Below are 52,591 nucleotides of genomic sequence, written 5' to 3'. Positions count from 1 at the left end.
TAACCCCATCCATAAAGTGAAAGCATGTTTAGGGATGCTTCCACATTTCCATACTTCTTTGTGTCATAGGACAGTTCTCCCCTTAATCCTCTAGTGTTCATAAGCCAATGATGAAGAAATCTGCCCATCAACCATCCATTGCTTTAACAAACATTCAGTTGCCATGTTACCCCCACAATTCTGCACAAGCTAATTTTTTAGTTCTACTATCTTTTTCCATAGAGGAGAATCATCATGTTTAGCCACAACATCCTAGAAATTTGATTCCTTTAAATAGATTTGGTGCATCCATTTAGCTCAGAGAATCTTTTTTACTTTGGATATTCCAGAAGGTTCGGGAGAGTAGAGCTTTATTTCAAGTGCTAAGATCAAATATCCCCAAACCCCCTTCCTTTTTAGGGATACACATCTCCTTCCATGCAATAGGGGGCTTCTTCCTACCACCCCAAAAAAGGGTCCTATATGATCTAATCAGATGGTCCATAACAGATTTTTGGATTGGAAAAATGACAAGCCAAAAGCATTCAACAACTTGAATCACAGAATTCACAAGCTCCAACTTACCTGCGTAGGAAATTGTATGAGATGGCCATCCTTTAGCAGCTCAGACATTCTATTAATCAAGGGGGAGAAATGTATTTTATTCAATCTTGATGCTACCATTGGGACGCCTAATTTTTGTTTTTAAGTAGAGATGTTTGCGAATTTGTAAATTATTATGTATATGCCTTCAAGTCCAGATTATTTGGGCTGGGCTGGGATGGGCTATGCCCCAGTGGCCCACATATGCCCGGCCCGTTACCACCCCTGCTCTTATATAAAGTGCAACGAGTGAACGGAGCATAGAAATGTACAATTCTGGTTTGTGCGCGAAGAAACTGAAGAACAATGGGTTGGGTTTGGAAGGACGAGGAGGACGGAGGCTGGAGCTCTTCCGCAGGGTCAGGTGACACAGACAACTCCTTAGACCCTAGCCCTATGTGCTCCACCCGACGCATCGTGAAATCTCAGTGCAAAACGGAAGAGGTCGAGCCCGGGAAATTTGTCCGGAGGTGTGAGAAAACTGAAGAGATTCTCAAAGATTGCGTCGGAAGGTATTTCATTGTTCTTTTTGGATAATGCATTTTTTTTTTTATTGATCAAGAAAATTTATTGAGAGAAGAAGAGAATTACCAAGTGGATAATTAGGCAATAATTGTGCGCTGTTTAATAAAATGCAGGAAGATGGAAGAAATTATGCTTCTGAAATTCAAATTTCATAATTGCTAGCCTAATTCCATAAATTGGCTTAGTTGGGTTTGCTTTGTCTTGCGAAGCAACATAAAACACGATATTGAAAATTTCATTTTCATAATTACAGAATCTATGCTAAATTTCCGTGTCCCTTGGGATGTTTATGTAATTTTACTTGTGTCTCTTATCTTATTTATTTTCATGAACAATGGGATTTTCCATGTCATTTATTTGTTACGAATTTTTGTGAAAATAGGGTCTCTTCCAACAACACGCAGTGGAATAAACAATGTATAAAGAATCACACATACATACTTGCAACAATGTAAATGGTAAATACAGAATATATCCACAACCATAGTAATATAAAGAGAATAAAGATAAGAGCAATGACATTAGGAATTACGTGGTTCAGCAAAGCCTATATCCACGGGAACAATCGGCAAGAGATTTCACTATGAAAATCAAAGATATATACTCAATGATCTTCTCTCCTTCTTTCACCCGTTTCTTACTCTCTTACATGTCAAAATATGCCCAAAAGAGCATATATAACAAGCCCTCAGAGATTTCCCTCCGAATCTCCAACTGTCACAACGTTCAAATTTAAAATTCAAATAACTTCTCGCAGCCCAGGCATACTCATCAATAAGTACAGCGGATTCGTCGACGAGTCAAAGAAGACCACTTGTTGACTAGTCAACCCACTCGTCGACAAGTCTTGAACTCTGCAATTTTTCACCTCTCGGCATCTTCTCGTCAACGAGCACAGAGCACTCGTTGACGAGTCATTGTTGCTGCACCAACATATGTTTTTCTCCCTTTGTTCATAAGCCCCCACGAAGTATAAAAGTCACACCATAAACAACAATCTCCACATTGACAATTATACGTCACTTAAGAAAACCCGAAAAACATATCTAATTGCTCCACCTTGAACTCGGAATGTTCGGTTGGGACCGTCTCCTTTCTAACACTTGGAGACATACACCAAGTCTAAGCAACACTGCTGGAACTTGCCGATAGCAGTTTCAGCTTCTACCATCAACCCCGATACAGTTGTAGATGTAATATCCAAAGACTTCACCCTAGGCTTCCAATAAGACCTTCCCACTATAGTAAACACAAAAATTGCTGTAAGCCTTATATCATCAAAGCCTCCTGCATAGTCTTCAACAAAACTAATGACTGATGGCCCACTCTGTTGCCTGCTGAAACACTCCATTACACAATCATGGAGGACCTTTGACATATCCCGGACATCACAGTCCGTCCTTGGGTACTGAGCGTAGACATTCCATATTGATTCTCCACAGAACTCCCATGAGACGGCAAACGAAGTCTACCTGCGGTTCCGTTCATAAAGCCACCCTGAGATAATACCAATCTCCCTGTAGCCTTGTCCACAAAACCATCCTGAGATAACACTAATCTCCTTGCAGTTTTGTCTATGAGAATAAGCAAACCAAGACCCATTTTGGCCGTACCCAACACATTCATGTCAAAACCTTTTAACAGAGTATCCAACTGATCAGCCTCAGTCAAAGCCTTTCCAGCCAATAACATGTTATTCACACATAGCAGATACATCACTCCATGGCATCCTATCACCCTTTTCCAAACTAGAAGCCTCACCAACACACCTGAGTAGTGATCTGATAGTGCACATGAGCCCACCGTGATCCTGCTGGTCTCCCAAGCTGAAAAAACTCCCTGTAATATGAATTATGTCATCTCTGCCCTGAGTTTGTTGCTCTACCTGCATCACATACCCATTCATACCGTGATACTGTTGACCTGAGATAGAACTCCCTACATTTCTGCCCTGAGTCCCTAACTCCACTTGAATAACATGATTGCTGCTATTGCAGTTTTCTGGCATTTGCTTCTATTCCTTTACCTGAGTACGCTGCCATATGACTTTAACAACAAAAGTCATGTCCTCGATCACCCCTTTGTTTGCTATAGGATCATCCAACTTACATCCACCTTTCATATAACCCAGAAAAATGTATTGTCCGGACATAACACCAAGCCTAGATCCTCCATCACTAGAATAGTGCACCAGTGGACATCCTCTTACAACCGAGTTGTCTACCGCAAAACTTGCTCACAATTCACTTGCAACTTTCTCATCTAGCGATACTTTTGGTGATCAGTCACACGAGAAACACGTCATACTCACTGACTTCACCAAGAAGTACCCTGCAAGCTTTGCATATGATCTACCCTGCTCACAAAACTCCTTGAACAAAACCAGCGTACTCAGCCTCAATGTTTGTTTTGAGAATCTCTCTCCCAGTTTGGTTCTCCGCCTCAGCCATTGCATGAAGTACAACAAGACCCTTCATGATAAACCCATGAAATACATATGTCTATCCCTGATGTTGCCATCATTGGTTCCCAACTATTTGAATACATGTAGTCACTTATATGCTTTAACCGCATATGCCACACGATACCTGACTCAGATTCAACAATTGCAACTCCACCTACAACCGTAACACCTTACAGTGCATAAATATTTCTCGCTACTTTTTCCCCTTTCATCACTATCAAGTTACCTTCATACACTTTCATTTCTTCACATTCAGACTTGTAACAATATCCATTACGATCTAAAGTTCCCAATGAAATACTATTCTTCCTTAGACCTGATTCGAGCTTTACATCACATATTGTTCTTACAACATCATCATACATTTTGATTTTGACATTCCCAATGACAAACATTTTGCATGAAATATCATTTTCCATAAAAAACCAGTATGAACTGACCTGTAGATGTCAAACCATTTTCTAAGATAAAAGCATCCGGTATCTAAGATACCAAAATCACCCCTGAGGCACTCCGAACCCGATGAAACACGTAGCATATCTCTATCACTACATTCTGAGTCTTTCTCCACTACACTTGCAGATTTTGATGAACCCTTAGACATATATCGACATTCCCGTTTTCACCAAAACAAATGATTGCTCGCAATTCATTCCAAGTCATTGCATCCATGCTATCCGATTGAAATTCTATATAAACCTTTCACCAAACCTTGTTACATCAAGAGATCGTTCGATTTATAGGCCATACAACACGCTCTGATACCAATTGTTGTGAAAATAAGGTCTCTTCTAACAATGCGCAGCGGAATAAACCTTATATAAAGAATCACTCATACATACTTGCAGCAATGTAAATGGTGAATACAAAATATATCCACAACAATAGCAATATATAGAGAGTAAAAATAAGAGCAACGACACCGGGAATTACATGGTTCAGCAAAGCCTACATCCACAATTCCACGGGAGCAATCGGCAAGAGATTTCACTATGAAAATCAAAGATATACACTCAATGATTGTTGTGAAATAAGGGTCTCTTTCAACAATGCATAGCGAAATAAACATTGTAAAGGATCAAACAATACCATAGGCAATAATTTAAAACGGTAAATACATAATTATTTCACAACCATGGCAATATAAAGAGAGTAATAATAAAGGCAACGACACTAGGAATTACGTGGTTCGGCAAAGCCTACATCCATGGGAGCAATCGACAAGAGATTTTACTATGAAAATCAAATATATACACTCAATGATCTTCTCTCCTTCTCTCACCCCTTTCTTACTCTCTTACATGTCAAAATATGCCCAGAAGAGCATATATAACAAGCCCTCGAAGATTTCCCTCAGAATCCCCAACTGTCACAATGTTCAAATTCAAAATTCAAATAACTTCTCACAGCCCAGGCACACTCGTCGACAAGTACAGGGGATTTGACGACGAGTCAGAGAAGACAACTCGTCGACTAATCAACCCACTTGTTGACGAGTCTTGAACTCTGCAATAAGTTGGTGATAATTTTGATAGTTTCTGTATAGAATTAGAAGGTTTCTCTGCAGTGGAGAGCGAGATGGACTTACGTGTTTATGGTGGGCTGAGTGTGGAGTTAAACAAGGAATTGGGATTTTTATGCACTTTCATGAAATAAAATTTATGGAGGTTTATAACATAGTGATGTAGGATAGAAGAAGAAGAAGAAGAAGTAGCAGTAGCAGTGGGGAGGTAGAATAGAAAGAGGATAACAGATAAGGGGAAGAACAAAATAGAGGTGAGACACATAATTAGAAGAGAGAAGCAAAGGAAGAAGGAGAAGAGAGGAGGTTTAGGAGGAAGAAGACGATCAACAACAAAACCCACGAGAGAGAGAGAGGGAAACTGCAATTTGATTCAAAACAATAACTGTACAATAACTTACATGTCCAATACTTATATGACTAATACAACTAACACATATTTACAAATAGGACCCAGCTAAATACATAATTACAAATACTAAAAGAAATCCCTAAAAAATACAAACAAGTTCTCCATACACATTTTTCTAAACCTTTCTAAACCTACGCCTAAAATACGTGTGTTGAATGGGCGGCCTAGGGGGTATAGGTGGTCCTCCATCATTCTCCCCTGGCTGAAAGGAACTCTGCTCTGCAGATTGGGGCTACAAATATGACTCTAGTAAGTCAGGAGCATTGTCACAAGCATCGTCCTCGGTAAGTGTCACGGGCTGAATATTTCACACCTTTGTGAATGGACCATGCGGCGCTAGCTAAAGCCCTCTTGTTTAACTAACCAGCCTATCATTTACCACATTTCACCCACAAAACACTTTCATTGTCATTCAATCAAACATAAGCGGAAGCAGTAAGCAAGTGATGAAAGCAGTAAACATTGAAGTAGTGTAATTCATTAACAACACCTCCATTAACAATGAGTGTCTAGCGAGGGAGGCAAGTAGGTTAAACATGTTGACAATGGTTAGTGACTTTTACAAGTTGATGAACACTCACCCACCCCTAAAGAGCTTTCTATGCTATTCTCACTTTGGAACTAGAAAACATCAAAGTGATCGAGGAGTCATACTGCCTTTTTTAGCTTAGGGAGAAACTATTACTGGAAAATAAACCTACACTAGTATTTACATGATGGAAACCCATCCCAAACGCACGAGACGAGCAGTCACAGGCAAATATATTGCCCTGAACAAGCTTGGCTCGTGACCATGTAGCATTTGACTTGAGTCAAGCTCTCCACCAAACAAGTAGCGATGAAAACCACCATGAGGAGACGTCACAAAATCATCATCTAAAATAGACTCCACTGTTTCCCGTGGTCGAGAAATAGTGGGAGGCTGAGGAGCTGTTGAACCTACATGGGCATCAAATGGCAAACCAGGACGCTTAAAAGTGCCTTAGTAAGGTGTCAAAGCCTTTACATTAAAAACTGGACTAAAGGTCATATGAGTGGGTAAATCAAGTAATATGCATTAGATCAAAGTTTCTTAAGGATGAGGAAAGGGTCAATGGCACAAGCATGGGGCTTTTTAAATGAATTTCTATGGTAGAATTACGGTTTTATGCGAACCATGACCCTATCACCTGCATTAACTCTCTAGCTCTATGATGTATATTTGCAGTATGTTTATAATCCATATTACTCCTAGCAAGTTTTTGCCTAACCTTAGCCTGCATCCAATGAATGTAATGGACAAAAGACTCAGCGGGCTTAGAAATACGAACATTTGGTGGCAAAGGAACAAGATCACTGGGTGCACAGGGTTTATAATCGAATACACGCTCAAAAGGATTCTTACCCATGGACTTATTCACAGAATTATTATAAGCAAAATCAATAGTAGGCAGCACCAAGTCCCATTTGCCCTGTTTTTCTCCCACAAGGCCACAACACACCTAAGTAGGTTACCAAGACTATGATTCACAGTTTTAGTCTGGCTATAAGTTTAAGGGTGGCAAGCAGAAGAAAACAGCAAGTTCCACACATTTTCCAAAGCGTCTTCCAAAAGTAGTTGGAGAACTTGATATCCCTATCAAACACTATGGAGGTTGGCAACCCATGCAATTGGACGACCTCTCTAAAGAACAATTTAGCTACATGAGATGCATCATAAGTCTTATTACATGGAATGAAATGTGTCATCTTGGAGAATTTGTTAGCAACAACAAATATGGAATCATGTCCCCGAGTTGTTTTGGGAAGTCCAAGAACAAAATCCATACTTAGGTCTCTCCAAGGCATGTGTGGCAATGGCAGAGGTGTATAAAGGCCAGTATTGTGTCTTCTAGCTTTGGCTAACTAACAGGTGTAGCATTGAGACACTACCTTAGCAACATCCCGCTTTAAGGAAGGCCAATGAAACCTACCCTCAACTAAGGCAATGGTTTTATCCCTCCCCAGGTGATAAGATAACCCTCTGGCATGCAATTTTCAAACTAAAAGATCTCTGAAGGAGGTATGGGGAATTGCATGACCTTGTACCTTTAAATAGGTATTCCTCCCAAATGATGAAATCTACAAAATCCCTACGATGGCCTTTACTCATTTGAAAGATAATCCCAAAATTAGGGCAAGTGGAGTACTCGTCCTTCAGACGATCAAACCCAATGACCTCAGATCTCAAGATATGGAGAATAACTGCTACTCTACTAAAACCATCGGCCACTTTATTCTCAACACTAGAACAATGCGTAAGAACAAAAGTAACTTATTGAGGAACTTTACCCAACCAACATGCTTCACACTCAACTTCATTTGTGAGCTCAGATATCTCAAAGCAAAGTGGTAAAAGAAGAGTACAATCTCTTGGGGTAACAAGTAGTATCTCCAATGTTGGAGGATCTCACTACAGCATAAAACTCTTTATCATATGTCGTATCTCTGTTTGGCATCTGAGAGTTTTTCATTGAAAAATGCTATAGGATGCCCGTTCCGACTCAAGACCCCACCTATACCTATCCCAGAGGCATCACAAGCCACCTAAAAAACTCTACTAAAGTCTTGATGCCTTAGCACAAATACTAAAATCATCTTATGTTTGACCTCTCTAAAAGCTCTAGCACTTGATGGGGTCAAATGAAACTTTGCTTTATTCAAACAATATAGGAGCCATGATGGTGCCAAAATGCCCTATGAATCTCCTATAGAAAGTAGCGAGGCCATGAAAACTACGAACCTCGGTATTAGTCCTAGGCTTAGGCCACTCTGTAATGGCTCTAACCTTTTCTGTATTAGTGGCTATTCCCTATGCAAAAATCACGAAACCAAGAAAAAGCACACTAGATTGTAGGTGTCAAATATTTTGTGAATGGTCGACTGAATTGGCCTTGAGTTCTGTATATTATATATAGACTTTACAAGAATGCTATACATGGAAAGTAAATAAGGTCTAGCATGATTCTAACCCTATACAAGTAAACTATAATATGTCAAGTCCTATATATGTAAACTAAATATTTGCTAACTATACAAAATAATGAATTGAAATATAAGGAAATAAATGAGGGCTGAAGTACGGAAAGAAATCTTTTGCTTTGTTATTTGCTGTTCCATTGACAGCCCCCCTCAAATTGATGCGGGTTGATCAACGAGCATCAATTTGCTACTTAGGAAGCAATGTAGATGACAAGTGAGGGCCTTGGTGAAGATATCTGCAATTTGTAATTCAGTGGAAATATGTGGAAGAGTGATAACACGAGCTTCAAATGCTTCAGGATAGAGTGACAATCGACTTCAATATGCTTCGTGCGCTCATGATTGACAGGATTGGCCGTGATCTAGATAGCACTCGTATTATCGGCATGTAGAGGTGTAGGGTCGGTCTCAGAAAAATCTAGCTTAGCAAGCAAGCCTCGAAGCCAAATAATTTCAGAACAAGCAAGAGACATCGCCCAGTATTCAGATTTCGTTGATGACTTAGAAACTATGTCTTGCTTCTTAATCTTCCAAGAGATCAATGCATCACCTAAGAACACACACCAACTAGTGATGGAGTGATGTGTATCCGCACAACCAGCCCAATCAACATCGCTATAAACAGCAAGGCGAGTAGAATTGCCTGCTAGAAAGAATAAACTATGGGCAGAAGTGCCCTGAACATAGTGTATGATTCTACGGACAACAGCCAAATAAAGATGGCGAGGAGTCTAAAGAAACTGGCTGACTTGCTGTACAACAAAAGAAATGTCTGGTTTAGTAATGGTGAGACAGACAAGACTACCCACCAACTTCTGGTATAAACTAGGATCAGCAAGTAAATCACCCTCCTCTTTGCGAAGCTTGACATTTAATTCCATGGGAGTATCAACAAAAGTACCCTTCTAAAGGCTAGTTGTGGCCACAGTGACATAATTATGTTGATTGAGTGAAATACCTGAGGGACTACGATTCACCTCAAGATCAAGAAAATATGTGAGAGACCCAAGATCTTTCATATGAAAGGACTCTGAGAGATGAGTCTTGAGATGAGCAAGTAAAGCAGAATCAAATCCAGTAATCATAACAGCATCAACATAAACCAAAAGAACAACAATACCCATGTTTGATTTCTGAAGAAACAAGGAAGTGTCATACTTGCTCTGCTTGAATGAAAATTTAAATAAAGTGGTGCAGAATTTATCAAACCAAGCCCTTGGAGCTTGTTTGAGTCCATAAAGAGAACGACGAAGCTTACACACATGTGAAGTCCGAGCGGGAAACAAGCTCGGGGGTGGTTTCATATAAATACACTCTTTAAGATCCCCGTGAAGAAAAACATTCTTGACATCCATCTGATGTAGTGGCCACTCACTAGAAGCAACAATAGCCAGAATCATACGTACAATAGTGTCTCTTCATAATTGACACCATATTCCTGATTATTCCCAAGTGCAGCAAGGCGAGTTTTGTAACGATCCAAACCTTGACTAAGTAAACCCATTACGACCTAGAGGAACAATGGTAGGAGGACAAGGCTCAATGTCCCAGGTGTGATTGGCCTTTAGAGCAGCAATTTCTTCCCGCATAGCTTGTTGCCAATAATCATGCTTGGCAGCGTGTGAGTAGGAAGTGGGAATATCTAAATTGGACAATGCAGCAGTAAGAGCTGAAATAGAGTTACTAGAACTTGAAGAGGGAAACCCATACCTATCTGAGGGTACGGACACTCGAGAAGAGCGACGTACCAAGGGCTCTGGAGGTGCTGCAACTGGCTGAATCTAGAACATGGTAATATCAGATATCAGATAAGCTACCGGAAGAGATTGTGGGCAGGGGCGCCGCGTATACACAATACTTGGTTTAAAACGATAACTGACTTGATGAGGATCTGAGAACTGCACCTCAAAGGAGGGGAGAATCACAGTAGGAGAGGAGGGTATAAAGGACACGGGAAAGAAATGTTGATTTTCAAAGAAAATAACATTCCTAGAAATGCATGTACGATGTAATGTAGGATCATAGCAAACAAATCCCTTTTGACACACATTGTATTTCAAGAATGCACATCAAACAGATTGAGCAGATAATTTATGTCGCTCATGAGGAGGTAAATGAACAAAACATACACAACCAAAGGTACGGAGGTTATTGTAACTAGGTTGCTTAACATATAAACGGAAATAGGGACTCCATGAGTAGGACTTGAGAAGGTAAACGATTAATCAAGTAAGTAGCAGTTTTCAGAGCCTCAACCCAAAACAAGGATGGAATAGAGGATTCCAGCAAGAGAGTACGGATCACATCTAGGAGATGTCGATTTTTCCGTTCCGTTACTCCATTCTGTTGGGGAGTAGCAGGACATGAACGTTGATGTATAATGCCTTTAGAAGCCAAAAATGTCTGAAACTTAGTAGACACATATTCACCATCAGAATCTGTGCATAATGTCTTAATTGAAGCAGAAAATTGATTGTAAACATACGCTAAAAACTCAGTGAAAGTACGAAAAACCTCAGATTTAGAGCGAAGAAAGTAGACCCAAGTAAATCTGCTATGATCATCAATAAAAGTCATATAGTATTTAAATTTTTCATGTGAATTAACCAGGGAAGGTCCCCAAACATCACTAGGGATAAGCTCAAAACACTGAGAAGCTCTACTCGCATGCAAAGGGAAAGGATGAGTTTTGCTTTTACCAAGTTTGCAAGAGGCACACTCAAGAGATAAAGAAGAACGTTCTTTATTACTAAGTAAACCAGAGTTCAATACATGAGATAAGATTTGAGTATTGGGATGGCCTAAATGACGATGCCATACCATAAAAAGATCTAAAACATTATTACAAGCAAAAGACTTAATAGAAAAAACTGGAGAATGTGCTAGAACAGGCAAAAGTAGTGGAAACAAGCGCCCCACTTTAGGTCCCTTTGTGATCGGCTCCCCCATTACTTGGTCCTGCACAACACAACCATTACCAGAAAAATTAACAACACAATTGTTATCAACTAATTGACCAACAGAAATAAGATTCGTGGAAAGCTGAGGAGCAAGAAACACATTAGTGAACTTAAAAGAGGCATCTTCGATAGCAGCTATTGGCAAAGAACTACCATTGGCAGTTTGAATAGCAAATTGACCAACAAAGGGCCAAACATGACACAAGGTAGTGGGATTATGCCTCATGTGATTTGAGGCACCCGAGTCCACATACCAAAGATTAGTAGAATTGTTACCTTGGAGCCCCATTGCTGATAATGCCGAAATTAGCATCTGTTGCACCATTTCGGGTGTGCAGTAATTCGCTGGACGACCTGAAGAAGAGCTAGGAGCTGCAAACGTCACTGTGGGGGGGGGGGGGGTACACTAACAAAAGTCTGGAATGCCTGGGCCTGATGATTCCGCGGGCGGATACGACATTCTTTGATAATGTGACCCTTCTTCTTGCAATAAAAGCATAATTTCTTGGAACAATTAGAAGCGATAGGTCCAAATTCTTTGCAGCAAAAATACTGCAAAGTGCTAGAATGTGCAGGCGGTCCTCGTCGTTGAGCAGCATAAGCCATAGGGACAAACCCAGAACTACCATGAGATTGTGCTAGAGTAACTTGAGTACTAAGCCGTTGTTCTTCACGAAGTAACTCACCAAAACAAACATCTAGAGAAGGAACAGGAGAGCGATTTAGCAAAGACGAGTGAACAGATTCATACTTAGGGCGGAGTTTCATAAGAAAGTAATCACGACGATTAGTCTCATGAAGACGTTGAATAATGGGAAGAGAAGCCACATGAACATCTGCAATAACTAGATCAGAATATTCATTCCAAAGAGTCAGAAACCCCAAATAATAGTCTTGGATGGAACGATTGTCATGTTGAAACATGGCAATCGCATTCTCTAACTGAAAATGATGGCCACCGTTATCTTAATGATGTACTGTTTTTAAATAAGTCCACATGGATTGAGCGGTGCAATAAGGACAATATGTGGCTCAACCGAGCCAAGAAGCCAAGACATAATCTGAGCATCAAGCACAACCCATGAAGGACAAGCTGTGGGCTCCTTGGATTTATCAGGATTGGGTGCCCAATTGCCATCTATATGACCCCAAAGATATTTTCCCTTCAGGAAAAGTTCAAACTGAAAAGCCCAAGTAGAATAATTGTTGCCCGTAAACTTGGCACACATAGGTGTGGAGTCCATGCTAAATAATGGAGAAAATCGAGAAGCCCCAAAAAAACAGACTCTGCCGAAAGAATTATACCACCAAAAAATATAGAAGCCCAAAATAAACAACGCAAGTACAAAGAAAAACCAAGAACAACCTCTCTGCACTAAAAAATTAAATCTTGAACCAAAAAACCTGCTGTGCTGAGAAGATAAGTGCCAGAAACAGCAACGGAAAGCTGTTGCCTGCTTGCCGAGAGTCACAAACAGCAACATAAACTGGAAAAATAAGTGGCAAACCAAGAACCTACTGTGCCTGCTTGCCGAAAGTCACAAACAGCAACAGAAAACTGTTGCCTGCTTGCCGAGAATCACAAGGACATAAACTGGAGGAATAAATGGCAACCCAGAAACCTGCTGTGCCAACAGCCATGCAGCCACAGAAGTGCCGAAAGAACAGAGATAAAATTCTAAAAGAGAAAACAAAACCCCCACCAGCCATGAAACCAAGAAAACAAAAAATCATAGGGGAAAAAAAACCTAGCAGTCGGCTGGCTCTGATACCATGTCAAATATTTTGTGAATGGCCGAATGAATTGGCCTCAAGTTCTGTGTATTATATATAGACTTCACAAGAATACATGGAAAGTAAATAAGGTCTAGCATGATTCTAGCCCTATACAAGTAAACTATAGTATGTCAAGTCCTATACATGTAAACTAAATATATGCTAATTGTACAAAATAATGAATTGAAATATAAGGAAATAAATGTGGGCTGAAGTAAGGAAAGAAATCTTTTAGTTTGCTGTTTGCTGTTCTTTGGACGGTAGGAAGCTGCACTTCTTGAGGTTAGCAAACAACTTCGCTACCCTTAAGGTGGCAAAGACCTCATGAAGATATATCAAATGCTTTTCCTTAGACTTATTGTAGACCAATATATCATCCAAGTAGACCACTTGGAACTTTCCTATGAATGGCTGCAGAATATGTGTCATAACCCTCATAAAAGTGCTAGGCGCACTAGAAAGTCCAAATGGCATGACCAACCACTCGAATAAACCATCTTGGGTCTTAAAGGCAGTTTTCCACTCATCTCCTGGTCTAATTCTAATTTGGTGATACCCACTATGCAGGTCAATCTTGGAGTACGAACTAGAGCAGCAGAGCCAGCTAGCATGTCAAGCATATCCTCAAGTCTAGGGATAGGGAACCTATACTTGATGGTGATTTTGTTGATGGCTCTACTATCCACACACATCCTCCAAGATCCACCATTTTCGGAGTTAGGAGAGTTGGTACAACACGAGGACTAAGGCTATGTCTCACAAAGCGCTTGTCAAGGAGTTCTCCTACCTACCTATTCAATTCAGCATGCTCTTTAGGGTTCATCCTATAATGTGGCAAGTTAGGCAACTGTGAACTTGGAATGATATCTATGGCATGCTGAATGTTTCGCATAGGTGGTACCTCATTAGGTAACTCACTAGGCACAACATCAAAGAACTCGACTAACAACTCTCCTACCTCAGGTGGGCACTCACGTAAAGACTCTTGATGCTTAGAAGGAAACTCTTGAGCGATGACAACTAAAATGCACTTGTTTTCTTTGAGCTATGGTTTGACGGGCTATCTTGTTCCTTATTAGGATCTTTGGGGGTGGGCTTGGTAGGGGTCAAAATTATATTCTTATCTTTGTGCCTCACACAAGTGTTTTCCCTACCATGATTAGTGACATCATAATCAAATAACCATGGTCTCCCTAATAGGACATGGGCCACATCCATTAGGAGTACATCACAATAGACCATATCTTATTATGTCCCATCTAGATGGGTAAATGACACCGCTCGGTAATGAGTATATTTGTCCTGTTTACCCAATTCACCTTAAAAGGCTGAGGGTGTGGCTCTCCTTTGAGGTTTAATCTTCCTAGAGCAGCTTTGGAGATCACATTCATGCTACTACCCCCATCGATAACAAGCTTACATGCTCTCTCTCCATAATGAATGGAAGTGCGGAAAATAGTGGTCTATTTCCACTTCTCACTATCCATAGTAATGGATAAGACACCCCTAACCACACTAACATGGTGGTCATCCTCCTCAAAATTATCTACAAGCTTTCCCTCATCTCCCGAGTACTCAATAGCATCTACAACCTAATCCTCACAATCGGGCAAATCATCAGTCTCACGCTCTAAAGCTAAAGCTCGTTGGGGAAAATGGGCAGCAATGTGACCTCTAGTATGGCAATGATGACACACAAATGAGCTATTAGCTTGAGGAATACTGGGTCCACTAGAGCGAACAACATGATGTGACTCTATTTGCTTCACAAAACTCTTTCTAGGGGTAGATTGAGGGATGGTAGGCCTAGCTGCCTAGGGTGAGGAGAGGATTTGGATTGACGGGACTCACTCACTTGAGAAAAAGATCTAAGAGAGCTCTTGAGGTACCTTTTGATGGCAATTTCCTAGGTTGCCTCTAAGGACTCTAGAGAGAGAGAGAAACTCAACCTCTTGCCTGACATCCTCCTTAAGACCATTCACAAACCTAGCTACAGTGTGATGTGTGACCTCAACATCAGTCCTAAGCATCAATTCCTTAAATCAATCAATCTAGCTAGCTACAGATTTCAAGGTCTTTTTCGATTTTGACTCAAATTTCAAAGCTCCAAAAGTACAGAAATTTCTACGAAAATTTTCTGTTTTAATGTCAATTTCTATTTCAATTTGAAAAAAATAACAGAAATCAATAGTAAAACATGGAATTCTTTGTGAAACTTTAGAAATGGTTGACAAAAATGATAATATAAGTCGTAGGACTAATATATTACAAGTTGTATATATGTGTATATGAGGTGGACAAATTATAATGTAGTATGTGTATTAAACATATTTGTAAGATACTATACATTAAACATATTCAGTTAATACAAATGAAATTCATAAATTATTTAAATATTATATATCATACAAATAATGATAATTTAGACATGAGTGGTTAAATAAAATGTTGCTATAAGTTTATTTTTTCATATAATTTTTCAAAAGCGCACTTGTAATAATCTTTTGTTTCAATAAAAATAAATAAAATAAATTAAGAGATAAATTTCAATTCACTCCTAAATCTCTCATTTGAATTCCAAGGAAATTTCATTGTATAGTTAAAATTTCAACAAGTTTTGCTAAAATTTTGAGATTTTGATAAATTTCGAATGATTCATTGAGATTTAGATGGAAATTATGCAAGATGGAAATAGACTGCCATTTCGATTTTGAGGGTGACGGAAACTAGAAATTTTGACCGAAATTTCGACAATTTTGTGGAAATTTAAGACCATGGCTACATTCATGGTTTGTTAATGGTTCAAGAGCTCGTTGAACAACTGGCTTCTAAAGGAAGGAAAGATGTACTTTTCTTTCAATCTTTGTCTCATCACTTCCCACTGGGTAATTGGAGGTTCACCTAACCATTCTGGGGTTTGTTGTACAGTTTGCCAATATTCTTTGCCAGTCCTGCAACTTTCATCTTGGCAAACCGCACTTTATCCTTATCCCATATATGAAACCAATTAAAACCCTCCATCTCCAATACCTAGTCTAAAAATTAGCTTGGGTGGAGTTTCCCATCATAAGCACAAACATCCACCTTGACCTTTTTGTACATCTCCATAGTCTTCCCAACCTTGCCTAGGGTAATGTGGAGCATTCCTAGGGTTAGGTTTGTACCCTACATCATAAAACTCCTCAAGGTTACCTTCCTCAAACCTAGACTCTAGATTAACCTGAGGCTGGAGGGGCTGAACTGTCTACCGGTCTGTTTTGTAGCCTGACTCATATTGTTAGGTATTAGAGGACCCTGGGAGTAGGAAGGATACCCTGGGTTGACGCTACTGAATATGGGGAGTCATTAGGGTGCCTAACGGATGCCTCTATGTCTTCCACTACAAGGTGTTTCCCTAACATCTTCAAGACTTGGTAAAACTGTTGTGTGAGGTGCTCAAACTTTTGGCCCATGGATTCCTGAAGAGTGTCTAACCGGACAGACAAAGACTGGGTTTCATTTGGTGCGAGTTCAGTGGAATTGGGGTCAATGATTTTGTTGGTGACCATGGTTACTGCAATATGCTGCAATTATTCTGATGGGGACTAAACTTGACTATGAATGATATGAATTCCTAAAATTACTACAATGCACAAACATAAAACTACAGAGCATAATGCATATGAATGGATATGGTCTCACATAACATAGCAACATGGGATTGACTAAGTATGGGTATGGACAAGAATGCAATGATGAGTTAGCTTGGGGAATTTACAGAACAAAAGGCAAATTTTTTTTTTTTAAGGGTAATAAGAAACTTGGAATTATGCAACTACGAATTTTCCCTAGTCATACAAATGATAGTCAAGAAAATGTGAGAGTTTGTTCACCTTGCCAAAGAATTGGAGCACAAATTGAGTTTGCCATCGAATTCCAATGTTAGTCCAGCAATTTCTCAAGTCCCTACTCCACAGCTGTCAAACAGTACTTGGAACTCGATTTGAATGTTGACGACACTTCAAAAGTCTGAAATTTTCTCAGGCAGCCCAATATTAGGCTGTATGTGATCTTAAGAATGCAAACCAAACTTGATAACTCAATTTCTCCTCTGAAAGCTTCATAATCGTGGGAAACAGGTCAAATTCTCAAGGCAGGAAACAATATCTTGCAAGTTTGGGCAAAATAGGGGGACTCCAGCAACTTCCCCATGCGCGTTGCTGGTGCGTGGAGCGCATGAGCTGCCGGTGATGGGTTCCGGCTGGTGGTAGATCAAGGGGCAAGGATTCCAGTGAGGGTGGAGGTGTAGCAAAAAAAAAAATGCAGGGAATAGGGGATTTAGGGGGGAGTCGGCTGGAAAATTTTCAGCTGGTACATGGGATGCACTTCCTTCTCGGACGGATATGATATTGTAGGGGAAGGGGTTTCAGGGGTGTCTAATTTTGGTGGCAAGGGAGGTGTTGTGGTTTGTTGGTGGAAAAGGGTGCTCAAATTTCAGGGACACAATTGGTATTTTCTGGAAAGTTTTGGCAGTGCTACAGTATTTGAATTTCTGGGAATTCTGACTTTGAATGGCTGCGTGGTGATCATGGTATGCTCTAATACCAATTTGACGCAGGGCAGATGTTAGAATCTATATATAGATAGATAGATAGATAGATAGACTGAGAGAATTAGAAGAAGAAGGAGAAGAAGAAGAAGAGAAGCAGCAACAGCAGTGGGGAAGCAGAACAGAAAGAGAAGAACAGATTAGGGGAAGAACAGAACAGAGGTGAGAGACAGAATCAGAAGAGAGAAGAGAAGGAAGGAGGAGAAGAGAGGAGGAGGAGGAGGAAGAAGAACAAAACCTGTGGGAGAGAGAGAGAGGGATACAGAGAGGGAAACTGCAATCATATTCAAAACAATAACTGTACAATAACTTACATGTCCAACACTTGTATGACTAATACAACTAACACATATTTACAAATAAGGCCCAACTAAACACACAATTACAAATACTAAAATAAATTCTTAAAAAATACAAAGGGGTCCTCCATACACATCTTTCCCATACCTTCCTAAACCTACACCTAAAATACGTGTGCCGAATGGGTGGCCTAGAGGGTACAGGTGGTCATCCATCACACAGATTTCTTGGGAAACAAGTAGTTGGTTGTGGAAGCTAGTTGGCGTAATTTAGTATGAGCTGGTACTTAAAATTCAAATATATTTTACTGTGGCTTGTAAAATGGTTCTAGTTGAACAAGGATTTGGTAGCAGCTTTTTACAGCCTTCTTATATTTCAGAAGATGGAATGGATGCTGATGTTTTTAATGGAAGCTACCAATTCTAATGACATGGTTTGTTGGTTTCTGGGAATTGGTACCTAGTGACATCATCTTTTTTTTTTTTGATCCGTAAATGTAAATTATATTGATCGAAATGGATATGTACAGAAATTCTGGGCATACCCAAGAGAGGGAAAGCCAAAGCTCCCCATCAAAACAGTATCAAAACAAATACAATCAACCTGGGCATCCCCAGGGGCCTAAAAAGCCATCAAACAAATCGAAAAGTCCAAAGACATAAACAAAAAGAAAACTCAACAAAAGCACAAAGATACCTTTGAAACAACTTCAACCAATTCTGGAAAGAAAACCATGATGATTAAAACCGCCGCCAGAATCAAGCCATGCATCGAAAGGAAAGCCACAATGCAGAATCAGATAAAATGACTTCTAAAACATCGCCGGAAAACCAGAAATTGTCGCTGGAAAACCAGAAATTTTTGCTGGGAAACCAGACACTGTTTCCGGTAAACCAGGAACCATCCCCGGAAAACCAGAAAACCAACTGTCACCAGAAACTCAGAGACTGCCTTTGGGTAGCCAGAAAAATAGAACTCAAACTCAGCTACAAGTTGCATCAACTGAAATCTGAAACTGACCCACCAACAGACCATCAGAACAACACTGTTCAGTTGCACCATTGAACACCCATCTCAGTTATTTCAGAACTGAAAACAACACAGACAATTTCTGAGATCATCTCTTCAAGACTTCTCAAAATCAACAACCAGCAATCAGGGAATAGAATTTTAAAACAACCATCTACTAAGTGTTAACTGATCAAATACTCTGCAGAAATCAGCTTCAATTATTTAAAAGCACCACACTGATACAGATTTTTAATTAATCACCCAACATCCTAGAAGGATCTTAAAATCCGTAACAGATGCTGCCATACAATTTACAGCAGCAAAATCACAAACTTCAAGTCCTCTTCCAATGAAGCAAACATCAAACAGAGGTGTAAAATTGCATCAACTTCAGTGCACTTAAATTTTCAGATTACCCGACATTACTTGATATATCAGCAAATAGAACTCAATCCCAATGAATGTTCAATAATTCAGAACAACCATATAACCTTCAGTAAAACAACCACTCTGCAATGGCAGAATAACTCCAAAGTTCAGCATTCACAGAATATCCAGATATTGCAGTGACTGAACCAAGAGAACCACAACCAAAACCTATTTAGCCAAGCAATCAGAAGCTGCCAGCATCATCCAAATCAATTATTTCTGTTGAACTTGTAATCTAAAATCCAACATCTCAGGAGAAAACCCATATAGAACAATGGGCCTCCCCATATCAAATTAAAGGGATTCAAGGTGGTGGGAGATCCTAGTTTAGATAATTTGGCTTTATAGATGCGGTGTTGTGGTTCATATTTTAGGAGAAGTTTTAGGAAGTGGTTATTATTATTATTATTATACGTACTGGAACTAAGTTCAATAGATGTTGGTACATTGTCAATTGTACAGCCAACAGTCAAAATGGGTGTGTTACTTGTAATTCACACAACTGTACTCATATCAACTGCTGGTTTATGGTTGCTATATTATGGACCTAGAATAAATGGTTGATATAATTAACAGCTGCACATGGCATTTTTTTTTTTAATAAAAAAAAATTTAGAAGGACAATATTTCCACTGTGATTGACATTCGCCTTTGAGGAATGGGTAAAGATGCAAAATTATAAGCTGGGCTGATGTGAACATAAATTAATTTAATGAAATTTCTTCAATTCATCTAGTTTAACTAGATCCTTTCTTTTTTGGATGTGGGGGCCGGGCTGCCATTGAAGTAACAATTGTTCCATTTACCCATTCTTCTGTTCTTGAATAACATTGACCATGGACAGGTGGGAATCTTGGTTGCAATGTTCTTTCTTTTCATGTGTGGGAGATTGAATCAGGAAGTGATCACAGCTGCTCAAATATTGTATTACCATGATGCTATTTAGAGCAAAGTCCAGGAAATTAAGTAAATAATCAATTTACTCATCTGATTCAAGTTCGAGTTCGACCAAACCAGTGATGAGAATATGATGAATCCCAGCACCTTAGGATTGTTTAGCCCAAATTATTTTGTGATTTGTGAAGGGCTGCAATTCAATGGCTAATTTTCTTCTTCAGTTATTCTGGAATTTAAGGGCAGGTTGGCTTCAAGAGAAGATCTAACTCGAATGACAGAAGGAGCATTCCCAAGTCGAATGCTCTCCCAGAAATGCACAAAAGAACCATCCTGAATTTTATAAGAACTATGGGGAAAATATGATTGGGAAACAAGGGAGATGAATTTCGTAGGGCTTGCATGTGTAGCATGATTCATGAATATCCCCTTTGGCATATGAAAGCCATACTCATTTTTAAAATCCCTATGTTCCAAGTAAAATCTCCATAGCCATTTACCTGCAAAGGATATGTTTTGCCCTTTCCTCTTCAGTCCAATTATCAATCTCCCACTAGCCTCATGCTTTTTTCGATAGTAAAATAATACTTTTATAGATAGATTGCAAATATATTGCCAGGAGAAGACATCTCCTTAACAAAGTCTGGTAATCAAGATGAAATAAAAAAAAAAAAAAAAAAGGAAAACTAAAAAAAACAAATAAAACTAGTGCGAACTAACAATCCAACACATAATGCCAATCCCACTGAATATCAGAAAAGCTCACTCATTTAAATTTCCCTAGCTCCACACACCAAAGAGAAGCCAAATAATATATCTTTTCCAAAACCAGAAAATGTGACAACTTCTTCCCTAGAAAAATACGCGCATTATGCTCCATTGACAACCCCCAAAATACTGCAAAGAAGCACATTTCCAGAGCACTGTTTTTTTCTTTTTCTTGCCAAAACCAACAAAAGAAACTGCCAAAAATTCCTTTGCTGCCTCTGAACTCACCCAACATTCGCCTAAAATACCAAATAGCTTATTCCATAGTCTCTAAGCATAAACACAATGCATAAAAAAATGTGTTGCAGATTCTGAACAGAACAAAGAACGCTGATGTCTGGAGATAGAGAGTTCAAAGGTATCCTAACCTGCAGCATGTTATTGGTATTAATTCTATCAAGTGCAACCAACTATATAAAAGCCTTGATTTTAAAGGGGATTTTAGCCTTCCAAATGGATCTATACATAGAAAAAGATGAATTAGATCCAGTTAGAAAATCACAAAAAGATTTGCAAGAATAAACCCCTGAAGGATCCAAAGACCAAGACTGACTATCCTCCTAAAGAAAAATTGCAGTTATTCTACAAGACTAGCAAAGAGGATAGCTCTACCATCTCCTTATCATTCAACAACCTACAAAAATGGAAATCCTTAGAAGGCAAAGGACCATCTGGATGAACAACAAAAGAAGAAAAGGAACCATCAAATATAATGTAAATGGCTCATGATATCTTTCCCCATCTCTCAATATTTGCCTATAGAAGACCCCAAATAATTTTTAATTTGCTTAGTATGAGAATTCTAAACAATGTGCATCTTTTCCAACCTTTTGGATGCCTAGATTCCCTCTTATCTACGAGTCTCAAAAGGACATAGGCCTAGGATTTCCTCCTAAAGGAAGACCTAGGTAAGATCGAAGTCTTAAATTTCGTTTTTGACTAAAATTTTGAAGATTCGAAAAGTAAGGAAATTTCAATTTTGATATCAATTTTAAAAAATGATGGAATTTAGTAGTAAAGCATGTAATTCTTTTATTAAACTTTGGACTTGGTTAATAGATGTGGAAGGGGTTCTTGATAGGGGAGGAGAGCTTTGTTGCACACAAGTAATGGATGTTTGGAGAGGGTCTTGAGAGGAGAACTAGCAATTTCCAAGAAGCTAAAGCAGAGATTATGGCACATGAAGGGGGTGGGTAGAGAGAGAGGGAGGGAGGGAGACTTCTTGAAGAACAATTGGGGGTATTTATAGGAGAGGGCCAAAATGGTGCATGATGTCATCCTCCAATAATAGACTAACGTGTTATATATAAATTAATCAAAAAGATGAATTTTTTAGTGAATCAAGTAACGATGCATGGAGGATGAGAGGAACTAAAAGGAAACACATGTCAAAAATGACACATAAACACTTGAGCGGCTTAAGAAAAGGCTAAGGGGTAGGGACTCCCTTTAACAAACCCTTAGAGTCAACCAAGCCAAAACTCTCTAGAACATTCCAAGACTGAAATCGATAGAGAGCTAGTTCTCTAGGGAAATCGTTCTTATGGGGGTTGATTCTCGTGGAGATTGTGCAGGACTCCATTCCCATGGTAGTTGGCTTCTGTGAACACTCTACTTTTGCAAGAGTTGGCTCCTGCAAGGACCATGCTCTTGTGGGGGTTGACTTTTGTGGGGATTGTGCACGTGGGGGCTCGCTCTCGCGAGGGTTGTCTTCCGGTGGGGATTGTGCATGTTGGGGCTCCACTCTTGTCGAGATTGTGCTTGTAGGAAGCTTACTTTGACAGGAATTGTAGCCTAAAAAATCACCTCTTTGCAATGTGAGGGAAGATTTCTTGTTTGGGAGACTACAACAGAAGTTATTAATCTTCATATCTGGCAAACTCTTTTGGAGAAAGAAAGTTGGAAAGATCTTAGAATCTTGAATGATTCTTTTTTGGTAGAGGTGATGAAAAATAAAGGATATAGGCCAATATGGCAAGGCGTCACATCATGAATGATGATGTTCAAATCAAGGTCCGATTTCCATTTCTACATTTTGGAGAGTTTAGTGTTGTGTTTCAAGGTGGAGTGAGGGGTGCTTTCGATCTTTACCACCAAGATCAAGGTGCCAGGTAGTACATATACTAGGTGGGAGGACTAAGTGTGTTGCTTGACTCGTTCTGAGTTGTGCTTCCAAGTGCAAAAGTGTCAAGTTGTATCAAGGATAAGTCCAGGATCGTATTCCACAGGAACCACTGAGTATCAAAGTATTTATGCAAGTTTAGTGAAATCCTGTTGCTGAAAAATGGGGTTTGAAAATCTTTTTGGTCTTTTACGATTTTGAAAACAGTAAACAAAGTGAGAGAAGCTTGAGTAAACTATCAAAATGAAACTGAAATTTTATCTATTTTCCAAAAATGTAAATCTAATAATGCAACCAAAACTAAACAGATTAACTGAAACAATTTTACCAAACACTCGGGTTACAGGTTCAACGTCTGTTTGCTTCCACCGTTTACTAATTTCCTAGGCCTTACTCCTCTTCTTGTTAATCCAATCAAGGCATTAATAAGATAAAATTTTATTACTAAAGATCGAGTAAATTGGCCACATCCAAACGGAAGAAAATAAAAACTCTCATTAAGCATCAACCGAATGTCATGTAAACTAGTTGATGAAAATCCTAGATTAAATCAAGGTTTTGATGTGCCTAACGTCAACAACAAAACAAGAAATAAGAGCTAGCGATTTATCAACGATACCTTAAATTTTCGTGTTCAACCAAATAAAAGTTTATCAATAATTTCTTAGGAGAACTAATAAACCATAGAAAACGAACGACATTGACCCACAACCCGAGTTACCGAACTTAACCACTCATGCTAACAATACACACTTTTTGGGTCAAATTAATTCCATGGTGGCTCACTGCATCAATAAAACGAAAAACCATAAGAAAAATACAAACTTTGATAAAACCAAACCTAATCTAAATTGAGTTTCAACAAAAAAATAAAAATAAATCTTGAACGAAAAAACACAACTAATTTAATTTTCCAAAGGCAAAAACAACTTAACAATTATTTAAAATCTAAAATAAACCTTAATACTAATTTAACCATGTTCAACTTTCAATACAAAAAAAGTAAATAAATAAATAAATAAAAGAAAGAGATAGAAAAAAAGAGAGAGAGATAGAGAAAAGGCAGGCTTGGTGCTCGGCTGTGGACTCGCAGTGACAGCAAGGAGGCTTGCTGCTGTACTCGGGTGTTTGGCCATCTGCTGTGGCTCACAGCTGGCTGCTGGTATGGTCCTCGGGATGGTGGAGACAAGAGGACAACAGCGCCGTGGCTGGAATATGCTGGTGGAGAGTGGGCTGTCCGCAGGTTGCTGGCACGTTGCAGAGGAGAACTCTGCTGAGGGTGGCTTCTGCTGTGTGTGGTTCTCGGGCTGGGGCTGTGCTGGAGTCACCGGAACAGGATTTGCAGCAGAGGGGTTGCAGAGGGGAGGCTGTGAAGGTGCTGGGCTTAGGGAAAGAAAAATATAAATAGAAACAGAGAGAGAGAGAGGATGAGAATAAAGCAAGGTAAAGAGAAGGAGAAGAAGAAGAAGAAGAAGAAGAAGAAGAAGAAGGGATGAAGAAGGGGAAGAAGGAGAGCAGCCCGCAGGGCTGTTCAGGAAAGAAGGGAGAGAAGAAGAAGAATTTAAAAGAGATTGGGGGAAGCCCTAGACCCGGTTTAGCCAACCCGACCCGACAACTTGACCTGGCCGGGTCACATTTTTGCTCTCTGTTCACCGCAATATTTGACCCTTCTGAAGTCAGTTTCTCACAAAACTCAAAACACGAAAGTTGTAGATAATCCTTTCCTCTTTCTCCAGAAATTTGAATCACCTCGATCGGAGTTCGGACGGAAAAGTTATGCATGAAATACGAACAGGTGTCAGTTTTGGTTCCCAGGACTTTTCCTGCGATAAAAAATTATCAAAAACTCATAAATTGCACAATAAAACTCAAGAATGATAATTTCGGCACTTTATTAAAATATTGGACAAATTTGGACATTTAATTAAAAATATAAGCCGTAAAGACCGGGTTAAAGTGCCCAATTACGCAGTTTGCACGCGTAATCATTGCTTTACTCAAAATCCCTATCACAAGGAGAGATTGAGGCAAGTAGGGAACTTGGATGCTATTCTTTTCTTAAGTGCTAGGTTGGACATTCAAGCTGATAGAGGCATCAAAATGTGGCCAAACATCTTGGCGTGGTGGAGTGATCCCACTTATACATTAATGATATCATGGGGTGAGATTGGGTTCACCCTGGAAGACGTTTACATCCTTTTGAGGTTAAATTGTCTTGGAGAGAGATATTTAATGTTCTATGTGAAGTAGATCTAACAATTATCACCCTTCTATGAGGATACATCCAACAATTGCGATAGAAAGAATCTACCATTGCTAAGAAAGTGACCTTCGTCCATTTGGTCTCTATCTTCTATGGTCACAATCATAGCAAGTCGCTTGCATCTAGCCCAAGATGAGGGGGTGAGCTTGAATTCACAATTTTCTTATCTTGTTGGCTTTCATGTACGTATTTCTAGAGTGTCCAGATTAGGGGATCAATCTAGTGTATTTTCCTATAGTTTAAGAATAATGAAGGGCCATTTTTTGTAGTGGGAGCCTTTTACTTGGGTTTCATGTGTCGTAAGTTGGATTTGTACCATGAATTAGTTGGACAACCAATGGGTTACTTTACACATATAACCTATGTTGACTCTTAATTTCTACAAATCTTTATAGGGTGTGCTCCTACATGTAATTCCCCTTTTGCGTTCAATTCAATGAGGTACTCTTTAGATGTTGATCATAGTCCAAGGTTCCTTTTAAGAAGCGGCTTCTAGATTACATTACATGGATCACGAAAAATATTTTACCTCTCTCCTATATACAGATGGCATCCCTTGTTATAAGGGTTTGTGGTCTAATATTTACCATCCTACCTCAAAGCATCTTGACATCATTTCAGCTTGTGGAGTCTTAAGGGATCGAAATATGGCTTCTTCAGTTGGTGCTATTCAGGATATCCATAATAGAGTCATCTAGTGCGGGTAACTGATCGGGTATGGTCAGGGTGTACTTCTAAAGCTAGCTTTGTAAGCAAACTTTATTTAGTGTTGCATGAAGTTATTTTTGACAATCGTAGGAATAAAATTTTCTCTGATATTAGATTGATATATCTTCAGAGAATGAAATGAGCTAAGGGTCACTATGGGTTGGACCTCTTACTGGTATGATTGTTTGTGTGGGTTCCAGAAATTTGTGACAATCACATCTTTGATAGAACTTCCACTTTTTGATGTGTACATGGATAATTGGTCAAGAATTCCTCCTAAGACTGTGAAAAGGAAGAATGATGAAGACGCGAGCAACCATGAATCTTGAATATCTTCACATTCATCAAGAGGGAAGCTCGCAATTCCTTGGTGCCTAATGTGCGGGGCAAAAAAGTCCATACCACCAAAGTAATTCTATGCATGAAATTCCTTTTATTACTTTTTTTTTTTTCATGCTTCAATGTATATAGTAATAATCTTTTACCCCATTGCTATTTGTAGGAGGTTCCTTAGGGTAATTCCTATGGATTAGCTATTCCTTCGGATGAAATGCCTGAAATTATCGGTGATGCAAAACAACGTGACGATACAAGTTAGCCTTGAGCCTCCAAACCACCTATAGCACTATTGTTTCTTCTCATCCAAGAGTGAGGAAAAGGGAAAGAAACTTCCAAGAGAGGCTTTGTAAAGGAGATGGAACCATATTGGAGTGGATGTTCTAGGCACTAGAGATTATGATTTTGATGGAGATCTTTAAGAAGTTGGAGGAATCTCCCCCGATTTCGGAGAGAATAGTGATAGGAGGAAGAGGATGACCACAGGGATGCCTTTCTACATGATTCCTCTTCTATGAATGAAAGTCATTCTCAAGCTCATCAAGCTTCATCACCAAGTCATGCTACTCGACTTCCTCATCGTCAGTCAATGAATCAATTTCCAGAGACATTTCAACATCAAAATGATTTGCTTCGTCCTATTGCTAGTAGATCGCCCCTTATGGATTCTCCCAATCACACAACTCCTCCCCTAATTTTAGGAGCAATGAACTTACGTAGTCTTGGGAATTTCTTAGCATGATGGGAGGATCCTATATGTAGAGTTTCATGGCTTTAGAGTACCTAAGAAGCATGCGAATTTTTTGGAGTAGCTTTATGACTTTGCAGGTGAGTTTTGGGGAGGTGCAACATCACGTGGGAAGAATGCTTTTTCGAAGCTATTAAATGTTATGGGTGAAGTATTCCAAGTTTCATGCAATCCTTGGAGTTCTATGTCCATGCTGCAATTGAACTTCGTGGTTGAGATGATAAAGTTATGTAGATATGTGGGGTTTAAAATGGACATATTTGAAAGAAGCTAGTAATAACATATCATTCCATGAGTCTCGAGCAAACTTAAACAAACTAATCATTGAGGCGAAGTTGATGAAAGCCAAATTAGAAGAGCTAGATCAAAGGATAGCTATCATGACTTCAATTGGCAAGCAATATCTTACGAGATCGACACTTCATAGTATATATGGCTGATGTATTCTTTTTAACATATGCTTCCCTTTTTTTATTTATTATCACATATTGGGTGACTTATGCCTAGTAATATAAATGAAAGCTCATTATTTTTTCTCTTCATGTATTTGTTTGAATAATGAAATTTCAAAAACGATACATATAGATGGCGCTTCTCCCGAGCACATGTAGTTTGAAATTGTTTTCCTTGCCGATTTCATTGCTTGGCTTGGAATAAACGTACAATATTACCTATGGAGATTCTTTATGTATAAGAAGTTGATTGGAGAAGTTACATCATTTGTTCCCAGACTAATCAACTTACAATACCCATTGTCATATACCTTGTCAACTATGTAAGGTTCTTCCCACTTAGGAGCAAACTTTGTGCTGGGAGTCCACAACGCACATGATCAACTACTTGTAAGATCAAATCTCCTTCTTGGAATGACCTTCTTACTAGCTTGTCATAGGCTGTGCTTAGTATTCAATGATAAGTGGCTAGATTTTGTTGGAATGTAGTCTTCCTCTTGCTAGCATCTAGTGACTATCTTGCTGAAAGTACCAATGCCTTAGTAGGAAGAACGACTTGAGCTTTGCTTTGTGCACCAAGGAGAACAGGTTTGCCTTAGTAGATCCTTTTTTGGTAGTGCTATATGCCCAACGTGCTAAAGGGATCAAATGCCACTCTGAGGGGTCTTCATGCACCATCTTGCTAAGAACAGTAAAGATTTGGTTGTTACCTCCGCTTGTCCATTACCCTTAGGGTAGTAAGGAATTGGTTTCACTAATGAAAGGAGTTCCATTGTCAAATAAGATGCACTTTGGAATTCTGAATATAAAAATGATATGGTCCATAATAATGAGCCACAGCAAGTCCTATAGCATTCTTCAACAGTATAGCCTCCACTCCCTTGGTTAAAATTCACAGCTGCCAAGACTTTGGATTTATGTTTCCTATCAAATCATTGTCCAAGTATGAAATGGTCGTGGAGTCACCAAACTATGGAGTTCAATTACAGGAGCACAAACAACATTGCCATAAAGTTGGAAAATGAAGCCCTTCCTAGCATAGCTAGAAGAATCCTTTTCCATGGTAGGCACATAATTGCTGTTAGATTACTACTTTACCTAAAATCTTAAACTGTTAGGTTTTGGACCAACAATGTATATCAAGCCTTAACACTCCCCTGCACATGCAACCTGATCTAACGTGGAGAGATAAACAAACAATTTTTATTTTTTTGGATAGCAAAAGAAGAGATTCAATTAAAAAGAGAAGAATTTACAAAATGGAGAATAGGACATCTTCCATCAAAATTTTGGAAAAATCTAGAAAAAAGGAACTAAAAACACAAAAGAATTCTTTGGCATATCAATGCAAAAAATCCCTCCAATCTTGTTGAAATTTTGAAAAGCTCGCTCCCTTAAAGCATACAAAGCCAATGTGCCATAAAGAGGCCAAGTATCTTCTCTCATACCAGCTGCCTCTTCAATTTTTTTTCCCTAAAAAAATCCATGCATTGCGCTCCATTCATAAACCCTACAACATTGCAAATATATCATATTTCCAGAGACCATGTCCTTCCTTCTTCCAAAACTGTCAAAAGAAATAGGCAACATTACTTCAACCGATTCTGGACAAATCCAAGCTTCCCTCAAAAAGCCAAATAATTTATTCTAAATGCTCCAAGTAAAATCATAGTGTAAGAACAAATGAGATACTACTCAGAATTCAAATAACATAGCACACAAACATCTGGAGATAAGGGCCTTCAAAGGTCTCCTGATTTGCAACTGATGATTAGTATTTATCATATTAAGCACAGTTAGCCATGGAAGTCTTAATATTTTGGGGAGCTTTGGGCTCCCAAATACATGAGAATAGAGGAAAAGAAGAGCCGGAATAGGTCAAAAACTCAAAAAAAAAAGATTTATAAGAATATACCCTCAAATGATTCACAATAAAAAATAAAAAAAAATGACAATTGTTCAATAACGACGACAAGGAGGAGTGTTCCATCAACTCTTTATCATTTAGAGAACTTTTGAAATGGAAGTTCCAAGAAGCCAGTGGGCTACCCGAATCAACCACAAAGAAAGAAATCATACTATCTTGCCCTGAGCTCAATTGAAGGAAGAGGATAAGACGTGGGTAGAACATCATTCCCCAACCATGGATCTTTCCAAAACCAAATCTGAGAACCCCTCCCCACCACAAAAGTAATGTGAGGAGTGAATGAGGGATAAATCCAAGAAATAAATCTCCATGGACTTTGAAGAACATTGCAAAACTTACAATGGTATCCCACCCATTCACACCCAACCTGTGCTTATTTCTAATTACTTAATGCCAAAGGGAATGATCTTCGAAGGGAAAATGCCATAACCATTTAGCTAGGAGCGTGATGTGTTTAGACGCTAAATTTCTAGGACGCAGTGCTCCCTCCATTTTAGACTTGCATACCTTCTCCTACCTAACTAAATGATCTTGAAAACCCTCTATATTCAACTGTGCTCCGGAGACACGATCGAAGCATGCTTGTGCAGTGTGCTTCTTTCTCAACATGCTCTGGTAAGTGTCTTCTAGTGGTCTTCTAGCATTAGAACAAGTCATGTTTGTCCCAGACATTTGCAATGTCCTCCCACACCTTTTTTTTTATTTAAAATATGGGACAAACTGAAGGAAAATACCAACCCATTTGGTGACTTTCACGATTGCCACTACTAAATCAACTTGAATCTAAACTAAGATTTAGACCTTAAGAAATCTCTTATTATTTTCTCAATCTTACTTGCTATCCCAACTAGGATTTTTAAAATTGACAAATAATATAAGGGGATACTTTATAAACAAGTCTGAACAAAGGTGGTTTTGCCCCCAATGGAAAAGAGTGCCCCCTTCCAAGTTCCAACCATCCGACCTCTTGACCACTCTTTCCACCATCGGATTCCAAAATTCCATGGATCTAGGAACCCTAAGTAAGTCAAAGGCTACTCTAAAAGACAACACCCCACCTCAAAAGCTTGCTCAGTAGCATGCTCAAGAGGTACATTAATATTAGCTAGAACACTTCTCCCCAAATTTATTTTGAGCCCTAACACCCTCTCAAAGACATGGGGAATACCCAAAATACATCTAAAAGGAGGCCTATGATCCTAGAAAGAAAATAGTGTCATCCACAAACTGATTATGAGAAACCACCACACCCTCTCTCCCCACTTCCAAACCTTTCACCAACCCCCGATCCATAGCCCCATCCACCATTCTACTTTTTTAACAAACTTACATTAAACATGGGCAACGTGACTAGAACCCATGACCTCTTGGCAACCATGGCTCTGATACCATGTTAGATTACCACTTTAATTAAAAGCTTAAGCTGTTAGGTTATGGGGCAACAATGTATATCAAGCATTAACAATAGCCAATATCTAGAAGTTGTTGATAGTCTCCTTCCTCAGTGTTTCACACAAACACCGAAATGTACCTCTTCCATCACACATTCAACTTTGGCAGCAGAAAGAAACCTAAAAACTTTTTGCTAATGCTAATCAGTAGAGTTCTCCATCTTGTATCACTTGACTTTATTTTTTATGGAATGAGCATATTCATGATTGGTTGGTAATATTCCATTCTAAAGAAATTCAATGTCTAGGTGACGCCAATTCCCTGAACTTCTAATGAACTTATATTCCTGAGCATTGGAGGTTCTACACATCTAGCACACAAGCTTTGAAGCTTCAAAGCATCTTTAGCCATGGTTGGCTAGAAGGCGCAACTCTTTGAAGTCGATGATAGAGAGAGTCCTTCTTACCCACACTAATGTCCTTGCACTAGTGTTAACCTTTCCTAAGCTCGTGCCCTATTAGCCCCCTCATAATAGAGGATGGCTTGTATCAGAAGGAAGTGTTTCATTTCTTCAATATTCTCAAATGAGGATTGAAGAAGCTGGTCTCTTATAGAATTCTGCCATTCGTCCTTTTTTCTTTTTTGTTTAGAAATTAGTAGTTCAATTACTCTACAGGGTAGGGTTCTTTTGAAGATTAAAACATCACATCTATCTTGACCTTCTAGGACTGGTACCTTGGATTCCAAGGTCACCAAAGCATTTGCATGTTGATAGATTTTGGTGCTTGCTTGCACTTAACGATTCAAAACTTACTTATCAAAGATTGTACCAAAATTCTGTAAGTTGCCAGTGAAGGTTCTTTTAGAGTAAATTCTTCATTCATTTGCTTGACAATAAGATTAAAGTAACCATGGATACATAAATTTTGGATTCTGAAGACTACAAGAGCCTTATAATTTGCCTCATTGTTTGTATAAGGGAAATCCAATATATAAGCTTGGGAGATTGAACTCCCACTTAGCACTATGGAGATATCTCCACTCAATGCCGGGGAGGTCAGGTCTCGACCTAGTTGTGGGAAAAAATATTTTCCTTGATTTCATTGTAGTAATTCTGTGACTTTTAGACAAGGAGAGCACACGTTGCATTGATGCTAGGGAGATAGGGACTCGACCTAACTTTAGGGAGATATCCTCTCAACCTGCATTTGGAGTCTCCCTCACATGATTAATATTTGTTGAGGAGGAGGATCCTTATATTAATTTGAGGGAGGGTATCTTGCAACCTTGAGCTAAGGAAATAGAATCACCACCCAACCCTAAGGAGATGGTCTCTCGACCCAGAGTTAGGGAAAATGGCTCTCGACCCAACTTTGAGGAGTCATCAACCTCATGGTAAGCACATTTCCACACCTCCTCGTATGCTTGACGAATAACCATCAAAGTGCATATCCCACTCTTAGTGAATAGGGATTCTTCATCTTCTGGGGATGCTATTTGATATCGTATGACCTCATCATATTGAGATGGAAAATGAGCCAAGAGGTCTACAAGAGCTTGAGATCTAAAATATCCTTTTAGAGGAACAATGGTGATATTGTACTGTCCAAGTAGTAAAAACTATTTTGCTATTCGTCTAGAAAGAATTGGCCCAATGAGGAGATACTTTATTGGAATATACTTGATAATCTAGAGCAGCTTGTGAACTAGATTATTGTGTCAAAGCTTCTAAGTGGCAAAGACAAATGACAACACAATTCACAACCTTCCTCTTGCAAAGAACTTTTTCCTTATGACTTGAGGCTTGGACTCATGTTAGTGGCAAACAAACTAACATAGCTTTTAACATCTTTAGTATCTATAATTCGTGTGTCCCTTAGGAGATATCCCTGTGGTCAAACCTTGGGACTTCCTCGTTGGAGGTCTCAAGTTCAAATATAGGGAGGGTGGGAAAGGGCATGGCCATATGGCATGGGAAATGAAACACTTCTTGTTGTGTACATTCCTTTTTTATGTGGAAAAGACCTGTATCAATAATTATGATTTTACGTATGGACAATTCCTCAATATCTTGTTCATTCACAAGAAAATATTTTCTTTTTGCATCAGTAAAAAAAAAAACATGCTTTTTTGGAGAGAGATACTATTTCACCAATCGAGTCACAAGTATCTAACATATTCATACCTAACGATTTTCCACAAAGTGCGACAAAAGGTAAGAAGTTGTGTGTTACTGGATTTGAAATTTTTATAAATAATTCAAGAAAGCAATATTTATGATTTTGGAGTCAAAACATGTATGTAGAAGGCCTGTTTGGTTGTTGTAAATAGTTTCCATTTACTTTCCTAATTTTCCTATAGTTACAAAATCTCATATTGTTTACTGATATTCAAAAAATGGCACCTTTTTTTTTTTAACAAAATTATGGTCAGAGCCATATGCTCTGCAAACTCTTGAACCCAGTTAGCATGGTCTACATGCCCTTGCAGCCTTTGCAGCCAAAAGTTCCTTTTGACTTTAGGCCATTGGGCTTATTTTAGTATTCAAGCATGACCTGTGGCTTGTTGTAGAAACTGCTGATGTTCCTATTAAAAAGGGGAAACATCCCTATATTGTGTAAAGCCGTTGACATCACTCCCTTATTTCTATTTCTCTCCTAGTTTTTTTCACTCCTTAGTATGTCAAGATGCTTTGCCACCTCACTATCTTGACAAAGAATATACATCGACGTTATTGGTTCCTCTTTTTGGGATCGATTGCTTTGATAGTTTCCCATGTCCTGTGGTCATATTGAGAGGAGAGAATAAGAGAATTTTTGGGACTGTATGTCAGCACAATTAATTCAAAATGATGTCTTTTATGGGTTTCAATTTTGTAGAATCTATGTAGTTTCTTAGTATCATATTGGGTTGTGTCTTGTGTGACCTGTGAAATGAATTTGAGGAGTCTCACTTGTGTTAGGCTAACAGTGCCTCTTGTTAACTATCCTCGGAGTTGATGTAAATAGCAGATATTTTAGAAATTTGGGGTTATTGGGGGAATTTGCGAAGGCAATTGTAGTAATTTGAGGTTAGCAAGAGGCAGAAACTTATTGGTGGATGAAATCCTTCCTATTCGCTTGAGTTTTAGAGCGTAAAAGGCCTTTGCTCGTGCTTGTCGTGGTTGTTGTTTTATTTTTATTTTTGTTATTTTTTTAAGCATACTATACTACATTATTAAGTGGGTGGAGGATAGGATTGGCAGTCCTTACTGGCTCAGTTGCTTAGCATTTTCAAATGTCATTATGAGTTCCTGGATAAAAATTTCTGTGTCCATGCTAGAATTCTTTTTGGAGCATTAAATTCTTATTGTAGGATTTTTTTGTTCTTTCTTGAGTAGAGTTCTACATTGTGGCTGTATATGTGAAGAACTTAATAATTTCTTTCTTGTCCAATAATGTGAATAAAACAGTGATAATGTAGTCTTGACTATCTGGTAGTTCCCTCCCCAAACACACATACTAATTGGAAGAGAGCACTGGTGACAGTGTGATTTGATTGAAATTGGTGTCAAAAAACAGGTAAGTGTCACTGTTCGAACACTTGACACCATGTGAAGGGTCATTCTATACTAGTTTAGCACACTAACTTAATCTGTCAGCCATAAGTATACCACGGTTTCACCACATAAATAAATTCATGACCATCAAATGCAAATGAAGTGGAAGCAGTAAGGAAACATGAAAGCAAATGAGAGACATTGTAAACAGTAAAGCAACACAATTCATTGTTCACACCTCTGTGGGCAAGGTTTGATAGAGATGGAGGCAAGTAGGCTAAACAAGTTTATAAAAGCTAGTGAGTTTTACAATGATTAATGAACACTCACCCTCCCCTAAAGAGCTTTCTATGCTTTTTTCACTGTCATTGGGAAACAGCAAAGTGACAAGAGTCATACTCCCTATTTTCATTAAGGCACTATCCTACTCCAAGAATAAAACCTACAGTATTATTTACTTGATGATTACCCATCCATGCATAAAATGACGAGTTGTCATTGGCAAGCATAATGCCCTGAACAAGCTTGGCTCAGGATAGGAAGGGGTAGAGGCTTCCACAAGGGGGTGGGTTTAGAGACATATAAAAGCAAGTGTCACAGTAGTTGAGAAGCATTTGGAACAAGCAAACTGTTGGAAGAGGATTTTATATAATTGACCACACATAATGGGACTCAAGGCTTTGTTCTTCTTTTTATTGTCTGTAGGAGTATGATACTTGTGAACAAATCCAAGTAAATGCATTACAGACATGAGATTCTCTTAGCAAAATGCCAGAACCCTCTTTTTTGATTCTAGAAAATTTATCAAATTGATTGGAGAGTAAAGGATAGTTGATTGTTTTGTCATGTATGCTACATTACCATTTTTCTTTATACTAAGCTAATTGAATTAACAAATTTGAGCTGAGCTGAGCTAAGCTATGTTTGAGCTTGTTCATTAAATTTTTAATTGGGCTTGAGAAATCAAAGCGCACCTGAATGTACTTGTTCTAGCTCGATTAGAAGTATTAACCAAGTTGAAACCAAGCTGAGCCAAGCTGAGGTCTATCATGTTCAAGCGTTATTGATTAAATTCTCAACCATGCTCGCTTTGAGCCTAGGTCATACCAAACTTGAATTCACTTGTTTAAGCTTGCTCATTGAAGTATTGTTGCATTCAAGCTCAAGCTGAAGCTCACCACCAAGCTTTAGTAAATTATAATTTAAAGTCCAGACATATAAACGCATAAACAAGGAGTACTTAGGGATGTTGCCATGTCAATAACATTGTGTCGTATTGACAATAGCAACCCAACTTCTAGAGTGAATGAGCTTACAACTCTTGCCTCTTAAGTCTTGTTCCTCTAAGTGGGCATGCGGGGCCTAGGTTTGTTGAATTGGGAATTTTGGGAAATGGGGTAAAAGAGTGAAAGATGAAATATCAAATGAGAGAGAGATGAAGGGGGCTGTAAATTGATATTTTTATTGCCCCTTTTTTGGGCCTAATTTAGCCTATAAACGAGCCCAAAATGATTAAGTAAATGGGCTATTCACGAGCTGAGTTCAACCCTATTCAAAATTGACTTCTTTATTAGACATGCCTAAAAATAAGCTCAAGAATTGATAGTCTCAAAAATTGGTTATTCCTGCTATTATACTAGCTGGGGTGACCCATTACCCAGCCAAGCTTACCTATTCACGAATGCTTGGCTCATTTGCTGCCCTAGCAACGTTGTTGAGATCACAGGTACTGAAAACTGTTCTAAATTTTGGAATCTGGTTACAATGTTATGCTGGCAGCATAAGCCATGCCTTGTGCAATAGGATGCCGGACTGGTTGAAACTGTGCATGTTTTTCCCAATTTATCCTGGAGGGTAGATAGGTTCCGCTGTCTCGCTTTTATTTATTTATTTATTTATTTGTCAACTTAAACAGGCCTACTGAAGTAGTTCAATCCAACAAAGAATACACTGAAGATGATGTCACTGGCGAGGTGGTTAAAGGGTCTCTCTCTTTCAGGTCATCAGAGCAGCAACCGTTCGACTTCCCTGGACTACGCAGTGATATTGAATCCATTGAACGAAATGTCTTCGGTGGTCTGGACCGTTTCTTTGAAGCAGCTGAAGAGATGAAGAATGGATTCTTCAGTGTCTTTGGGGCTCCACACATATATGATGGGATATCTTCCTCCCCACCGTCTAGGAGGCAGGGGATACCCATTGAAGACCATGTTAAACCAAATGATCTTGACCGTGGTCATGTTGATCTTTCTGGATTAGCGAGAGAGGTTTGAAATAAGCAGAGCCCCATTTTGATGAATATGCTGTTTACTAGTGACCAGTTAAGAAAATAGTCGATGTCTGCAGTTTCTATCAGTTCCTTCCTGTACATGTGAATACACTATGATGGCCATATATGTACCGCCTTTTATGTGTTGCAGCTTCCCCCTACGCTGTGTTATGTGAGGCTAAAATAAATGGGTATTTTTTTTTGAACCTGGGTTTCTTATGGACGGTCTCAAGTGCATTCCATGCCGCACACACGACTTTTCTTTTCCCTTCGGCACGTTATATTGGACTTTTTTTCCACAGCAGCCCTAGCCCCTCTTCTTAATCTTTTAGGAGTGTTGCATGCATGGTTTGTGCATATATATATATATATTGGCGTTTTCATGGGGAGCGTTAATGCTCGCCCTTCACGCCTACCAACAATATCTTATGTCAGGGATGCAAGTATGACCCATCTTCCCTTTCTGGTGGCTGATGCTGGGCACGTTATTGAATTTTGGTTTTGCATTTCTTTCTTCACCTACTCTCTTTTCTCCCAACTCAGACGGTAGTATGATACAGTTACTCCCTTTTCTTACCCAATATGAGAGAGAGAGAGAGAGAGAGAGAGAGAGAGAGAGAGAGAGAGAGAGAGGTTTTCTTTGTATTTTTTCAATAAGTTGCAGAAGCCTCCCAGTTTTTTTTTTTTTTGAAGTACTTGCTTTTTCTTTAAGTAAAAAAGTGTTGAAAATAAGCAATATAACTAAAAAGGTGTTGAAAATAAGCCATATAATTTGTGATTCTGTGTGGGTCAGATTCTTTATTATTAGCTGATTAGTATTATTACGTTTTTGGTACAAGGGTATGAGAAGGATTCGTAAAAAATGAAATCAAATTTATCCCTTGATTTTATTATGTTATTAATTCAATATTTATTTTATTTTATTACTACCTCATTTCATTTCTTAAATCAAGCATGATGTTCGAGTGGTCTTGCCCTTATACTAACATTGTGTTTGGTTGGAATAAAATAAAAAATATATATAAATTAAGTGATAAATTCGTGTAACGTTTGATTATCATTCAAGCATGCAATAAATTCTTAAAAATAACAATTTGTGTTCTGTCAAACTAAAAAGGTGTTGCCCTTATATTATATGTAGAAAATTAGAGCAACAAATTGGTAAGAAAATGATGTTGACGTGGGTGTTAGGCAAATCAACTTAGGTACAATCAGGTAAGGCTTGGTCTTCAGCTGAGTAAGGTTGTTTGGCCATTATCTTTATGTGCTTTTGCTTTGTATTACATGATTAGAGGGCTAGGTCGGTGTGAGATTGTATGGATTTGCCTAGGTCCAACTTTAGACTGTATAAATCGCCACTTGAAAGGTTTGAAAAAAAGAAGAGAGAAACACTTTCAAGATATTACGTACAAAAGATTCAATTTAAAAAAATAATAAAAAATTAAAGGGCCCTTTAAGTCTAAAATTTTTAACTTATTTTTTAATTTTTCAAAAATTCATATAAAAAGATGCAAAGTAAAGAACTTATTTAAATGAGTAAAAATAATTGTTTATATTTTACTTTTAGGTTTAAAAATAATTTTAAAAAACTTGTTTTTTATTTTTTAAAATTTTATATAAGGTAAATATTCGAAAATCATAGAATTTGTGATTTAAATTTGACTTTGTGTGGATTTAGAAGAAATCTTATATATAATTCATACAAATTAAAGTTCAAGATTCAAATCATATGTTCCCATATGTAACCGTGTCTAGAAAAACAATGAAAATATATTTTCTAACTTTCTATATAAATTTCAAAAGTTGGAAAATAAGGTGACATTTAAATAAATATGAAATTATTTTCACAAAGCAAATAGTGTAAAAAAAATTGTTTATTGTTATTAATTTATTTCACAAAAAAATATTGCAAAAATGAAAAAAAAAAAAATAGCTAACCTTTTTTGTAATTTGCTAAAAAACTAAAATAAAAAATGAAAATTGTTTTCCAAAACTAGACCCGTCGTGGACTTTTCAATGTCATTATCAATGAAATCATGAAATTTAATGTTAGAAGAGAGGTAAGTTATACATACTTTGAAACAAATTTGGAAAATGTTAAGGATTAGTTTGGATCCAATATTTTGCTTGGCGGGAAAAGAGGAAAGAAAAATATAAAGAAAATTTATTTTTTATTATATTTTCTCTCTATATCAAATACCATTAAAATGAAAATTTGCTTTAGTATGACTAAAGATTAAGAAAAACCAAATGTTAAGGATGCGTGAAGTAAAAATTTTGTTCATTAGTTTGAAATATTTTTTTAATTTTGTTTTTGTTTTCCTTGATAAGCAAATATGAAAAAGTAGAATCCTTCTTATTTTTTATTTTTTCCAATATTTTTCAAGTTCTAAACAGGATATAAGAAAAGAAAATCCAAAATAATTTATTTTTCCGTGTTTGATTGTGAAAGAAAGTAATGAAGAATTTTTTTTTTATTTTAAAAAAGTATACCAAATCATTGATAAAAAAAAAAAAAAGAAATCAATTTTACACGTTTTTAATATTCAAAATTTCTTAATTTTTTAAAGATACTAAAACAAAAATTTATTTTTAGTAGTATTTTTATATAGAGAGAAATAAACTGAAAAATATACATTTATTTTTTTGAAACAAAGGGTGAAAATTTAGGGAAAATAATTATAAATATAAGAAATTTCATTAAATTTCAAGGGCTATGACTATTTCCATATACTTTTGTCTCATTTTGTCTTCAAAGAATGAGAAATTTGTCTAGTGGTAAAGGGGACACAAGTTACTCACTATTTCCTTGCAAGTTATTTTAGATCTACCCTTACCTTTTCTACTGCTCCCAATAGTAACTAACTTACTCTTCCTCATTAGTGCACTATGTGGCTTACGTTGCAAGTATCCATACTATCTGAGTCGTCCCTCCCGTATCTTACCTTCTATAAGAGCTACACCTAACTTATCGTAATATAATTCGTAATTTTGTGTGGGTCAGACTCTTTATAGTTGATTAGCATTATTACATTTTTGGTATATAGGTATGAGAAAGATCTGAAAAAATGAAATTGAATTTATCCCTTGATTTTATCATGTTATCAATTCAATATTTTATTTTATTGCTTTCATTTCTTACATCTAACATGACATTAGAGTGGTTTAACATTATGCTAATATCGCGTTTGGTTCGAATAAAATGAAAATTTTAATAAAAAATGAAGAAATGAAGTAATAAATTCATTCCGTTACACCTGATTATCGTTCAAGCAAGCAATAAATTATTAAAAATAAAAAAAAGGCGTTGCCCTTATATTATATGTAGAAAATTAGAGCAATAAATTAGTAAGAAAATGATGTTGACGTGGCTGTTGGGCAAGTCAACTTAGGTGTAATCAGGTCTGGCTTGGTCTGCGGGTGAATAAGCTTGTTTGGCCATTATCTTTGAAACAGATGGAAATTGTATATATATTTTACGTGCTTTTGCTTTGTATTACATTAATTATTAGAGGGCTAGGTCGTTGTGAGGTTGTATGGATTTGCCTATCTCCAATTTTCGACTCTGTCAAATCACTTCAAAGGGGAAAATATATATATATATATATATTCAAGATATTACATACAAAAGAACCAATTAAAAAAAAAAATTAAAGAGCCCGTTAATTCTAAAATGTTTAACTTAGTTTTTAAATTTTCAAAACTCATAGAAAAGATACAAAATGAGGAATTTACATAAATGTGTAAAACGGACTATACAGTTGAATTCAAAACGGCTGAAAACCTTAAAAATGGTTCAAGTCGTTCAAAAAGCGGACCTAAAATGACTCCGAAAACATGACGTCGTTACTTGGCTGCTAACATGGCGCTAATGTGGCAGGTGGGATCTTGGGATGACGTGGACGTTGACGTGGCAAGTGGGCCCAGGGATGATATGGCGGCTGACAACGTGTTGCTGACGTGGCTCTGACACAGTGCTGGCGCGGCGCTGATGAGGATGCTGACTCAGCTCTGCTGACGCGACACGATGACGTCACGCTGGAGTGGGTTGATTGATAACATGGCAGTGGGACCCAGTGATGATTGTGTTAAATTATACCAAGTAAATTTCCATGGAAGTAGGGGGTCACAATGAACTGCTTAAGTCTCACTTTCCTAGACAGAACTTTCCTTAAACACGTAATTAGCACATTATAGCTTTTGAGACCTCCAATCTGATGACTTTGCTCTGATCTAGAAATTTTGCTTTGATCTGGCAACTTTACTCTGATCTGACTCTGATACCAATTGTTAGGGATTTAGGAACAATAAGCACACACACAAGCAAAACAAACACACAAAATAAGAATACCAGATTTACGTTATTCAATCTAATCTGACCTACGTCCATGGAACACACCGAATATACTATAATATGGGAGAAAAACAAGAAAATGAGACACACTCTCAACGCAACTCTTCTCACACTTTTCTCTCTCTCACTTTCAGCACTCTCACACTCCTCACTCACTCACTTGCTTGCATGCTCTCATTTGTAGATACATAGGATATATAGAGAAGGAAATGAGTTATTGTATTTTAATGGGATAAATGAGCATGTGGTATTTAATGGAATAAATAAGCACGTGGTATTTTCATTCGAGCGCATGAGAGCTTACTCCTCCGCGATCTGCAACTCCTCCTCATCAATCCATTAAATTTCATATTTATTTCTTCGTTTCCATATTTGCTTAACAATATTCACTTCATATATATTGCTTGAGAGCCTCTTATTTTTTTTGTGATAATTTTTTAAAGATCAAATTTCTCCTATACTCTTTATTTTGAAAATCATTTTAGAGAAATTTTTTTTGAGTTATTCAAGAAAGGTTTGAGCATATATTTAAACTCATAAATATATTGCTTGAAAACCTTCTTGCATTTTATATTTCAAAGGTCAATCATTTTTAAGAAAAAAAACTCCGGGTTCTCCTAATCTTTTATTTGAAAATATTTCTTGGAGAAAATCACTTGGGTTTTTCAAGAGAGCCTTGAGCAACATATTCACTTATATATTCTTGCTTGTAAGGCATCTCACATTTAATTTTATTAAAGGTCATTTTAAGAAAAATCATTTTCCAAACTCTCATATTTTACTTGCAAAATATTTTTTTAAGAGGAAAACCCTATACTCTACCAAGTTTCAATTTACAAGTCATTTGAGAGTGCATCTAGATTTTAAATTGTACAAATCAACTTATTTGAGAAGCATTTCATTGAAAGAAAATTATTTTCGAAACATCCCTTCACGGTTAGGGTTGTGAACCGTGGCCAAGTGAGGGTACATCACTCGGAGAGGCAGTTCTGCTTAGAAGGAGCAAACCAAACGAGGGGACATCGTTTGGAGAGAGAGACTCTACCTTATTTAAGGAGTGGACCGAGTGATGGGATATTACTCGAAGACGTAGCTTTGCCTAAAAGGAGCGGACCAAGCGTGAGGTATCACTTGGAGTGGTTGGTCCGCCTAGAAGGACAGTTGTAAAGTAGGGCTCCACCCTATAAGGAGTGTTGTAAGTTGTTTGCTCCACTAGGTTAAGGGAGTGAGATAGTGGAATCCTTAGGTGGTTTGCCCAAGACGACGACGTAAGCGGGTACAACCGAACCTCGTAAAATTTTTAATGTCTCTCTCTCTTATCTCATTTACATTTCCGCACATGTATGTTTGTTTATTTATTGTTATGATTGATTTACATACATGCTTTAATTTTAATTGGAATATTGATTGGTGAATCGATTTAATTAATCAGTAAAAGTTTTTAAAATCCAAATTCACCCTCTTCCCCTCTTGGGATCACACCATTCCTCACAGAATCCTTATTTTTTCTAAAAACAAAGTAATGAAGAAAATTTTTTTTAAAAAAGTATACCAAATCATTGATAAAAAAAAAAAAAGAAATTAATTTTACACAGTTTTTAATATTAAAAAATTTTAATTTTTAAAGATACTAAAACAAAAATTTAGTTTTAGTAGTATTTTAATATAGAGAGAAATAAAATGAAAAATATACATTTATTTTTCTTCTCTTTATTTTTCTCAAATAAAGGGTGAAAGTTTAGAGGAAATAATTATAAATATAAGAAATTTCATTAAATTTCAAGGGCCATGACTATGTCCATTTTGTCTTCAAAGAATGAGAAATTTGTCTGGTGGCAAAGGGGACACAAATATTAGAGTGGTTACTCGTAGTAAAACATTTTAGCAAGACCATGTAATCACAACTGGTAAAAAAGAATTGCTCCCTTTTGGTTCTTGGCTCAACTACAAGCTATGGTTGCAAAGAAATCTACTTGCTTAATAAGAGCTCATTTAAATTCTATCATTATATATAATGAACAATTTGTAGACCTAAACTTGTTTTAATAAACAAATCAAACTTGAACATGAATGGACCAATTTGTTTTAACTTGTGAGTGATTTTGTTGCAATTTTATTTTTATTTTTTGAGCTCTTTTAGTAGGTTAAGGCTAGACTCATTTATGAGCTTATTTAATAATGTTCAGTTAGGCTGAAAGGCTGCAGTAGGCTAAAAAGTAACGACTCTTTGGGCATATGATTTTTTTTATTTATTTTATATATAAAAAATTCAAACTCCATAATTTGAATTTAATGGTATGACCAAAGCTCGAGGCTAATAGGATCATTTAGTAGCGGCGAAAAACCCCCCACAAACGGTATCAGTAAGGTTCTCATTTCACCTTTTACGTAGAAAAACTTTAAGAACCTCCCTCCTCTCATAATGAAAGTTCTAACAGAACCAGATAGCTCATGAACATTTAACTCAACAGAATAAGGGCTTGTTAGCTTATTTAATTGTAATTTGAGCAAATATATTCAAGCTCGATTAATAATTTAATAAATAAGCTTGGGCATAATAAAACTCACTCCACGTAGCCCGTTTTGGCCCTAACAGTATGGCCATAGGGTCAATCGTTCTGCAACAATATTTTCACCTAGCACGTGATGAAAAAAGTAAAAGATCTCTAGAAGAAAATTATCCCATTTGACTATTGTACATTACTAACATCATAAAATGAAATAATTGGGAATCCCAAGTAATTGACCAAGCCACTAAAAGAGCTAAAATGGTGATGAATCTCGTCAAAACAAAATGGGTCTTATAGGAAGTCAATTTATCCTTAATCTCCATTAAAATTGAAAAAAAAAAAAATTGAATTCAGGTAATCCTCTCTAATTGTGAAAGGGTTCCCCTTAAAATAGACCACATTATAATTAAAATAGCCTCCATATTGACATATAATTTTTGTTATGATTTATTTCGAACCATCATCTCAAATTTTCTTCATTTTTTTCCTCTTTCATCCTAAATCTTTTATCTTCTTTCTTCATTAAAAAACACAATATTTTTAAAAAAAAAAAAAGAAAGTAAATTTGGATTTTCTCTTTTCAAGTGGGTTTTCACTCACTCTCCTTGGAAGTTCCAATGGAAGTCTATTTGATGAGGACTGGTGAATTATTGGATTTGTGAAATGTGAAGTGGGAGTTATTAGTAAAACGAAATTGCCTTTGCAAATTTAATACACCTGACTGTTTTTTTTTCCTTTCAAATGTAACACAAAAACTTTATTAGCAAAATGAGTTACTTAAGGATTTGAATTCAAATTTTAAAGACATCTAAACACAATGTTGTGTGGTTGACAGATTCAAGATTTGAAACAATTAGAGAAATGTTATGTTAATAATTTGAGTCAATTTTATTCTCGTATTAATTTTATTATTATTTTATTTTTTATTATATAAATAACTTGGATAATGACTTTTTCTGATAACCTTACGAATTTATTTGATGACTTTACAAATCGATGATAAGGATTGAAATCAATTAAATTCACTAGCTTTACAAATTAGTTTACCAATTCAAGCTCGATGTAGAAAGATCAATTAAATATTACAATTAACTAGGTCAATCTTTATTTTCATGCGAAGTCAATTTTTTGTCTTGTCAATTATTAATATATTTTTACAATTTTATTTTTTAAGACAATAACTTTTTAGCGACCCTATTAATTTTTTAAAGTTCATTTCACCAATATCCAATTAAAAGATCATTTCTTTCATTTCTTTTTTAAATTGAACATATAAATTATGTTATAAAATCATATGAATTATTATATTATATTAAGAAAAAAATTCTTAAAATTCTGCTCAAATTATTTCTTTTTTGTTATCTTTTTTTTCACAATATATTTGTTTAAATTTAATAATATTTATGTATCTGTATTACATTTAATTTAAAAATTACCTTTTGCATGTACAAATGTCCATAAATAGATACTTTTTGAAAAATACTTCTACCTATTGAAGACTTAAATTTAATTAATTATATTTTTCTTAATTTTTATTTTGGTGATATTTTTTAAAGAAAGTTTTTGAAATTTTAGTTGATATTATTTTTTTGAGACGTTTTTTTAAGGAATAGTTTTTTGAATTCAAAAACTCTTACTTTAACCTATTTGCAAGTTAATCGATCTTTTCGAGCTTATTTAACTAAACTTTCCGCATAATCTAGAAGTGACTATTTAATCAACAAGACAACAGAATTAGTCAAGCAGTAAAAACAAAAATGATTCATTTTACTTGAATATTTAGGTTACGTTTGGTTTGTGGGATGTCTATGTTAAACTAAAATGCAAACGGAGAAAATAGAAAAGCCTTAAAAAGGATGAGCTGCAAAGGATGAGAATGATAATACTGCATGCCAAATTCATTTCATCAAAAACACAATTATCACATGCTAAAATAATCCATTAAATACCACGTGCTCAATATCCCATTAGAGTGCAATAATCTCTTTCCTTCTATATCTATCCTATGTATCTATAAATAAGAACATTTGTGTTGTATGAAATGTTAAGTGAAGTGAGTGGGCGAGGAGTACTATGAGAGTGCTAAAGGTGAGAGAGAGAAAAGTATGAGAAGAGTTGAGTTGAGTGTGTGTCTCCTCTTCTTGTTTTTCTCCCAGGTTATTATAGTATATTCAGTATGTTCCATAGAAGTAGGTCCGATTAGACTGAACCATGTAAATCTGGTTTTCTTATTTTGTGTGCTTATTTTGCTTGTGTGTGTGCTTATTGTTCCTAGATCCCTAATATAACGACCCAAAAAAAAATTATTAATTAATTAATTATTATTAAGAAAATTAATTGAATTAGGAAATTTGAGGATTTTGGGTATATATATATGTATATTAAAGTATATATATAAGTATATAAAAGTAAAGTAAAGGATAAAGGAAAGAAAAAAAAAAGGAAAAAGAAACTTAGTTATTAAGCTTGCAAATAAAAAGGGGAGAGCTTCACGCGCAGAAAGGGAAAGAAAGAAAGAAAGAGAAAAAAAAACTCTCTCAGCTCACGTTCTCCACTCCTCCTCTCTCTACGATTTTGCGGCGAATTCTCGCTCAATTGAAAATCCAAAAATATCATTAGACTTCATTCTCCGCCACCGACATATCTACCGAAGTGGATTTGTCGTAGGAGCAACGTGGGCATATCTCCTGGGGTAAGACAAATTTTCATTCCTACCTCAATTTTTCTTAAATTTTAAGCCAAATTGACGATCGAACACCATCACGAGAATCTATGGATGATTCTCTACAAATCTAGCGAAGCGGATTTCTCGTGGGTTTGTTGTAGGAATAGCTCCAAAACTAGGATAAATGGGTTTTTTAGAAATTAATTTGTATTTAATTATTGTAAATTATGAAAGGTTAAAATAATATTTTATTGGGGTTGATTTGATTGAATCAGGGTTCGGATGAGCGTCGCGGGTATAATTTTGGGAGCCTACATGCGTGGTTCAGGGAATCAGGTAAGGGGGAATAAAATTATATCAGTATTTTATTAAGGTGAACCAGTTATTTACGAGCATATAAAATTTATTATTTATTTATATGATTTTTTTTTTAAAACAGCCTAAGTATTGGAAAATGATGGTTTTGTTTAAGGGTTATATTTGGAATAATTGCATATGATATTAAATTCATGTGACATGAGAACAATTTTTCCTAATAAATTGAATATGAATTATTGTAGTATTTGGATTTGCATGTGAAAATGTATTGATCTGTTGTACTATTGTGTGGGAATGTGTTGATCTGTTGGATACCTATGTGATAATACATCGATGCGTCTGTGTGAACTAACTGGTGTGGTTATTCGTATGCATCTAAATATAACGTTGGCATAAGGAGGTTGTTATATTGCCTAGATATAAATCATGATATGACGTTGGCAGGTTGAGGAGTTCGACATACTGTCATTTATATAGTGTAGGACATTGGCAGGTCGAGGAGCTTGTTCTTCTGATGTACGATGGGTAGGTCATAGGGATTGGATACTGGTGAATAGTGGTGCCTGTGTGGGCCACGTGTCGCGGAAGCTGGAGTGGTGCCTATATGGGCCACATTATATCCTATATGGATAATGGCGCCTGTGTGGGTCATGTTATGCATCCTGTGTGGATGGTGGCACCTGTGTGTGCCATATTATGTACCTTGTGTGGGTAGTGGTGCCTATGTGGGCCACGTGTAGATAAGAAGTACGTAAGTGCTTGTGTGGGCCACGTACTGACATGTACGCAGTTGCTCTGTGTGGGCCACGTACTAAGGACAGGACATTGGAAGATGAAGTATGAGATGCATGATTCCTATGTGGATGTGTTGTGCGCATGTGAATTTAATTATAGCATAAAAATAATGGTATAGTATATTGTGAATGCATGTGTGTGCATGCGGCGAGGTAAACATACCGCCGGGGGCTTGCTGAGAAAAGCGAGTGCTTTGCTAGGTAGTTTCTTGGTATCAGTGTAAAGGGATGCTACTTGTATAGGCGGGTAGACATCCCGATCCTCGGAAACTTTCGCCTTTAAAATAATAAAATGTGTGTACTGGCGGCGAGGTAATACTTCACTCGAGGGCTTACTGAGTAAGGTGAGTGCTCTGGTAGGTAGTTTTTAGTACCAGAGCAGAGGGAAGCTACTTGTATGGGTGAGTAATCTTCCCTATCTTTGGGGACTTTCTCCTGCATAAAAATTATATACTTGTGCATATTGGATGTGTGTATGATATTAGATGTCAGGGATGTTATTAATGGTACATTTTCTCAGTTGTTGTTGATATTATGTGAGAATCAGTTTATTTTGAAATGTAGCTATTAAAACTCATTTGTCACACACTGTTATAATTTATTCCACCCTTACTGAAAAGTGTCTCACCCTAGTAGATTAACAATTTTTCAGATTCTTCTGGAGATCGGGTTTGAAGGCCTAGGTTGGGATTGTATTTGTTGGTTTCTTTTTGGGGTATTGTGAGATACTGATATATGTATAGATATATTTGTATGAGATTATGTTTTAAATAGTGGTTGTGGATATAGATATCTGGATGTTGTAGTGTTTGTTTTTGGGTTGCTATATAGAACTCTGGTATTTACTTGAGGATATTTATTTATATTTCGTTGTGTGCATGTTAATTATGGTATTAGATATAGGTGATTGGAACACGTGGCACCCGGGGCCCACTTAGCGGGTTCGGTGTGTCACACCTAACAAGTGGTATTGGAACCAGATAAAAGCAAAGTCGCTAGATTAGAGCAAAATTTCCAGATTGAAGCAAATCGAAGGTCCCAAGAGCTATATTGTGCTAATTACGTGTCTAAGGAAAATTCTGTCTAAAAAAGTAGGACTTAAGTGGTCCATTATGACCCCCCACTTCCCTAGAAATTTACCTAATGTAATTTAGCACAATCATCACTAGGCCCCATCGCCACGTCATCAGTCAAATCACTTTAGCATGACGTCATCGTGCCGCGTCAATAGAGCTGAGTCAGCATCCTCATCAACGCTGCGTTAGCGTTGTGTCAAAGCCACGCCAATAGACACGTGTTAACCGCCACATCATCCCTAGGCCCACTTGCCACGTCAACGTCCACGTCATCCTAGAGGCCCACCTGCCACATCAGCGCCACGTCAGCGTTAGTAACGGCGTCAAGAATATTTCATTAAATGGGAGTATATTCTGTTAACTTTAACGGAAAGTTGACCGATTTTGACCTGAAGGTTTAACCAAGTTTTCGGAATCATTTCAGGTCCATCTTTCGAACGAATTAAACCATTTCTAAGGTTTTCAACCGTTTCGCATCCAATTGTGCTATCTATTTGAACTGATTCCATCTCTAGATTGACAAATTGAGATGTCGAATGAAAAGAGCTCAAAAATTGAGATGTTTAACAACACCAACTTCGACTTCTAGAAGATGCAAATTGAGAACTACTTGTTTGGTAAGGAGTTGCACTTACCATTGAAGGGAAAGCCAGATTCCATGAAGGAGGATGAGCGGGAGTTTCTTGATGATTCTGGCAAAGTCTGGTGCCTTCAATATCAAGCATATGACAACCACCAAGTCTCTTGTAGATGTGCTCTCCAATATGCATGAGTAGCTATCAGCCGCCAATAAGGTACACTTAATGAAGAAGTTATTTACTATAAACATGCAGGTGAAAGTTTTAGTAGACATCTAAATAATTTCATCGAGCTGTTAGATCAACTCGCCTCAGTTGAAATCAAGTTTGACAGTGAGATTACTGATTCTTTTTCAGTTGCCTGAGAGTTGGAAATGTGTTGTTACTTTGATCAATAGTTCCGTAGGAAAAACAAAATTGAACTTTGATGAAATCGTCAGTATGATTTTGACGGAAGAGATCAGGATGCAGTCAAACAATGCTTCCACCTCAAGTTCAACCTTGAACGTGGAAAGTCGAAGTTGAGATTCTTGGAAAGGAATCGGGCATGGACGATCAAACAATTACGACAGATCTAGGACCAAGCAGTCCAAATCTAAAAATCCTAGAGGTTCCCAAGGCACAAAGAACATTGAGTGTTGGAACTGTGGAAAGTTCGGTCATTTCAAAAACCAATGCAAAGGTCCAAGAAAGGAATATAAGGCGAAGAAAGAAGCAAATTTTGCTTTAGAAGAAGGTGATATGTTGATATTGTAACGACCTCAAAATTTAAATCATTTTTTTCCCTTTCTTCATATTTTATATATATATATATATATATATATATATATATATATATAACTGTTCTGATACCCTCTGCTATGAAACTCGGGCCTTAGTAGGCACCGGGGTAATCCTGTATACAATATTCATACCTACGCAGCGAAAACGTAAACCATACATCCATACAAACTATACAATACTAGAGTTCAATACATTCAGATCATAGTCATATAAAACAACTCCCTCCAGTATCACCTATCCCAAAAACACAAAATTCAGTCATAAACTCACCCTAAAACAAGGGCTATAAAGAAATCACTCTACTTGCGAGCCTGGTCTGCTTGCCTTGCTGGCTCACCTGAAAAATGGTAAAATAATAGGGTGAGACAACGCTCAGTAAGTGGAAATATGCTATTACTAGTGTGTGGCAACCAAGTCATAAAACTATAATAATATTATGTAAAACTGCATAATCTGGTAAATCTGTAAAACACATATATCACATGTATAGTAGCTTAAAATATATGTATCATCTGAACTTTCTATCATTCATACTGCTATATTATACTATATACAACAAAATCTGTAAAATTGTATCCATATACATAACTGTGCTTTATCCCTGGAACTTTGTATGTCATGATTGGACCCTTCATGACAGGGTTGTGCGGCTCCTAGGCGGGACTTAACCTGGTCGGCCCTCCAGGTAAGTCACTATACTTTACACTACCTCAGCCCGGCCAAATTGCATACTCTCCTAGGCGTGGGACTGGCTGCTACCTCGTCAAACCGATCCCCTAAACCCAGCGAACTGAGGAGCTGCATACTCTTAGAGCACGATTGACGGTACCCACACACTATCTGCGATATGTGGTTGCACTCTATCTGTATTAGCAACGATACCGTGCTCTTTATTCTGTATTTGTATTGTATCTGTTTGTAATCTTTTCATAGGGATCTGATATCATATATATATATATATATATATATATATATATATATATATATATATATATATACGCTATACTCTTTATACTGTTTTCATTATGTTTCCAAAATAATCATAACACCATAACTCTGTACTGTAAATTTTGTAATATCTGTAGCATCTTGATGTTATAACTGTATACTTTGTTTATACTTTCTATCTGTATAATCTATCTATACTCTCTGAGTGTTATGACATTTAGGAAAACATAACTTTCTATATATACCATATATACTGTTCTATCTATATACTGTTAAATATCTGTCTGTGTAATCATCTGAGTAAAACTGTATATGTATACATATTCTGTCTATACAAAAGTTTGTAAAATATCTAACTATATCTGTATAGCTTGCTATACTGAAAACTATACAAAACTTCATATCAAATAATATCTACTCCAACCACACATACTTTAAAAATTCATATTCTGTAATATAACTAGTATACATGCATATATATAAATGTATAAAATTTCCGATAACATAAATGAATCTCCTAGCATAGCATATTTCCCTTACCTTATCTCTGAAAAGTCCCTACTGTACTCTAACCTTATACCCACAAGGTTCTCCACTCAACATCCTGAAAAAGACATTCCTCTGAACAAAACATCAGTATTTTTCTACATCTAACATTTCTTATAATTGTAGGAAAAACATATTCTGAACAAAACACCTTACCCTGAATTTGGACTCTTCCACCAACGATCCGATCCGGCAGACTTGCTGAGAACTTCGTCAGGAGCATCGTGGTGGCTTCAGATCGTTGATCTGGCATGAAACGGGGTCCGGATTGAAGAGAGGAGGGAGAGGCGTTTAGAGAGAGAAATGAGGTTTCTTGCGCTGAATTTTCATCAAAAATTTGGGTTTTCACTATTTATAGAGCCGGATTCGTTGACGAGTTCTTAAGTAATTTTGTCAACGAACCCTACCTCCTCATCTACAAAATTCAGGCTGCCCAAAAACCCCTCTCGGTATCTTCTCATCGACGAGGCGTGGCTTCGTCGACGAGGCCTACTTATGCGCTCGTCGACGAACTCCCTATGTTTGTTGACGAGGCCCTGTATGAAAATCTTTCGAGTTATTACATTCAAAGTGCAATGTTGTCGACGAACACGAAGCATTCATCGACGAAGCCTGTTGCCTCCTTCTGTTTCTGTTTCTGTTTCTATTTCCATTTCCTTCCCTATTTATTATTTAAATAACATTATTCTTCGGGTCGTTACAGATATGCTCTTTGGAGAGCAAGAAGGAGTCTTGGGTCTTAGACTCTGAAGCCTCATTTCATGCCACTTGTAGTAAAGATTGCCTAAAGGAGTATATACTAGGTGACTTCAGTAAGGTATACCTTGGCAATGATCAACCTTGCAACAAAACGGGCAAGGGAATTGTAAAGATCAAGATAAACGAGTCAGTATGGAAACTGAAGGATGTCATATATTCCAGACCTGAGAAAGAACTTGATCTCAGTTGGTCAATTGGCATATGAGGGATACATCACAATATTCATTGGCGATGAATGGAAGATTTCAAAGGGTGCACTGTCGATTGCACAAGG

The 52,591-nt window shown here is 37.3% G+C and overlaps 1 protein-coding gene across 2 annotated transcripts; it reads left to right on the top strand.

Annotated features, from left to right (window-relative positions):
- Positions 1-491: 491 nt before the first annotated feature.
- Positions 492-37,192, top strand: LOC131153101 (fra a 1-associated protein). Of its 2 annotated transcripts, none has more exons than XM_058105156.1 (2): positions 492-1,094; positions 36,633-37,192. In XM_058105156.1, the coding sequence occupies exons 1-2, from the start codon at positions 889-891 to the stop codon at positions 36,988-36,990; spliced, it is 564 nt and encodes a 187-aa protein (XP_057961139.1). In that variant the 5' UTR covers positions 492-888; the 3' UTR covers positions 36,991-37,192. The 2 variants fall into 2 exon arrangements, with proteins under 2 accessions (XP_057961139.1, XP_057961146.1); XM_058105163.1 differs by having other exon boundaries at positions 749-1,094; positions 36,717-37,192.
- The last annotated feature ends 15,399 nt before the right edge of the window (positions 37,193-52,591 follow it).

Source organism: Malania oleifera, chromosome 1 (genome assembly GCF_029873635.1).
Source record: "Malania oleifera isolate guangnan ecotype guangnan chromosome 1, ASM2987363v1, whole genome shotgun sequence".
Taxonomy (NCBI): Eukaryota; Viridiplantae; Streptophyta; class Magnoliopsida; order Santalales; family Ximeniaceae; genus Malania; species Malania oleifera.
This window is presented reverse-complemented; position numbering and strand designations above follow the sequence as displayed.

Coding starts and splice junctions, on each gene's coding strand:
- LOC131153101 (XM_058105156.1), top strand. CDS start 889: ATGGGTTGGGTTTGGAAGGACGAGGAGGACGGAGGCTGGAGCTCTTCC. Junction 1,095..36,632: donor CTCAAAGATTGCGTCGGAAG/GTATTTCATTGT, acceptor CAACTTAAACAG/GCCTACTGAAGTAGTTCAAT.